General features: G+C 38.4%; 1 protein-coding gene across 1 annotated transcript; it reads right to left on the bottom strand.

The window, feature by feature from the left end:
• Positions 1 to 641: 641 nt before the first annotated feature.
• EMB2763 (ribonuclease II family protein) lies at positions 642 to 35,050 on the bottom strand. The gene is made up of 24 exons (XM_088951702.1): positions 34,846 to 35,050; positions 34,613 to 34,750; positions 33,875 to 34,032; positions 33,723 to 33,778; positions 31,998 to 32,120; positions 24,365 to 24,495; positions 23,993 to 24,233; positions 23,385 to 23,541; positions 21,350 to 21,590; positions 20,989 to 21,145; positions 20,773 to 20,841; positions 19,730 to 19,855; positions 19,591 to 19,643; positions 12,367 to 12,473; positions 11,808 to 11,862; positions 11,379 to 11,478; positions 6,216 to 6,327; positions 3,082 to 3,202; positions 2,492 to 2,551; positions 2,285 to 2,390; positions 2,074 to 2,169; positions 1,840 to 1,921; positions 1,682 to 1,747; positions 642 to 1,115 (listed from the first exon to the last, which is right to left on the bottom strand). Exons 1-24 carry the CDS (start codon positions 34,897 to 34,899, stop codon positions 917 to 919), a joined length of 2,808 nt encoding a protein of 935 aa, XP_088807828.1. The 5' UTR covers positions 34,900 to 35,050; the 3' UTR covers positions 642 to 916.
• Between the last annotated feature and the right edge of the window lie 18,924 nt (positions 35,051 to 53,974).

Here is a 53,974-nt window from a genome sequence, read left to right as displayed (position 1 = left end):
TGCAAATTTCCATAGAATTTTCAAATTGGATGGATATACAAAAGTAGAATGACTTGAACATAGCTTCCATGAGATTTGAATCTCCCTTTTCTTACTATACATTACAGGGAATCAGGGATAGGGAATGAGCAGAGTGCACGAGAGGTCCACTGGCCACACCATGGAGTACCTGTAGTTATGCTGTTATGCAGAACCCCCGCCTCCACTTTGGGAGAGATGCCAAGTGGAGGCTTTTTTTTTTTTCTTTTGAATCTATGAATACCAGCTTTTTGTTTGATAAGTTACTCAGAACCACTTTACTAATAGATAAATAATAATTTTATATAGATATAAGCAAAATATCGTAAAGGATCAGATTGGCTAAATGGATTGAATTTGAATCACCTTAATTGAATAATTCGCATGCAGAAAAAGAGTATTTGGAGCCCTAGCCCTGGCAACCTTTTCCAAGCTCAAATCCAGAAATAAAGCACCTCTAGTAGAGATGCATCCCAATTTGTCAATGTTAGACAAGGCATAGGATGGCATAGGGAAGTTATGGTTCATGGCTTCTGGTTGCAGCTTTTTTATCAATATCCAGCCTTCTGAATTTAGATCATTATGTATAAAATATAATGATTTCTAATTCTGCACATAAAAAGGGGCTCAAACAGAAGATGCACAAGTTTTTCATACTAGAAAAAGCGAGAGTACAGAGGTCAAACATCAATAATGACAAGGTGGCTCTCAAGAAGCTAGATACTAATATACAAGAAATAAATTACAATCCTTGCACATCACATATCTGAACAAAAGGTTTAAGGTATTTCATATCAATACTTCTTATGGCTTCAGTAGAATATCCACCCACCAATAAATTACTGTTCCCCCATTAAAAATAATTCAGGAGGCAATAGTGCATAAAATTGCATACCTCCTAAATAAGGGTGAGCTGAAGCTTTGGCCGATTTGGTTGGGGTTCTACAACCTCCAGGTGAATCCTCACTGTCTGTAGAACACTGTAAATGATGCTACCATCCGTCTTCTTCACTTTCTGGTGCTCCTCATCAACGAACCATTCCCCTCCTCCCTTCTCACCTCTTGCAGTTAAATATACAGGACCTTCAATACCATACCTGCAAAACATATAATGGGCATGCATTAGGTATCTCTAAGCAGCATTACTAAAATACCACCAGATATGCCACGTAATCTATTACTTCTAATAATCCAAAAAAATCCAATATGCAGTCTTCATCTAGTGGATTTTCTGTGCCAAAAATTGATGCCATTGGATTACTCAACCAACAAGATTGATTGATTGAATCAATTTTAAACAATCAAGGAAAAAAAAAAAAAAGATGCCACTCCTAACAAGAAAGGGGGAGGAGACCCTCTTACTTGATGACTATAGGTTCCAATCAAGTTCAGCTTTTTCTGGTAGATATGCATATGCTGCCCAGAAATAGCTACAATCTTGATAAGAGAGTATAATATGCAGTTATGTACAGCTAGAAAAATTACATCATTAAAGAACGAAGAACTGATAGGAATCACATAACCGCCCTCACGAACACACATTAACACCAATTTCTTGAATCTTTTTCAGTTTGAGCAAATAATGTTTTAGAAAAAAATTCAAGACTCCATTTAAATCTAGATTTCCACTATAAAATATAGAACAAAAGGATAAAATGTATACTTGGGTACAAAAACAATAAAACCGTTCGATCTTATCTTCACTATTCTGGCTTCAGTGTCTGTAGGCCTGTAAGAAGGAAAGAAGAGAGGTTACAAAAAGGTTAAATATTGAAAAAGACAGAAAAGGATAGTTAAATATGAAAACACAGAAATGTATACCTTTTCCTGAAATACACAAGCGTGTGGAGCTCTACCGATGCCCGGCTGGCCATCTGGGCATTTCTATGTCGATAATTCAAATCTGAAAGAGGACTTAGGATTAGTAGCTTCCATATAATTCAAAATAATTTATGGACTTAGTAACAGAGAGAGAGAGAGAGAGAGAGAAGGAAATGGCATTCCATTGCCAAGTAATATCGATGATGAAATTTAAAGAGACTTAAATGCCCTTACTATCGGCAATACTGGTTAGCTGAGGTCTGTCTTGGAATATTGGTGGAAGTCTGTATATCCCCAAGGCTGCAGCAAGCAACCGGTGCACAATGACATCTGCAAGAAAGAGGTTGCAACCAAACATTGACACTTACGAGGTGCATAATGACATCTGCAAGAAAAATTTTCAATAACACTCAAAAGGCAACATTTAATTTCAGTTCTCACTAACCTGCGTATCTACGTATGGGAGATGTGAAGTGAGTATAGAGGGGTGCTGCCAACCCATAGTGATGGAACTCTGGAGGAGTGAGGTCCCCACTAGAGAAGTAAACTGCCTAATTATGTAATTAGAACAAAATAACATAATAAAAACCTCCTCATGGCGAAATAACAAAATATTGTACTAAACTTTGATTCATTAATTAGCACTTATTACCTGGGTCATGCATCTAGTCGCCAATATCCGGATCAGCTTGTTAAAGTATGGATCATCACCCTGTCACATTTTGTTTTTTCAAGTAATTAAGTTTACATATCTTTGGCAAGGATGATTTATCTAATTTATCTGTTCCTAGGACAAGGAAAAAGCACCAAACACTATAAAAGAAATGTATACAAGTAATGAAATACAACAAATATCTGGGATCAATGTAAGTTCAGCACAGATACTTCCAGATATAATAATCACAGAAGACCTGAAGCATCAACTTATACATACAATATGCCAAAGACCATTATACTAATTGTATAGCCTCTCAAATGTAACTGATGCATATTTGATTTAAATCTTCTCATTATTTTCCTCGAGGAAACTGTTACTACTACATAGTGATAAAGACCTGTTCATGGGCCAGCATCAGGCTTGGCTTTTGCCAAAATTTGAATGGGTCTAGCCCGAAGCCCGAGACCAAAACAGTGTAAAGTTGGCCCAAAGCCCAGCCCGGTAACAGGTCTATTGATGATGATAACAGAATAAAAAACAGCGAAGATATATTTCATTTATATTTTTAGATTAAAAAAAATTACTATGGCATGATCAAGTGAATCAGCAAGTGCTTTCGATGATGAAACATCCAAATGGAGACCAACAGCAACTGCTGTACGCAGCAAAGGTTCAAGCATTTCTTTCGTTGGAATAGGATGACGCCTGCACCAACAATCAATGGTCATACATGGTAACTGCTTGAAAGAACTACTATTTTAATGCAAATGCAGGACTACATGCATATAAATGCAGAAGTACTAGTAATTTGTGTCTATGCCATTAAACAAAGCAAACAATAAAAGCAGCATATCAATTACATGCACCCAAAGAAATCACCACTAATTTAGTATTTCATCATGTATCAGTGGTTATCATTTGTGCTGTATAACACCTTTTTTGTTATACTACATTACTACCACTCTTACCCAACTAACAATTTCCAAGTCCTAAACAGTTCTAGATTTCAGGTATTCCTGTCCACAACTATAAAGCATAATGCAAGATCAATACTGAGAGTAGCATGTTATGAAAAAGCAAATCATAGCCCAATACTGGGAAATTTGCATTCAAAATGGTTTCATCTTTTTCCAAGTCCTGAAAAATCCTAGATTCCTTATCTTCCCATGTCCAACCATTATACATAATACAAGGCTTTTTTTGGAACAAGGTATTATTTCCTTGGAAATTGATATTCAAAATGGCTTCATCTTCTTTTTTTTTTTCAAGTTCTGAACAATCCTGGATTCCAGATATTCCTATGTGCAACTATAAAGCATAACACAAGATTAATCCTAAGAGCAGCATATTATGAAAAAGCATGTTGTAGTCCAATATTTCTGGTGTAGAAAAACGTCCAGTTCTTTTAGTTCTCCTCCAAAGTTCAGATAGATAATTCCAGTGAGAAAAATACTTCACATTAGAGAGAACCCAAATCCCCAATAATGAGATAATGAAGATGTTGCTCATCAATTTTGGAAGGAAAGAAATCAGAGAATCAGAGAAATTTTCAGAACGGGAGCTGCTCAGTGGAAGAATAAAAGAATTAATTAAGGAGTTGGACATCAGGAAACTCTTAATTGAAGGGGATTCAGAGGTGGTTATAGGGTGGCTGCTTAAAGATCACAATGGTTAATGGAAGTACAATAATGAGAGGAAGAAATTCAAATGGCTGGTGCGGGAGATGGAAGTTAAAATATGTTGGGTTAAAAGATCGGCTAATTCCCTAGCTGAAGCTAAACAAGGGGCAGAAAGGGACTCACCTTTTTGGGCCAAGCTGTAACTGCAGTGTGTTTTCTTTCTTTCTTTCTTTTCTTGTTCTTTTTTTTCCTTTTCTTGAGATTCTTTGTTGCTCTTGGAAGATAAGTGTGTTTGTCTTCCTTTTGTAAATCTTCTATTGATGAATTAATGAAAGTGTTATTGATCAAAAAAATAAAAAAATAGTGGGCTCCATCCATTCATGGATGGATGCAACAGATCTGTTTACTAATATAGAACACCATAGATACTTTGATCCTTCCCTGTTGTTTTTGTAATGTGGGTAGGGCAAGTGCAGAATGAACATCATTTTTTTGGTGGCTTGCCATCAATAAGCCCAGCAATACTACATAATAAGTGGAGATAACATAGTTCTCAAGGCAACATGGGCATGCTTTGTTGCCTAGGTGTCACATAGGCAATGGATATTTAAAAAAAAAAACCATGAATCCTAGTGTAATTTCCTAGGTTCCATGGCAACCACAACCATCTTTGACTAGTATTCAAAGGCTCAAGACAGCACATCAACGTGTACGTTGAACTGTTGATTGAACCCTAACAAAGAAAATAATTAAAAAAGAACTAGTATTTTTAACTCACAAACTGAACAACTTAGATTAATAATGTCTGTTTTATCATTATAATATCAAAATTTCAGAATATTAGAGTATATAATAGAAAGGTGATAAAGCTAAGGCAACCCTCCATGGGTGCCTTGTCACCTAACCATTGCCTTGACAACTATTATAATCAAACACATCATGGAAAGATCCAATAGATGACAAAATGTTGTCGAAATCTTACGATTTACGATCAATTCACAAGTTGAATCATAAATCCCAAGGGTTTCAATTTGAATCTTATGTCTGAATCCTTTTCTGTAAAAACCTTACAATTTTTGTTTGAATCCAATGATTTGATTCATAAATCTTACGATTTTTATGATTCACTACAGTTCAAATAAATTCAATTAAGAACTAGTTCTTTACTTTGGTTTTTTTGTTTATGTTTAGTGTTACCATGAGAGACATTTTTAAAGCCTTACTAGAAAATGATTCATTTACATTATTCAAGACTAGAAATTGAGTTTATTTTCTATCATATGTAAGTTGAAGGGCCACTGTATGTAGATTTGTTTGGTTTCCAAGTCAAACTTGATTATATCTTAGGCTTCTATTGTGCAAGTGGTAAATTCTATTGTTTCAAGTACATATATGGTAGATATAGATTAAAAATAGGGTAAGCTAACTTTCCTATATACAATTATCCTTTTAATATATCTATATTTAATTTGTTGACAATTTGTAAAAAATAGAAATAATCTTATGATTTACAATATGATTCACAATTCGATTCGATGCAACTTTCTCTACGATTTATGATATGATTACAATTTTCAAAACATTGGTCATAGATAGTAGATTGAGATGGTAAACAAAAAAAAGGGGTTGAAGAGGCTCTTCAATCCTTGTTAGTGCAACAGTAAGAAGAGTTGAAAACAAAAGGCTTCTAAAAGAGCACAGGACTACCAAAGATGACAGATGGCATGGATCATGGTAGAATATTAGGTAAAGAAATAACATAAAGAATTAAGGACATAACCCTTGGTAGAAACAATTGGTGGAACAAGATTGATGCAGCCAACCCCAAATGGTTGGAATAAGACCATGTTGACTTGAGTACCATATTGCTGTAGTTCTCAGTGTTTGGTCATGAATCTGTCTATGCTACTGGAATTCTTTCTTGAATGTGGCAAGCACCATAATGCTTCACGTTTAACTCTAAATTTACCAGCATGGCACTTGATAGCCATAAATGCAAAATTCCTTTCAAAATAAAGATATAATGCCAAGGCAAAAGAGCCCTTCCAGATTACCCTCTTCTACATTTAGCAGAATGGCAAATAAAATCAGTAACACACCTGAGCAGTGAACACAGAGGAAAGTGTTTCAAGATTTTCTCTGCAACTGAAACATTAGCAGCAAGCATGAACTCCTCAACCATTTGGTTTGCTTCGCGAATTTGATACATTCCTACAGAAAGAGGTACACCTTCAGAGAACAAATCAATGCAGTATTAAAGTTAATAAAGAAATTAGTAGCTCTTCTCCCACTAGGTTGTAGTTGGTTTTTCTAATGGAATATTCCACCAGGTTAATTCTTTTTATAAATGCAAATTTTGGAGTACACTTTTTCACTTCTAGAATTTTATAGCTCCCCTATTTAAAGTTGTCATATATGAAATCCCTCCTTATTCCTTTTCCTTTTTATTCCCAACATGCATAGTCTAGAGTTTATTCTTGCCATCAGGCTCGTTGTTAAAAAATAAAACTCACTTGTGATCTGAATAATCAATGTAACATGTAAATTTAGGCATTTCACTTGCCAAAAGCAGGTAAGCCTTAATAAGAAAACAAGCATGTCTTTCCTAATAAATGAATATATACATAGACACACACACATCAAATATAGTACCTATTCTTTTCATGTTCCACTGGGCCTTTTTATTGCACTAACAAGGGTCATCCTACATTGATCCAAGTGGAACTTAACATTTAGACAAATAATTAATTTTATCTTTTAATGATTTTAGTTTCTCAAAAGTACTGTGAAACGTTCAAAAGGTTCAAGCTTCTGAGTAATGTAAGGAATAGCCTCAATTATGCCTTGTTCATGTTGTTTTTTTCGATAAATAACTTGAATTTTATTAATAAACTTTGTCATATCTTTAAAAGCATCCCATAGAGAGGCATGAGCTGCTACCTCTCATACAAAAAAAAAAAAAAAGAAAACACATTACAAGTGTGCCCTGAATAAAATAGACATACTCACCCCTTGCTTAGCCAAAGCATCCACCATCCCATTTGCTGATCTCCTCACCCATTGAATCCAAAAAATCCATATTCCTGGTTAGCCATGTAAATTTTTTCATTTCATTCCAGTAGCACCAGATTATAGACTATGGATTCTTTAGCCATTATACCACCACTTTCAATCACCACATTTGTCAAGTTTAGCTCACTAACTATCTGCACCCCTTGAATTGCAGCAAGCAGTTCCACTTTGAGGGAGTCACCCATACCCGCAGGGCCAGAAAAAAAGTGCTATACGCATTGTTTTGAAAACCGGACCAAACCGAACCATTTGACCCGGAAATCAGTCATGTTTCCGGGTCCGGTTTTGGATTGAACTGCTTTTTGAAGAAAAATGTTGAATTGGTCTGAAAACCGCTGATCCAAACGGTCAAACCGCTAAACCGTTCGAACCGGGCAGCAGTTTGTGTGTGTGTGTGTGTGTGTGTGAGAGAGAGAGAGAGAGAGAGAGAGAGAGAAATTAGAGAGAAAGAAGCAAGATCTGAAATCAGATCTCAGATCAAAGAAAGAGAGTTATTGCTGTTGTTGTCGCCATCACCATCATCGTCACCGGAAAATGTTGCCACCGCCATCATCATTGCCGGTTAACGTTGTTGCATCCTCCTCCTGCTTCTTCTTCTTCTTCTTCTTCTTCTTCTTCTAACATTGTTACCACCATCATCATTACCAGTGAATGTTGTTGCCTTTTCCTCCTCCCTTTCTTTCCTTTTTTTTTCCCTTCTTTCTTGTTTTCTCAGCCAACAGCCTCCTATCTCTCATTTCTCATAAAAGAAGAGGTATGTACATATTTGTCTACCCTAATATTCTAATCTAAGGGTTGAATCACTTGAAACATTCGACCTGGACGGTTGAACCGCTGACTGGAAACCGGTGATCAAAGCGGTTCCTTTTCCAGGCCGGTTTTTAAAACCTTGGCTATAAGTTTACCTTCTCCATCTCTCAAAACCCCTCCTATTCCAAAAGGGCCTGGATTACCTCGGCTGTTCCCACTAAAGTTCAGTTCAATAAAACCTTCAATTGGTGGTACCCAGACAACCTCCACTCTGTCCTTTCTCTTAGAGCTTTTAGCAACTGCTTCTCAATTCCTCCAAATATCATCAAAGGAAAATTGGGAAAACAACCACAAAGTCTTGATCTAGTGGAACACCCTAACCATCACACAAATCTTGATTTCATCCTTGCTTCTCTCCTTCTCTGAGAATATTGTTGCATTCCTCTCTTCCTAGATGGTCCAAATCAAGGCTGCTTTAACACATCTCCAAATTATCCTCTCTCTCTTCTTCAGTCAAACAAACAAGGAGGGATCAAATAACAAATTAACCTCCGTTGCTAAAGCCCACCTGCATCCAAACAAAGAAAAAAAACCAAAGCCAAATATCTGCAACAAAAGGGCATGAAATCAGTAAATGAAGACAACTCTCATTGCTAGATTTGCATAAGACACACCAATTAGGGAAAGGACAGAAATTAGGCCTTCTCTTTTGTAGCAAGTCCATAGTATTTATCTTCACGTGAATTACTTCCCAACAAAAGGCTCTTTACTCTGGGTGGGATGGGTCTACACCAAAACTCCTTAAAGGGAAAGGAAGAAGCTGAGGAGTCACAAAAGGTCTTGGAGAAAGAAGCTCAAGAAACACTGTCTAAAGGGGGAGTAATTTCTCTACTCCAATATCAAGATGGACAGGGATATGCAGCAATTTCAAATATTAATTTGATGGAATGACAAATTATCATCTTCAAGATATACTAAGAAACTGGAAATCGGTGGCTCAATCATCATCTTCAAGAAGACTACCTTTGGCAATCTAGTGGGAGAATGTAGTGGCTGGTCTTATCAAATGAGCTTTGATGGGTGCAGTTTGGGCAATCCAGGAGAATATGGTATGGGGCACTTTTCAGAAAGGAGGAGGGGCATGCTATAGCACTTTCTTCTGGACCTGCTGACAATGGAGATTCAACTAGAGAAGAACTGTTGGCAGCTCTAGGAGTAAGAAGGGCTAAGTATATGGACCTCAGGCAAATCATAGTTCAAGGAGACTCAAGAGTGGTGACAGGGTGGATTAAAAAAGAAGGTCCATGGAAATATGGACATTCAATAAGGGAAGAAAACAAATTTTGAGTGTTCTTGGTGTGAAACAGAAAATTTCCAACACACAACAATAGGCTTTAGCCACAAGCATTGACAAGCAAATACAGAAGAGAAAATAGAAGAGGAAATAAGAATTAGTTCTACTATAGTTGCTGCTATGGCAGAAACTGAAGAAAAAAAGAATTCCTTATTCAATTGAATGGAATAGATTGTTTTCTACAAGACCTGTTGACACCTTTTATAGACCCAAAGTAGAAACTTCCAACTCCTCTTTGGACTTTAAGACTCAAACTTCTGACTCCTATGGACTCTAACTCCTACATGTAATTGAAACTTCAAACAAAAAGTAGAAACCTCTTTTTCAAACTAGGACATTATAACTAATCTCTAATTCAACTAAGCATAAGAAACTAAGAATTCTTAAAAAAAAATAGAAAGCCACCTTTTACCATAAATAGTAATGACGAGGATTACTATAAATTCTGGTCACCTTGTTGACTAGGACTTTGACCATGATTTGTATAACCCAAAAAATCAGCCAACTTAAGGTCTTTAGTTGGGGTACTACCACATGTTCGATTGGGCTGAAATTTTATAGTATAGGAGTACTATAAGTGTACTTAAACGCCATCAAATTTCAGTTAATTCAAACAAGGTCTGACTGGTTCATCAAAAAATCATCAAAAACAAGGTTTGACTGGCCCAACAGTCACTTCTTTTCTGGTTGATGTCTTGATGATGCATTCTGCAGGTCTACCATGTAAATCTTTTTTTTTTCAATTTCTTTCTTTGAGACTTGCTTAAAATATTCTTATAAGCACTTGCATATGCCGCCACAGTGGTTTGGATAACAGGATCAGCAAATGCTTTAGTAGATTCTAAGCTAAACAAGGACAGCAAGGAATCATCTATTTTGGGGATTTCTTCCTTGGGGCGTTGTAAACTTTGTATTGAGACCATTCTTGTGTTGGTTAATTGTGGATAACTACCACAAAGGGTAGAACTTTGGAACCCATGTAACAAATTTATATGATTTAATAAAGTAAACATGTTATTTTTCAAAAAAGAAGCAGGATTCATTCAGTGTGGTTGGAAGAAGATGTATGGTAATCTCAATAAGATGAAAAAATGAGAAGACGATTACTCATAATAAAGAAAAAGTATCAAAACTGCACTACTGAGTTAGAGTGCTATAAACAGAAAGCTCTGTAAGAACATGGGGAAGGCCAAAGGCATGGGTTTGAGATCACATGAGATGATCTAAAACATACAATCTAACTGCATATCAGTGTTTAAAAAGGAGAGCCTAAGCTCACAGATGTGTTTCACCTAGCTTTTTTCTATATTGTAATAAATTAACATTGAATATGAAGTTGAATAGGTAATTTACTATTTTCCAGGTTGTACCTATGACATTTAGAGTTTAAATAGTTTAGTGCTTCAGTATATGGTCTTGAATGTACAAGGCTTCAGCCTTCATGTTAATAGCACAATGCACCAAGTTAATTGAGTAAAAAGGTTTTCTGAGATATTTTATTTCTTTTTTTATGAATAGATATTTTATTTCTTTCAGATATTAGATATAAGCTTTCTTTTGATTTTATTTCTGAAGTGAAGCCTCACTACATTTAGGTGCACACCTTGTCATCTGTCTTGCACCTCAGGTTCTATGAACCCACAATGGGAGAATAAGATCTGTGTGGCAAACCCCATATAGTTGGCATTGGCCTAGCTGAGTTGAGATAATCATAGTGTACATTTGTCATTACTTCTAATTATAACCAGATCATGATTACACCCATCCCATACACTGATACGAAGATGAAATCATGGCCTATCACATTTAATTCATGTTGCCGGTGAAGGTATCATAATCATCTTCAAGCATCTAAGCCTTGTCCCAACTATACAGGGTTGGCTACATGAATCCTGTTTTGTTTTCCATTATGTTCAGCTACATGAATCCTGTATCCAACTACAAATTTCTAGATTTAAAACAAGAATATAATAGTTGATCATTTAGGTACAACAGGAAGAACCAATTGTCCCCTCCCCCCCCCCAAAAAAAAGGTGTGCATCCTTTATCATTTAGTAACCAAAACATATAAATACTTGCTGCATACCAATATCAAGAGGATCATGAGTTTCAGTATCAATTTGAAATTTCACTTCTGCAGAAGCAAGAGTTAAAGCTCCTCTTTCAATTCGTCTGAGCCTCATAATCTGTAGAAATGGAAAACCAGACCATAAAAATGGGAATTATGAACCTTTTGTCACTTTATCCAGATTTAGCTATTGTTATGGCCCAATGCATAAGGAAATCCTTTGTGCATTTAGCCTGGAGGTAGGAGTGAGATAGGCTTGAGTTTGGCCCTTCTGGATTAGCTTATTTGGGTGTACTAGTCAGCCCCACATTCTTCTGCATTGGGGAGGTATTGTTATCTTACTCATTATCTCTTGATATTTTTTTAATAAATCTCTTTTGGTCATGTTATCGTTTATCAATCAAAAACAAGTAAATAACGCTTAATGAACAAACACAGTGTGCATACCTTTGCTAAAGCATTCATATTCCGCAGATCAGTGGTTAATGGATCCATCAGGCGACTGCAAATACCATGCAAATGAATAGAATTCCTCCATAAATTTGCAAATTAGGAGGCTTAAAAGAAAAGAGGGCAATATGATGACTGCCATATAATACACATGAAACAGGAAATCAAGTGGTACTTTAGCCAAACAGTATATCAAAAAATCAATAACCCGACCGCCAAAAAATAGAAATTTAGATATTTCAAGTTTTTAACAGATTATCAAAACACCAACAGACCACCGCATATTCTTTAATTAGAAGTGAAAAGTTAAAAATTTCAGAATCAATGATAATTTTTCAGTTCCCTTGCAATCTTGTCCACACTGGATAATTTTCTTGAAACAGTGCAATTTAAGCAGTGCTTGGCAATGAACGACCACCAGAAGCATCGGATAAATACATATGATGCCATTCCCAAAAAGAAACATGTTATTTCATGAATACAAAAAGACATGTATGTATTTTTAAATTACCAACAAAAATACAAAAAATATAAAAGAAATGGTAAATAAAACAACCTATCGTCAATCCTGGCTTGAGCTTCAACATATGACAATGCTGCACAGGATTTAATGGCACTTTTTGTGTATCTTGTGGAAATAATCTCTGCCTGAGGTGTCATTTCCTGCAATTGAGAGAAAAAAAAATTGAAGACCCATAAGACTGTTATATTAACCATCATAAATAGGCCAAGATGGATGACCACCGTTAAGTTTATTAAATATTAAATAAGCAAAACACCTATGAGGGGGGCAAATAAAAGCAATAGCCCTCAAGAAAAGCAAAATATGAGGGAGATCACCAATAAAACTATATGATTATAGTAATACCTATTACCATAATTAGAGAATAGAGTGTCCCCCCAAAGCAAAGAAACAATTAGAGAGGACTACACAGGGCCTTAAAAGGCATGGGAGGTGTACGCCTAGAGGTGCGCCAAGCGAGGTGCCCCCAAGACGCCCTAGAGCATATGCCAAAGGTGCTAACACCTCTGAGGCGTAGGCCTCAGGTGCAAGAAGCATACGCCTCATACGCTTTTTTCATGAGGCATGCTAGAGGCATATGCCTCATGCACACCCCATGTAAAAATATAGAAAAAACAAAGAAAAAAGAAAAAAAAAAAGGGAAAGGAAAGGAAAGGAAAGAAAGGGAAGGGAAAGAAAAAGAAAGGAAAGGGAAGGAAAGGAAAGAAAAGATAAGGGGAAAGAAAGTGGGCTGGGGACTAACCCCCGGACCCCTCCTTTTAACTAGTGATATGCACCTTTATTCTTCTTAATATAAAAGATTTGTATTTAAAATAAAGAAAAATGAGATCCTCCTTCCTCCTCATCCCCCCTCCTCTTAAGTAGACTTGTGCCTCTTTGTGTTCAGGAGGCTTACGCCTCTTACGTTCTGAACTATGCCTCACGCCTCTTGGTAGTGGAACACCTCGCGTCACACCTCCGCGTTTTAAAACATTGGTCATTTCTTGTTACCACTATGTCATCTACATACACTATATGACTATAAGAATCGTGATTTAGGGCTTTAGGCTCAGTTTGGAAAGAGTACAAATACAAATATGTAGAGTACAAAACCTTGTACTGTATTATTTTCTATGTATTTGTACGGTACATATTTGTATTTGTACTCTTTCCAAACTGAGCCTTAGTGACCAATTCTTTTCAAAATAAGGGTGTGATCCGCACTGCTTTGGATGTATCCAAAACTCTTCATAGCTTTATATTGCCTTCCAAACCACTCTCTAGGAAACTGTTTTAAAACATATAGATCTCTCTTTAACTTGCACTTCTTTCCCATTATATCATAACTAGGGGGTCCATCAAAACTTCTTGTAAGTCTCTATTTAGGAAAGCATTTCTTACATCAAGGTAATATTGCTCCCATAAGTAGTTTGCTGCTAATGATATTAGTATTCTTATAGTGTTTATCTTGGCAACAGGAGCAAAAGTCTCTTTACAATCTATGACTTCTTTCGGTGTAAACCTCCCGGCCACCAATCTAGCTTTGTACCTCTCAATAGAGCTATCTGTTTTGTGCTTTATGGTATACACCCATTTACATCGTAGAGAACTCTTTCCCTTTAGTAGGTCAACTAGCTCCCATATCTAGGCCTTTAACAGAGTTTTCATTTCTTCATCCACAACTTCTCTCCAATTAGGATCAGCTATATTCTCAAGTATCTAAAAGGACAACAAATAGAAGAAGCAAAAGCAAAAGATCTATAGGTAGGAGCCAGATAAGAATAAGATATACTAGGCCAAGGATGAACAGTTCTAGAATGAACAGGTTTACAAATATACAAGAATGAACAGGCTTACAAATAGCAATTGGAACATCCAAGTTAGAGCAGGGAACCAAGGAATTAGAACTAGTGTTTTAAAAGGCACGGGAGGCATACACCTAGAGGTGTGCCTCCAAGCAAGACACCCCTAAAATGCCTAGAGGTGTATGCCAAAAGCATTGATACCTCTGAGGCATACGCCTAATACGCTTCTTTCATGAGGCATACATCTCATGTGCCTCACGCACCTCATACAAAAAGACAAAAAAAAAATAGAGAGAGAGAGAGAGAAAAGAAAGGAAAGGAAAGGAAGGCAAGTAAATGAAAGGAAAGGAAAAGAAAGAAAGAAAGAAAGAAAGAAAGAGAAGAAAAAAAAAAAGATGAAAGAAAGAAAAGAAAGGGGAAGGGAAAGAAAGAGAATAAAAGAGAAGGGGAAAGAAAGTTTAGGTCGGGGGCTCCGCCCACAGATCACCTTGGCTAGGGGGCTCTCACTCACTTTACTCACTCACCTCCACTTCGACAAGACCCCCCACCCTTCAGCTAATATTATGTATCTTCATTCTTCTTAATTTTAAGGATTTTTATTTTTTTGATAAATTTTAAGGATTTTTATTAAAAATAAAGAAAAATGAGATGCTCCTTCCCCCCTCCTCCCACCTCATCCCCCTCTTAAGGAGCCTTTTGCCTCCTTGTGTTTGGGAGGCTTATGCCTCTTACGTTCTGAACTACACCTCACGCCTCCAGATGGTGGAACTGAAGGGTGTATAATTGATCCTAGTCATCCATTCAAGTGCCCTTCTACTTTCTTTAATAAACTTGTAGTTCTTTACCATCTGTAGCAAGAGCAAGAGGATCACAAGAACTAGAAGGATCAAAGGAAGAACGTGAAAAATCTAGATGAACAAAGGAATTCTCTTCAATCCTAATAATCTCTCCCCGAGGAGAATTTTGAGGAGGCTCAAAATAACACTAGGACCAAGGTTCAAATTTTCGTAACGTGTCGGACCGTATCAGCCGATACATATCATTCTGGTATAAGTCCAATACATAGAACACATAGAAATCATCTGTAGCATTCCTTTTCGTATGTATCGGTCTGTATCGGACCCTGTATTGGACTGTTTCGGGTTTGTATCGGGTGATACGGTTCCGAAACCGATATAACCTAATACAAGTCCCCTTCTCTCTCATTAATTTCATTAAACTACATTTAGGGCCAAATTACCTCTCATTAATTTTATATTTACTCCTACAGTTAAGTGCAATTTCTCTCTCATTAATTAGTTAATTACTCATGTAATTAATGCATAATTTTTAATTTGAATTTCAATTTTAGCGCCCAATTGGAATTCTCTTCTCATTAATTTTGTTAATTAATAACCCTCTTTCTCATTAAATTCGTTTTGTTAATATAAAACTATAAACTTAGCAATAGCAATATTCAAACCTTGGACATTAGGCTTCAACAACTAGAGATTCACCACTAATCCACGCCCATTTGCTTGTTATAGGTTTATGCATTTTTATTTTTAAATAAAGTTTCTCTTTTTCTTAGTGTATGCTTATCAATAAATGTTAGAATTAATTATTAAAATTTATGTATTAATAAATATAAAGATAAATTATATTGATTGTTTTAAAACTAATATATATCAATATACATTTTAGTTTTTTTTGTTTTTTCACATTTTAGTTATTCCATCATTTGTGAATAGTTACTAAGCGTGTCTCGATATCTTGAATTTTATATAGACAATTAAATTACTGTTTTTCTTTTTACTTTTAAATAACTTATTTACAATCATATAAAACTTGTAACTATCGTTATTAATATATTTTTAGGATTTATTTGAGTTTTTTAGCATTTTTATGCGTATCTTGATTTTTCATCCGTATCTATACGTATCCAATGTGTATCCCGATACGTCTCTTAAAATTATCTTTTTGATACACCTTACGTTTCCGATACTTTAAACCTTGACTAGGACTCAAAAAAAGGTGACATCTTTAGTGACAAACTTACTACCAGTTCAAGGATAAAAGTAAACTTTCTAGGTAGAGTAGACAAGGAAGACACCACAAATGGCTTTAGGTTACAACTTGGAGTATCTATAGTCCTTGTTACCAAGAACTCATGGTGGTAAATAGATTACTCGCAAAAAAAAAAATGTCAAATCCAATGTCCTAGTAAAGAGTTAGTCAAACTATTGGCCCTTGTAGGTATCTAGGTATCCCCCGAATGAGTGGTTTAGGTTGGATGGCAAAGTCCTAATTTCACTTCTCTAACTAGAAAACTGAACATCCAAAGCACCTCTTCCCCCAAATCCATCAATTTAATGACGACTTGACAATCCCCCTCCACTTGTATGTTCCTCCATCCTTCCATGCCAATGTCCCCCAAACCTTGTATTAAAGCTAGAGGCTCTACCCTTAAATGGTTTCCATAACCAGCGGGTTCCCTATTGTCACTAATCAATCTCCCAGGTTACCAAGGCGACATCCACCAAAGTTTAATTTTATCCATCCATCTTATGTTCTCCATGATACCTATCTTTGTCTTCTATTTGCATATAGCTACCATTTTCCATCCCCTAAAAAGATAATCCATAGAAATCCCTTTAACTTCACATGTCAATAACCAAATTTCCATTCTCACTTTGATGAGCTCAATTGACCTATAGATTTCTAATTTCTTATTTTCAAAAATTCTAGCACTACTCGCCCCAAATACTCCATGGAATGGCTACCCTAGTATGGTGCAATTATAGTTTTTTCCTTCTTGTGTAGCAAGGAAATGCATTGAAAACAGCTCTTAGCTCACCTGTAGTAGGTTTCTAAGAAGCCCCAGAAAGGAAAAGGAAGTGGTTCCATGCCCAGGATACAAAATTGCAAAGACAAGAATTCTTTCCCCACTTTTGAGGCATAACAGACATGAGGAGACTGGCACCAAGTCTACCTTCTCTATTGAAACCTCTCACAAGTGTTGATAATCTAAAATGCGACCTCCCAAGAAATAACTTAACCTTAGGAGGAGAGGGCAGTGATTTAAAAGGCAAACCTCAAGCGTGCCTAGGCGCACATGCGAGGTGTATTTTAGGGTATGAACCTCGCTTAGGTCCTAGGCATGGCCCTTTCAAAAGGTGCACGCCTAGTACACCTAGGTGTGTGCCTGATGTGCCTTGCGCCTCAACCCAGGCATGCGCCTTTTAAAAATTTGACGCATTTTTTCCTTTTTTGAACCTAGCAGCTAGGCCAGGAGCTCCACCCCTGGACCCCCATGCCACACCCCTCAAGGCAAACCCAAACAAGTCCATTTTAGGGTCTTAAATTCTTAATTCTCATATAAAAAATAATGATTTTATAATTTTAATTGCTTTTTAAGAAGATATTTTATTATGATGAATGAATGAATGAACAACATTAGCAAATAGGGGGTTCTACTCTGCTCTGGTTCGCTTGCTCACCAAAGCCTCGAGAACCCCCTATTTGAAGATATTTTATTAGAATCAGGAATGTAATATGTTTTACATCACATTAGCTACTTGAAGTAATGCAATTGAGGAAAAAAAGAGATTGTGGGTTTTACATGCTTGAAAATGTTTTATATGTTTGATTTTATTTTTAAAATCTCATTTGAATATGCTTTAAATGTTATGTTTATGTATTCTAATTTTTGATAATAGGTTTTTCAAATTTTAAGTTTTTATTTTTTATTAATATTATGTTTAATATTTTTATTTTTTTTGGCATTTTTTTAATCTTTTTGGCTTTTTTTTGAATTTTCTGACATTTTTTTACTTTTTTAGCATTTGTTTTTGTATGTTTGTGCCTTGCTTCAAAAAGGTGTGCGCCTAGGGTGCAAATTGGCCCCTACGCCTTGTGCTTTTAAAACACTGGGAGAGGGAAAATTCCAAATAACTCCTACAGGAAAAGGTTTGTGTTAAGGGATTGAAAGGTGGACAAAGAAGTTTCACAATGATACATACGGGGACCAAATTCATTTGTCAATGCCAAAAGGTTTGAAGCCTCCATAGATTCATTATCTCAATACTCTTCTTAATCCCAAATCCCATGCCACCCCTCCCATGGAAATCATCTAGGTGATGTAGGACTAACCCAATTCCAAGCCTTAGAGAATGCGGACTAGCCTTCTTGATAAAAAAATTATGATTGTTGATGAATGCAGTGACTTCTTGAAGAAATAAGAAAGGAAATAGAAAGATAAAGAAGAGATAATAATACTAGCAATCACTCAAGGGGTACCTAGAATCACTCTATGGTATGAGAATCACTGACTATAATTAGCATAAGCTTAAGAAAACTCAATAAACTTCATTGATCTTTGTGTAAAACGTCCATACATATTTATAGACTCTAAACTCATAATAATTCCAGGAGTCAATCTATTAGACTCAGAATAATTCCAGGAGTCAAACTATTAGACTCATAATAATCCTAGTAGGACTATTTATCAAAAAAATTCCTAGGACTCAAACTGAACTACCATTATCCCATTTCAATTCAAAGAAAACTCAATAACTTCAATCCTATTTATTCAATGACTTTGAAACCTTAAACATAAACAAACTATAAATAAAGTATACCCTATAATTGGACCCCCAAAGAAAATTGCAATATGACAATAATACCCCTGGTGTCCAATTCAGTCCAAACCCCAAGTACCATCATTATGCCATATCGGGACCTATTGTAACACCTTTCTAGAATAAGTCTTTAAGGGTGCTGACTGATTCCTATCAATGGGGCAGTTCACAAATTGGTTTGTTTTCCTTATTTGACAAGGCAAAAATCCTAGGGAATAACAACCTTAAAGGTACATTTCACCACCATCTTCCAAAAATTTTCACCCCATTCCAAGGGCTCCTAATAGTAGCTCCCCTACATATTAACAATTACCAAATCCCCTAGTTCCCCAAGAATACAGCCTCCCAATACCTAGACCACCTTCTTCTTTGGCTCTGCAAACTTTCCCTAATTTAATTAGATAATCTTTCTTTTTCTTTGTTTCCATCAGGACCTAAAAAGAGAAAAAGAAATAGAAGGGAGATTAAAAAAGAGATTTGATGAGAGCAACCTCACCCCCATTGATATGTAATTCTTTTTTCAATGTTGCTAGTTTTTTAGAAAATGTCTCCACAACCTTATCCCAAAATAACCCCTCTCTAGAATTCCCCCTAGAGGTAAGCCCAAGTATTTGAGTGGCCAATCCTTGATGCCATATGCTTTCTATTCATCCCTGGAATATATGTGAAGTGCTTTCTCTATTGATAAGAAAAGCAAGAACCTTTTTACTTGAACAAGTTATACAAACATATGATTTACCAAAAAAACATTTTAACATACATAATAATGCAGGTGTTGGCTACTGCTCAAAAAGAAAAACTACAACTACGACATCTAGTTTAGATAATCCTCAATTAAATAAAGAAACATATACCCAAATAACAGAAAAGGCTAGCCTCTCAACATCAGATCGAAGAGAACATATATCTGCAAGAAGAATGTTATATTACAAGGTTTGAAGCCAAAAAATAAAAAAAATAAAAAAAGATCTTACCAAAGCAAAGAAAAAATACCTTCTGTTAGGGGTTTTGGTAGCATATCAATTCGACGCTCAACAAGATAAACAGATGTACCCCTCTGTGAAGCTTCATCATCAAGTGGGGTACCAGGGTGAACAAAATTCGTTACATCAGCAATATCTAATTACATTTTGTTAAATATTAACAATAGAATTTCATGTGTAAACAATCAAGAATGTCAAAAGAATCTTGCACAAATGGTTGAATCCCATGGCAATGAAAGACTAGTCTTGCTACACATTTTTCTAGTGTCAACTTTGGTCAAAAGTTGCAAATAGAGGACTAGTAAACAAAGGTGGCATTTGGCAAGTCTTTCCGCCTGGGCTTCTAGGCTTCGACAAGCTCGAAAGATTGAAAATCAGTCTTTTTCCATTTGATAACCAAAAGCTGAAAAGATGAGAAGACGTGTGCAGAAAGACTCAAAAAGACCGAAAACGCCGAATTCAAGAAGCTTCAAATGAAGCTTTCTGGTCTTCCTGCGTGATAGATCAATAGCCTCTAAACACATTTTTAAAAGCCCGGTAAACCGAGCAGCTTACCAAACAGTCCTTGTCTTTAAAGACAATACCCCAAAAGCTCGATATGTCTTTTGGCCATCTGAGCTATTAGAAGATCTTTCTAAAAAGACTTGCCAAACAGCACCAAAATTAAAGAGTATTGTACCTATAATGTAATTGCAGTAAATAAAGCAGCAATGTGCAGTTCATGGCTATAAAGCTATAATCAGTAGCCGCATAAGAGCTCTCAACTGGAATAAACACTAGAGAAATGCATATACATACATGCATAAGTATGTATACATGCACGCATGTATATGCATATATGTACATGCATGCATGTGCATAAACATAGTTATGGGTAAAACAAAACTATCTGCCTCTCCAAAACTATCAGCCGTTCTTCCAATAGTTGTAGTATTGACAAACTCTAACTTCACCAGAATATCAACCCAACTAAGGTTTTCATGGAAAATCTCAATCAGGTTCCATCAAAATACCAACTTTAATGGAGATGAAAATCAACTGTTTGGAGGATACGAACTCCCACTTCAAAGTTCCCATTTGAAAGAGCTGTACAGTGCAATGCATCATCAATATCCTTGCATCCTAAACCAACCAGAGGCATCATGGTAACCATTATTAACTTATAGCATGAAAAGCATTAAGAGTATACAAAATATACTAATATAGCAAGCATGTCATATGCAAGAATAATATAAACAAATAGAATCAAAATATGTGTAGCACACTTACCTGGAGGATCAACACTAAAAGCACGCAAATGTCGCAAATCCTGTCTGTTAGGATTTGCCAGATCTTCTGAGGACAATGACCATGGTAAGGGTGGCAAGCAAGCCAACACTTGAGCAGAAAATGGTCTAGAGTCTATGTCATTTTCAATTAAAACCACCTGAAGCATAAATAGAGATTAGTTGCAGTAAAAACTATCAAATTTCTAATGATTTATCAATCATCTTTTCTAGGGACAGGCTAGTTTAGGAAAGAAAACATATTCTAAATATGAATAGAAATTAATTCAATTTGAAAGCCCTCAAAAGGTATTGACATTTGTTTATCAGGAAATGGTGAAGAAACTAAAACAATCAATACTTGCCTCGCTTTCAGTATCTCTGTCACCAATTTCCCCAATGGTCCTTACATAGTGACCAGAAGGATATCGCGATAAACAATCCCAAGAATCAACAGCCACAATGATTCTCTTGTCCAAAAGATTCCCAAGCTGTCGTGTTTGAATTCGAATCTTAGGAATTCTGCGATCTTTGGACACAAATAAAGCATGTGCAACACCACCATTAGCTGCAGGCATAGGCATTGGCTCCAAAGACCCACAATAACTGCATGAAATTATCTCAGTTTAAATAAGGAATGACAAACTCGGTTGCAGAATCAATCACTAGTAAGTAGTAAATCATATCAGCAGAAAGGTATACATTACATTCTAATACAAAATACAAAATAATCAAGGATTTTCAAGTCCAAAACATGGTAGAAATTAACATGGTTAGGAAGCATATATAACACATACAGGCACTCACACAAGCCAACACAATTTAGAAAAATATCAGCTTAAGGGTCTGCTTGGTTCACGGTCAGGATCAGAATCAGAAACCCCAGGAATCAGAATCACCTATTCCCGATGCATGTTTGGAAGAACCTCTGTTCGGCTGCTGTCACAGTGGCAGTGGGAGACTTGAAAGAGAGCAGATTCCAGGCTCTGTTCAGCTGGACAGAGATTTGGAAGAAGAGGGGAAGAAAGAAGAAAGGAGAGAGGAGGAAGAAGAGGATCTGCTAATACTGACCGCCAGTGGTATTAGCAGCAGTGGCAGTGACAAAGGGGAGGAGGAAGAGGAAGAGGAAGAGAAAGAAGGGGTGGAAGAAGAGAGAAGAGGGGAAAAAGAAGAGGAAGAAAAGGAAGAAGAGAGGATAAACAGAGGAAGGACGACCGGCCAGCAACCGATTTTAACTCGACGGAGATGGTGGTCGGTGGCAGCTAACCTTAAAGCACAACCTACCATGTCTTCATAAAAAGAAAAATGCTCACATTAACACTACACTTTTGATTGGCCATGCTTGAACAACAAAGCAACATTACTTTGTAACACCCACTTATACCCAAAAAAGTATATAATCAGCAAATATGATATTTCTGCTGAACATTTTGATAACATCATAAATACTTCCCAGTACATAATACAAGAAATTTGAAAATAAACGGCATCCATAACTTTTAACTCTAAGCATTTGCAGTAGAAAAAGAAAATGGCAAAACGAGCATGAGCTATGAAAAATAAAGTACACAATATTCACTTTTGCAGTAGAAACCCAGTAAGAAATCAATAACAGTAACCCCTGGTACAGTAATCCCCTAGCCAAAAGTAGGTCCATGATATTCATTTTTTGGGTAGAAACCCAGTAACCCCTGGTACAGTAATTCCCTAGCCAAGAATTTGGCTAGGGAATTAGCTTATTTTCAGGCTTATTGGAGCGAGATATTCACTCTTGTAACCAAAGACATGATCTATCTAATAAAGTGCAGAATCAAATACTAAAAACCATCCCCTCCATCTCTCAATCAAACCAATCACTACCTGAAAATTCCCTTCAACATGCACTCTGTCATAACTGCAGAGAATGTCAATGGCACCCCTTTGCCTATCCACAGCACTAACCCAAAAGCAATGTCTTAGAAAGATCCACTACAGCAGAACATTATCCATTAGGGATCAGGTTTTTTGGAGGATAACACCTGTAATAGTGTAATATCTTAAAGTCTTCAGATAGAAAGGAGTACCAAGGCACTTTTCTTTGCTAGTTTATCTAGGGTTTCAAAGCCATTAAGATTGACGGTTATTAGAGTTGAGAGGGACCTTGTCCCCAAAATATTTGCTTCAATAGGAATCACACAAGGGCATACAATAGAAATTTCTGGTAAAACAACCACCAAAATAAAGTACATTAGACAGTCCATTTTGGGAAAGGTGACTTACCCATGAAAGGTGATATTACATTAAGGCATATAACTTAATGGAAACAAAAAAAAAAAATGCATGTCAGAATCACAACTTATGTACTTTATCAATCTGTCATGTATGTATTTCATTAGACACCAACAATTCAAGTAAACTTACGAGTGCCAGTTTCGCTTGATAACACCAACAACACGCCCACATGGACGACATGAAATGGGATTCACATCTCCTGCAGAACTTTGTACTACATTTGCATTTCTGGGAGCATCATCAGCACTACTTGGGACCAAGTGTACATCTTCTTCTTCCTCATCCTCTGAAAGAAAAGGGGGAAAAGTTTATCCAAAGGAGAATAGAGGGGAAGAAGACATTCTATATATTACGTCAGACAAAACATACACAGATTAAGCAGGTAATACAGCTCTGCAAACCTAAATCACGCTTACAAAAGGATACTTCCCCTATACTTCATCCATTTACAACCCTAACTCCACTATGTGGTACTAGTTGCCCCACTTTTAAGAAGAAAGGTCAATCTTAGAAGAAAATACACAACAGTAGAGCCATTCTCCCTTCAAACTATCAAGACCAACTAAACCATTTTTTCTACAAAAGAAAGAGGAAACTCTCTATAATGCTGGCTTTAAGGGTTGTCTTCATAACATACAAAAGTATTTATTTACACATATGAACATATATGAGTGTGTCTACACACATGCGTACAGATAATTTAATTCCAAGTAAAATCTCTAGATACAGTAACATACCATCATCTGCTATAGATAGAGACTTCCCCTCTTGCCATTGATCACGGGTAAAGAGCTCCACTGCCACTATATCACCATCAAATGCCCTATTCATGTTACCCCGACCATAAATAATTATTTCATCACCAATACTCTCACTTCCAACATATGCTTCAAATGGATTATAACGATTAACACGAAGTTTTCCTTGATGGTAGATTCCACAATGCAAACCAGAAGTAATTTCTGACATGGGCTTGTGCTGTAAAACAGAGTGAAGAACCAAGAAGAATTTGTAAAGCCATCTAATAATTACAAAACAACTCATTGTTAACCAAACATGGGAACTTCATACTCTTGTTAAAATGGACATAAACATGAAGCCAAAAATACCTCACTATAAATGACCTTTCTTTTCGAAGGCCTCAGATCCTCAACTTCCTCCATTCCCACATCTTCAGAGGTAGGATGCACAAGCAGGTCAAGCAAATTTGGCTGACCAAGTGATTTTACATATGATTCAACTGAAAGAAGAAAAGTGCATCATAAGTGAACCTTAAACGCTAGTAAACATTTTTATAGTAAAATAAATATTTATTAAAAATAAAAAAGACGGCACAAGAAAGGTGACATGAAGTCACCCGAGAGAAGAAATAAACACCCTTCACCCAACTCCAAATTGTCAAATCTCACACCACAAGAACCACTCCGAAAAACATAATTACTGTTGGAAAACGTGGGGTTACTGGTGTAGATACATTTTTTGGTAGTTAGCATCTATATTTGGTAGTTGTGTAAAAATAGAATGCATCTATATTTGGTAGTTGTGTAAAAATAGAATGCATCTATATTTGGTAGTTGTGTAAAAATAGAATTGTGTGAATATGTATTCCTAGGATTGTGGAAAAGTATAATCCCTTAAATATGGGGATTAAAATAGTTAGTCCCTTCATTATAGGAATTGATTTAGGAAGATGTTTTCTATTTATTGCAGCAGCTTACTGTATAAATATGTCGACTGGCAATGGAATGAAAGCAGATCAGTTTTTTACCATTGCAAAACATGGTATCAAAGCTCTAGGTTTGCCAACCTTGAGAATTTTTTTTGGCCTTCATTGCCAGTTTTTTTCGTGTTTTTCTGGCCTTCAGTGCTGATCTGTAACCAGCAGTGTTTTTTTTCCCCCTTCTTTATTCTCCTTTCCCGCTAGCCTTATTCTTCCTCCATTGACAATGTCCGACGTGACTGCAACAAGTGCTCCCGTCCAAACCGATGAAGGAGCAATGAACTTTCATCCTCACACCAGTGATTTGCAGAATACTCAGGCAACATATAGACTGAATGGCCAGAACTATTTGAAGTGGTCACAACCATTGCGTACCTATTTGAAGGGAAAAGGAAAAATTAGTCACCTTCTTGGAACAAGGCCAAAATTGGGCGAGCCAAATTTTGATGCTTGGGACGAAGAGGACTCCATGATTATGTCTTGGTTGTGGAGTTCAATGACACCCGAGATTAGCGATACTTGTATGTTTCTTCCCTCTGCAAGAGCTATTTGGGACGCTGTTCGACAAACCTATTCCAAAGCCCATGACGCTGCTCGTGTCTATGAGGTCAAAGTGAAGACAGTGGCGGCCAAACAAGGGAGCAGAAGTGTTACAGAGTATGCAAATCTGCTGCAAAATTTGTGGCATCAGCTTGATCATTATCGGGTTCTTGAGACGAAGTGCCCCGATGACGTTGTGATCTTGAAGAATTTTATTGAAAGAGATAGGGTGTATGATTTTTTTGTCGGACTGAATGCTGAATTTGATCAGGTCCGAATACAAATTCTCAGCAAAGAAGAAGTACCTCCATTGAATGAAGTTATAGCCCTTGTCAAAGCTGAGGAAAGCTGTCGTAGAATCATGCTTGAACCTAAAGATCCCGAAGGTTCTGGTATGGTGGCAAGGGAAGGAAATTACAGTGGTTCAAAGGGTGAGAACAATCACAACTTGGCTCGTGACACAACCACCCGTGACTCTAACGATAACCTCTGGTGCACCTATTGCAAGAAGCCCAGACACACAAAAGATCGCTGCTGGAAACTTCATGGGAAACCTCCCACATCCAGCAAGGAATGGGGCAATCAAGGAGTTTCAAAAGCAGTTCAACGGGACCATAATGTCTCCACAATCCCGTAGCAAGAACACTCAAGTCAAGGGCCATTTAATGATGAAGAAATTGAAAGGCTAAGGAGTTTCCTGAGATCCTTGAAACTAGGAAGTGGTTCTACCTCTCTTGCTCTCTCAGGTGAGTCTTTATCTCTAGGATTACATGTCTCGGCTAGTGTTTTTCCATGGATTCTTGATTCTAGAGCTACTGACCACATGGCACCCTCTTCACTACATTTTCTCACCTATACACCCTGTCCTAGTAGTAGAAAAATTTCTGTTGCTGATGGTTCTTTCACCACAGTGGCAGAAATTGGGAATATTCAGATTACTCCATCCCTATTGCTTAAAAATGTGCTTCATGTTCCCAAGTTATCCACTAGCCTTATCTTTCTATACATAAACTCACTCAGGATGTGAATTACAATGTTGTGTTCTTTCCTTCTTATTGTGTACTTCAGGACCAGGTTTCGGGGAAGAAGATTGGACTTGATAAGGAAAGGGATGGACTCTACTACCTTGAAGCAACCAGCAAACCATCTCACAATGTTATGCATGTCACACCCGAGTCATTCTTATCTACCTCCAATAAAGATTTAATTTGGCGTCATCACTTTCGTTTCGGTCATCCTTCATTTCCTGTTTTAAAAACAATGCTTCCTTCCTTGTTTAAAGGGATTGATGTTGAAACCTTTCATTGTGATGTTTGTGAATTTTCTAAACACAAAAGGGTTATTTTCCCAATCAGCAATAAAAGATCTTCAACTCTTTTTTATTTGATTCATTCAGATATATGGGGTCCTTCTCGAAGTCCCAACATTACTGGTTCTAGATGGTTCGTCACCTTTGTTGACGATTGCACTAGGGTCACATGGATTTTTCTTCTTAAGTCTAAATCTGATGTGGGCACCATTCTTAACAACTTCCATAACATGGTCCAAACTCAGTTTGGTGTGAAAATTAAAAGGTTTCGATCTGATAATGCTACAGATTATTTTAATCAAAATGTGTCCCCATTTTTTTAGAAAGAAGGCATTGTGCATGAATCTTCCTGTGTTAACACTCCCCAACAAAATGGGGTAGCTGAGAGGAAAAATGACCATCTTTTGCAAACCACCCGAGCCTTTCTCTTTCAAAACGAGGTCCCAAAACAATATTGGGGGGAAGCTGTCCTTACTGCTGCATACACCATAAATAGACTAACATCTAAAGTTCTTGACAACCGAAGCCCAATACAAATCCTCTCTCAAATCTACCCTGATATTCGAACCTCAAATAATCTCACACCAAGAATTTTTTGTTGCACTGCCTTTGTTTATGTCTATAATAAGGGAAAATTAGATCCACGAGCAATCAGGTGTGTCTTCTTGGGATATTCCCCAACTCAGAATGGTTATAAATGTTATCATCCAGCCACCAAAAAATTCTACACCTCCATCGATGTCACATTTGAGGAGGGCCAATCCTTTTTCACTCAACCTTATCTTCAGGGGGAGCCCTCACTAATGGAAGATAAGGCCTCGGATCTACCCTCCCTAGATGTATTACCCTCCTCACAATCATCCAACCGTCAAGAATCACATCCTTCTAAGTCACATTCCTCTGAGCCCCACATTTCCGAGCCTCAACAAGAGTCAAACAACCCGACCATTGAACCAAATCCAGACACTGTTAACCCCACCAATGATGTGAATGATGATGTGAGATATATGCAGGTTTACTCTAGGAAAAGAAATCCAAGTCCTCAACTTGTGCAAGTCCAAGATTCAATTCCTAATCCTCGAATTGAGGAATGTTCAGAATCTGAACCTGTACCTTCACAGTCTGAGTATGAGTATTACCTACCTATTGCCCTGAGAAAAGGAACCAGAGAATGTACCAAATGTCCATTGTACCCTTTAGCTAAATCTGTGTCGTTCCAAAGATTCTCTAAATCCCATAAAAGTTTTCTAGCCAGCCTTAACACCATTCCAATTCCTAATACTCTAGCTGAGGCACTTTCTAATTAGGAGTGGAGAAAAGCCATGAGAATGGAAATGGAGGCACTAGAAAAGAACAACACGTGGGAAGTTGTGGATCTACCGAGAAACAAGAAAGTTGTAGGTTGTAAATGGGTGTTCGCAATTAAGTACAAATCTGATGAGTCATTAGAAAGGTACAAAGCACGATTGGTAGCCAAGGGATATACATGAAGGGATAGGAAATCCATCACATGGACGCCCAAAGATTGCGGAATAAGGGGGCGAATTTCAAAAATTTTTCTCTCCCTTTAACTAGGAATCGAATTCCCCATTTAGACAATCATATTTTTAAGGATCATTCTTGAACCATAAATTGAACCAGATTTGAACCAAAAGGAATAAGGAGAGATAATACCTGATACAGAGAAGTAGTATCACCCAATGGAGGTGTTCACGCCCAAGGAATGATCCAAAATCTGCTCCCAGTGAAGATGGCGCAGTGCAGGGTGGAGCAGAATCAGAAGTGTTCTTCCAAAAGAACTTGACCCTTCTCAAGAATCAGTTGGACGGCTTGTGAATACAACTATCAAGATCCAATATTGATTTCTCCCAAGAACTGGAGATCGAACTGCTGTAGGCGGCGGCTATAGGAAGGAGGCGACAAGAAAGTATTTGCAGGGTGCAGAATTCTCTCTTCTGGTAATCTCAGCTCTGCAGACAAGAGTGTGTAGCTTGCATTTCTAAAGGCTGCCGCCCCCTTCTCCTTTTATAATCTTAAAGGGATCAGCTCCTAATCCCATTAGGAGTTGCTAACCCAAATCAGATTTGGATTAGAAGTCCCTTTAAGATAAGGGATAACCCTTATCTTATCTGCAGATTATATCAAACATCTCCTAATCTAATTAAGAGATTTCCATATCTAAATCTCATTTAGATCTTGGACTCTCTAAGTGGATAGGGTCTGGGCCCAATCCTATTAGTTGATCCATCTCAGAATTCGCCCTTTAAGTGACTAATCAAATTAGCCCAGTTCGAAATGGGCTTAAGGCACATTTAAGGTTATGTATTCATTTAGCCTTCCAAACTACTGCCCAGTTGGGCTTCCTTGTATGGCGTGGGACCCTAACATTGATCTACACATCAGCCACATGGGTTCGGCCCAGCCTTTGTTACAAGGCCTAGCCGAATACACTGTTATGGACAGTGCACCCCTGAAACCCATCAGATGGGCTCTATGGGCCCAACACTTACCCTAAGTGGTCCTTGGGCCAAGCCACCTTGTAACACCCAGGGACTGTGGGCAGATGCAAGATTAGCCCATCAGGTATTATCCTCGATGGTCTTACACTTAACCTCTCAGCCCATAATGATCATGCACTGCCCGACAAGAGAGGACCTCTCCCTCGGCTGCAAGGAAAAGTGTTGCACTCTCTCTTGTATGGATCCCGAGAATTAAAACCTTTTGCAAATCATTTCGAAACCACAATTTATATACTTTTATATCTCATATAAAATATATTTTGCAAAACAAATCTTAACGATTGAAATCGGCTGCCGGCAGCCTTGGTTTCCATCAGTGAGAGTGCATCCCCGATCATTACCTTTGTCCGACAAAGGGGTTGATCCTGTCACTATGATCACCCACTCAAATGAACTCTCAGACTGTCCCAACATACCCAGGTTTTGACCCCCGCTAAGGATCTCACTGATTGGTACATCAAAGACACCCCAATCCGACACCTAGTGCAGTATCATGATCGAGTCTAGGGGTCGGGTGTAACTTTCCAATTTTGCCCATCAATCTCTAAGGTCCAGGGCAATATTGGAAATCTGGTCCAGTTCAAAGATTCAATTAATTCTACACTGTATGTGCCTAGGGTCTCACCCCGGTAGCTGAGACAAGCCACCCCAACCGACTTGGTGGCGCCACAGTGTCAGCCTTGTCAGGATAGGTCTCCCTAGACCGACCCACTGGCTGTGAACATTCTAAACTAACACGAGTCTCATTAAGTGTCCAGTTTAAGGGTATTACACAGAAACATACCAAGGGAACATGAATCAAATATGCATTTTTATTCATTTACAATAAACTCATAAAGTACATCATTTTGATTGAAGCTAAGGGCATACAAAACTGTCTAACAATACACAGACTTATGGGGTAGATTATCAGTAGACTTTTGCCCCAATAGCTAAAATGAATACAGTAAGGGTGTTGTTGTCTTTGGCTGATAACTATAATTGGGATTTTCAACAGTTTGATGTAAAGAATGTGTTTCTCCATGGTGATCTAGAAGATGAGATATACATGGACATTCCACCGGGTTTTGGAGAAGGCATTAAGGGGAACAAAGTTTGTAGGTTGAAGAAAGCACTATACGGTCTCAAACAGTCTCCGAGGGCATGGTTTGGAAGATTTACTAAGATGATTCTTAGTACAGGTTACAAGCAAAGTCAAGGTGACCACACATTGTTTATCAAACACACAGCCTCAGGGGGAGTTACTGCTCTATTAGTCTATGTGGACGATATAATCATTACTAGGAATGATAGAGAATGAAGCATTGAAAAGCTGCCTTGCCAGAGAATTTGAGATAAAAGACTTGGGGAGACTAAAGTATTTTCTCGGATATCTCTCAACAAAAGTATGTTGTTGATCTTTTGAGTGAAACAGGAAATATGGCATGTAAACCAGCTTCCACGCCTATAGATCCCAATCATAAACTTGGAGAAGCCAGCGAGAATGCAAGTGTAGACAAGGAGATGTTCCAAAGACTGGTTGGAAAACTCATTTATCTTGCACATACACAACCGGATATTGCATATACTATAAGTGTAATAAGCCAGTTTATGCATAATCCTAAAGAATTTCATCTACAGGCTGCTCATCGAATTCTGCACTATTTGAAAGCCAATCCAGGGAAAGGAATTTTATTCAGAATGAATGGGGGACTGGCTCTTGAAGCATATATAGATGTCAATTATGCAGGATCTCCAGTAGATAAACGGTCCACTTCTGGTTACTGTACCTTCTTGGAAGGAAACTTAGTCACTTGGAGGAGTAAGAAGCAAAATGTAGTGGCTCAATCAAGTGCAAAGGCAGAGTTTAGGGCTATGGCACAAGAAGTGTGTGAATTACTCTGGTTGAAGATAATTTTAGAAAACTTGAAGATTCCACGAGAAGAGCCTATGAATCTATATTGTGACAACAAGTCAGCCATCAATATTGCTCACAATCCTGTTCAACATGACAGGACGAAGCACATCAAAATTGATCGACACTTTATAAAAGAGAAACTGGACAGCAAGTTGATTTGCACTCCCTATATATCTACAAAAGGACAACTGGTTGATGTACTTACTAAAGGGCTCAATAGTACAGACTTTCGTAGAATTATAGCCAAGCTGGGAATGGAGGATCTCTATTCACCAGCTTGAGGGGGAGTGTTGGAAAACGTGGGGTTACTGGTGTAGATACATTTTTTGGTAGTCAGCATCTATATTTGGTAGTTGTGTAAAAATAGAATGCATCTATATTTGGTAGTTGTGTAAAAATAGAATTGTGTGAATATGTATCCCTGGGATTATGAAAAAGTATAATCCCATAAATATGGGGATCAAAATAGTTAGTCCCTTAATTATAGGAATTGATTTAGGAAGATGTTTTCTATTTATTGCAACAGCTTACTATATAAATATGCCGATTGGCAATGGAATGAAAGCAGATCAGTTTTTTACCATTGCAAAACAATTACCAAACCAAAAGAAATGCTAGTTAGTCCACTAATGATCAATAGATTAGAAAGCAACAGAAATTGGTTGCCACAAGAACCTAACATCTATCAGAGTTATTGACCAACTGCTTAAACAAACTAAACAGAGGAGGAAAGATTAATAATATGATTTGGAAGTACCTGTCTCTGCAGAAATGCCTTCTTCAGTGGCCTTTCTTTTATTTTCTTTGTCATTGGTAATAAGTAATACCCGTATACTGCCACCAAGATGATTTTGGTACCACTGAGTTGCTACCCGAATTGCTGAGTCACATTTTGAATGTTAGAAATTGGAAACATGTAAAATAGCTCACAAGCACCACAGTGAGGTTTAAAAGCTAAGGAAAAACAAATAAATTAATGTCCTCAATTGGCATTAAACAGAATGAAAATGACAAAACAGGACTCATGTAGCCAACCCTATATAGTTGGGACAAGGCTAGGAGGATGCTGATTATGAATTGGCTGAACATAAGGGGCCATTGCTTGGTGTGATGGTAAAGATCTTGGGCTGATGAGCATGAGAACATGGGTTTGAGTCTGAGAAATATGTTTTTGTACAAAACAGTGCAAAAGGTTAGGTCCATATCCACTCCACCCTCCCAAGACCCATATATCAGGGACTAGCATAGGGTAATGATCCCATAGTATGACCGTAGCTTACACAACCTACTTTCCAGAGTTACCTAATCCAAAACCCCATTTTTGTCCCAAATTCTGAGAACAGGATCTATACTAATTTAAAAAATAAAAGGAATCAAAGCATGTACATCAAACTTAATCATTCATCTCATTTATTAAAAAAAAGAAAAAGGAAAAATCCTTAACCATCTCTCTCCCTAACAAAAAAGAGCCTCAAGCAGAACTGCAACGTCACAAAGGACAAAAGCAAAAAAAAAGGGAATAAAATTTGTATAGGATTGTAAATGAGAGCAAGTAGCCCCAATAGACAATAAACATTGGATACATAAATGGTCATCTACCACACCAGTAAGAATTAGAAATAAATAAAGTATACTGAGATTACCAGAAAATTTAGAAAAGAGAGAAGTGTGGCTGCATGCATGATGGCCACTTACTGCTCTAGTAAGAAGTGACCTGATGCAAGTTGATGGTTCTAAAAGAACCAAGGAAAGGTTAAAAAGTACATGGGTTTAGGTAGTAAGAAATTATTTAAGGACTCACAATATGATAAAGAATATGACCCTCGATAGAGCTGAATGAAAAAACATGATTCATATAGCTAACCCCATGTAGTTGGAATGAGGCTTTGTTGAGTTGAGTTGTTATCTGAGCCTAAAGCACCTGCATCTCATCAGGCAATCATAACTACGCTGGAACTTCCCTTCCCCAATTAGATACATTGAAAATACCAGACCGCCAAAAAAACAAGAATGATGACAATTGAAAATGATTATGAAATTACCCATCACAAAATAATTATTAACTTGTGTGTATTCTATTCCATTGTTCTTTCTCTGTATGATAACAATCTAGTATATGTTAGGTTCTGTTTACGTTTACCGAGTAAACGTTTATTGACAGTGCCACATAGGCACCCCATCAGCAAATGCCTCATTAATTGCATTTGTGTGTATCGAAGTTTGCAAAAGCAAACCTTGGTTTCTGGTGCGCCTCTCCCGTTTCAGGAAGCTTCATTTTGGAGCTTCCTGAAACGGGTAGGCATTTATTGGCATTTTGCTGATGTGGTGCCTAATGGTGCCTATGTATCATAAACGTCCTCATTAAATGTGTTTCTCGGTTTTGCAGTCACAAGTACAAAACGTTTACTGAATAAACGTAAACGAAACCAAACACCCTCCTAGTCAACTAAGTAGATTCAGAAAAGCAAAGCAAACAAAATACCTCTATCATTCCGATCATTTGGACTTTCCCCAACCATGGCCTTAACATAGGTGTCCCTATAAAAGATCAACATCATCAACAACAACAGCAACAAAAATAGAACTATAATTCTTCAGATATTACTCCTCATTAGAATATAAGAATGAACTTACTTGTGGTATTCATTTGAAAACACAAAAAAATTCCGCAGAGAATTGCTGCAAAGGGCACGAATTCTGTTATAAACCGAAAGATTCTTGTTTTTCACCTCTTCCAGAACCACAGATAGCACAACAACATCATCGATAGCCGGATTCTCAAGCAAGTCGATCTGAAAACAAGTTAGGTCCGATTAAAAAGGCAGAATAAAACCAGATATTTGAACAAAAAAAAAGTAATACTATTTTGGATCAGCCTCTATAAAGTAAATCTCTGCACTCTGCTTCAGATACTCCGAGAGGGAGATTACTTTTTTTGAAGGGGGGAGAGAGAGAGAGAGAGAGGGAGAGAGAGAGAGAGAAAGAGATTACTAATTAGTAGAGAGAGATTACTAATTCTGAATTTGGAATGGTATCATGTAGAGAGTACCTCCAGAACAACCAAAAAATCAATAGTAATTTCAGACAACACAAAAGCTCTTGTTTCAATCTTTCAGCTTTGTTACTAGAGATATAATGTGTTTTCTTTTTTTTATGAATACTAGAGATAAAATGTTTTTCATGAAATTCCTTGTTCTTTTAGTTAATTCTCTGTTTTTTTTTTTCTACTGAGGGCCTTCAAGAAATACTTTTTACATTTGCATTGTTCCTTTCTATTACATATGCACCACAAAGAACATCCAAAACGAATCCTAAAAGCAGAAACTTGACGGCAAAAACGCCACTTCGAAACAGAGTGAAGTCTGAACAAACCTGATTGAGAACAACATTGGTATCGACAACGAGGATCGTAGAAGCAGATGAACTAAGACGAGCAGCTGAAGAATCGCAGACCTTGCAGATTGAAGCTCCACAGTAGATATCGTCTCTGAGATAATGCTCTCTTACGACCTGAAACAACGAGGAAAACCCTAATTGGTTCAAAGCGAAGGCGAGGAAAAGAAAGGGCTAGGGTTTCGAAAATGAAGACTGAACGTCGAGCTGACCTTTAGTACTCTGCCTTGTTTTGTCTTCCTAACAAACGACTTGCTCTGCAACATCTTTCGCTGCTTTGCCGCGCGTTAGAGCAACCGTTCTCTCTCTTTCCCGTAACGAGCACTTCACTTTTAGCTATTTATACTTCTAGTTCCCAAAAAGGGTCCTTTTCGAATTTTGAGATAGACTGGGGTTTGCCGAAGTTGCTTCAGTTGTGGCTCTTGCGAGTTGTGATGTGAGGGTGCCAGTTTGAACGGGCCGAACTCCAACCTGGACCCGAGGACCGATCCAGTCCTCAATTTTACACGGGCAAAACGCTTGGATTTCTTATCCTCGGACTGGGCCTGGGTGTTAAAAATCGGGCTTCTTCATTGTTTGGACTGGGCCGGGTCTAAACCTTAAATAATTTGAGCCCAGACTGAACAACCGAACCTAACAATGGTTTTAAATTTTTAATTGTTTCAGTTCATTCTGATGGTGTACCTAGTATATACTTACCCATACGTTAATAATATATACTGTATCTTTGGGTTCAACCCTAATTTATCAACAACCTTAGAGTCCTAGACACTTTTAAAATTCTTCGCTCATTTTGACTCATTGGCTTTTAGTACTGTTGTGTCACTTTCTTTCTTTTATTGCCATTCCTTATTCTTTCTTGCAAACATTGGAAGCTATTGTTCTTTTCTTTGACGTGGTGTAGTTATTAAACCTGGTATCCCTTCTTGCTTTTATTAGTAGAATAGTGATCTCTTTCAAACCTACAAAGATTGATCACTTTCTAATCCACCCAAGTGTACAACACTTTGTATGATTTCATATGTTTTATATTACTAGTAAATTTGTACATGCTTGACAGGTGATAATTTTTTACGATAATGATATTGAATAATATACTTCCAAATTTTTAATATTTCTATATCTATAAAAAAAAAAACTATTCTTATTTGCCATATTTTTTGTTTAATGTGATGAAAATATGGGATTAGAGATAGCCCAAATGTTTTCTACAATTTTTTTGTATTTTTTATATTTTTGTGTGTTTTCATCTTTTTAATTTTTATTATTATTTATTTATGATGTCAAGGGATGGTGCTTTCACTCAAAAGGTTGAATTGTTGATTCACCGCCAAATAGGAAAACAACTCCATTTTTTGTTTGGTTTTAAATTTGTATTTTATTTCTACCATCAATAAAAAGAATTATTCTTTGTCACACTTATTTTTCTTTAATATGATTAATTAAAATATTATAGATATGCCCAAATGTATTTTACATAATTATATATTTTTGTATATTTTTTGTGTTTTTATCTTCTCTTACTTGTATTATTTAATTTTTATTTCGTAGGTTCACACATTTAACCTAAAAGGTTGAATTGTTTATCTACCACCAAACAGGGGAACAATTTTACTTTTGTGTTAATTTTGATTTTTGGGTTTTATTTCCATCACCAATAAGAAATTACAAACGATTATTGTTTATCATGTTTAATATTTAACATGATTAAAAAAAATATTAGAGATGTGTTAAAATGTTTTCTACAAAGTTTTTATATTTTTTATTTTTTTTTTATTATTTAATTAGGAGATCAATAATTCACACATATGACTCGAAAAAGGTTGAACTTTGACCTGCTACCAAGATAACAATTTCATTTGGGCTGGTTTTAAATTTGATATTTTATTTCCAAAATCAATAAAAATAATTATTATTTATCACACTTATTTTTCTTTAATACGATTAATATAAAATATTATATAAGGTATAAATGTTTTTAACAAAATTATTGTATTATTACATGATTTTTTGTTTTTTTTATTTTTTCATTTTTATTTAATTATAATATCAAGTTGACACATTTGACTCAAAATGGTTATATTTTTTAGCCTCCACCACAAAACTAATATTTATTTTGGATTGTTTTAAATTTATATTTCATTCCTACATCAATAAAGAATAACTACTATTTATTACACTTATTTTTCTTTAATATGATTAATATAAAGCACTAGATATGTGCCCAATTTTTCTATATTTTTATTTATTTCTATTTAAAAGTTGACTACTTTATTCTAACATCACCGATTAACCCATTTTACCCATATGGTTAAATTACTTACTTGCCACAACACCACCAAAATGGAAGAAAGACTATGTTTTTTGGTCAATTTTAAAAAGCATGTATTTTATATGGTTAAATGCATTGGGTATAATAAATCTAATTGATAGAATTTAGTGGTAAAAAATAATAGCTTAAATATAAGATTCAATGAAAGAATTGGGGTTAATACCCTAAATATAAGACTTAATGAGAAGATTTGATAAGGAGAAATGTATCGTTCAAATTATATTTGTGCCCTCATAATTAGAGAGGGACCAAATTTGAAAGTAGGGGGCTAGTCAATAATAGAATTCTATTAATGATAATGGAAGTTAATATCTATTCTAGTCAAGAATATAGCTTAATGGGAGGAATTTAAATGAGGAAAAAAGTGATTATTCAAATTACATTTCTATCCTTACAATTAGAGGATGACCAGATTCAAAAATTAAGGTATTTCAACCAAACAAAAGTTTCACACATTTAATAGTGATATAGATTACCCATTGAGATTTTATTATCTCCAACAACACTACTAAGTATCTCCAAATTTGGGAGTTTGGTTTAAGCTTCAAATAACATTTCATCACCTTGTTCACCTTTTGACAATTTTGAATGCTAAATGCTCCACCTCTTGTATAATGTGCCCACATCTTACCCCACCAACACTTGAGCAATTGAGATCTAATTGCTTGAGTTCTCAACCTTAACCAGATTTTCTACATTATATCTATGCCCAAAGAATGAGTTAGCATAATGAGTAATAGTAATTGGTCTTTGAAGGCACCTTGAACTAGGACTAGGGGTAGAATTAGGGTTTCAGCCATGAATTAGGGTTTATTAGGTGCAAAGTGCACCTATATAGGGAGCGGTTGGAAATAGAGTACATTAGAAAGAAAGATGTATATAACTAACAAGCCCATTCCTAGTGTGACAAATTTTAGCTTGAGTTGGGCTTAGGTTGGGTAGATTAGGCTTTTTTTAATCCCATGTTATTACACCTCAAGTGTTTTGTCAAAATTGAACATGACATTAAGCTCCTAAGGCTAGCAAGTCACTAGTTAAACGGTCTAATTATCTAAACTCTGACCCTTACATGTTTCAATAAAGGTAAATGCTATTGTAAAGCAACTTCACGACCCATGAATTTGCTAAAGGGCAAATTTCTTAAACTACCCTACTGTTTAGCCAATTGCCAAACTATATCTTTACTGTTTAACTATTATCTTAAACCACCCTACTATTTCTAACAATTAACTAGCTATACCCAGTCGTTAGCATCTGTTAATATTCCATCAAAATCTATACACATGTGACATCACACGATGTTTAATTTTTTAAACCCAATATTACCCTCATCTCCTTCCCATGAACCCAGTGGTAGAACACCAACACCCCCTTCCTCCTCCAACCTCTCTCTCTCTCTCTCTCTCTCTCTCTCCATCTTCCCAAGAACCCATCATGGCCAATAGGGAGAAGGAGAAGATGAAACCCTTGGCACTAATTGCCAACCGGATTAGCAATGACGAAGGCAAAGCTTCGTTCTATTCCAAGAAACTCCACTATAGGAAATACATCAAAAGTTGCTAAATGTTGTTTGGCGTTGTTGATCATCACCACCAAAATTGGTGGCACCACCACTGAAGATCGCCAACAACATCTCATGCATCTCAAACTTGGAGAGCACCACCACTATCGATCCCGAACCTAGCATCCCTATTGCAAACAAGGCCATACCGTAGATATGGAATATGGGAATTGTATAAACGAACGTCTATTCTCTCTCTTCCAAATGTAAACGACCCAAAATTGTCTAAATGCAATCTTCTTTATATGCTCATGTTATCTCTATAGAGAACCCTAATCTAGCTAGACTACCTGAAATTCTTCACATGTTCTGTTATGGGCCCGCGCATAGGATCTCGTCACAGGTCGGTCCACCAGGAGAGACTCCTGTCTTCCTTTGCCCTTGCCCTTGCGTACAGACCCTATTGTGGCAATCGCATGGGTGATTTGTCCAAGAGATCACCCAAACTCTCCTAATGGGTGATTTGTCCAAGAGATCACCTGAACTCTCCTCACTCTCTTTCTTGACTGCGAAAACTGAAAGCCTTATTTCAATTCGTGGTTCCTTAAATAGGAGATTATAAAAGGAAATTCCTTATTAAACTCAAACTCCTAATCCTCTCGGTACACAACTCTTACTTAAGATAAGATAAGGATAAGGATAAGATAAGGGATAAGGGATAAGAAATGGTGTAGCTGGCGACGAGTTGGCGACAGAGCTGATGTGGTAAGATAAGTGTGGGCCCACCCTGATGAGCTATCATGTGGGCCCCGCCCTACTGCTACTGCTGGCCGGTGCGCGTGTCTCGCAGTGCTGCAGCCGTGAGGTGCATGCTGCTGTCGTGCAGTGTGTGCTGCTGCTGTGCGGTGCGTGCTGCTGCCGCACGGTGCGTGCTATTGTGCGCGCTGCCGAGCGGTGCATGCGGCGCGCTGCCGGGCGGTGCGTGCTGCTGGGCGGCCCGCTATGCGTGTTACTGCCTATGACTGCACCACAGTGCACTGCCCGGTGGTGTGTCCATAACATGTTCCAACATGGATGTGGATTTGAAATTGTTGGAGCAGTTCGCTTCTCACAACTCACCAACACTATCGATGTCTCATCCAATCTAACCCACTAAACTTTTAATCATTCGGATATCCAAAAGAAAATCCTCTCTACTGAGATGAATTTTCTCATTAAATGCAACCCTCAAGTATAGTTTTTAGGACTCTATAACATCCTCTCTATTGAGAAAATCCTCTGTTTTCTCACGTTGTGGCCGTATCCGTGGAGTATCGATTGGCTTTAATTGAAATAGGGATTTAATTTTTGTTAAAGGAGGGCAGACCGAAGAGGGCTACAGTGAGTGTGAATTGTAGAGGAGGGAAGACCGAGGAGGGATGTGGCAGGTGTGAGTTGTAGAGGAGGGTAGACCAAGAAGAAGGAGAGAAGAAGAGAAAGAAGAAGGTGAAGAACGAAGAGAGAAGAGAGAGAGAAGAGCGATCTGGTGGAGAGAGGTTACCACGACAATTGCAGTAGTGGTGGTGGAGAAATTCCAATAGGCTTTCTTGAGGGAATGAAAGGGTAAAATTGACATTTTATCCTTTATATCAGAATTTAACGGTGATGACAATTATTGGAACAGTAGGGGTGGTGCAAAACAGTTAAATAGTAATGGTACAGTTAGTCAATTAACTAAACCATAGGGTAGTATAATTGTTGAAGGAGGGGGGAGGGGAACAATGACCAAAATGATGATTTGGCCACCTGGACCAAAGCATGTGTAGCTTGGTTGGCCGTCCTATGAATATGGAAGAAAGTCACCTAATCAAATGATCTAGTTAGATCTATAATATTCTAAATGATTAACCAAACATGCGAGAAAGAAAGAATAATGGGCAGGACAACATATTGACCACCCCTTTTGCATTCTTCTTGACAACCAACAATTTGACTTTGATAACCTAAATAACATCCATGCCCAATCAAATAGTGGTTGCTTCTACTACAAGATGGGAAAAGAATAACCTCGAACATCTTGTCCCCCATGGGATAAGCCTTCCATGATAATTTTGAATTACTCTCAAGCCCACTAGTTCCTTGCTCACTATGAAAGTTGTATCCAAATTAAACTTGCACTACCCATCAGGAGTATAAACCAAGGAGTAGTCACCTATAGGTCCATAACTCCAAAGGGCATTGGCAAGTTGCACCAAGGACCATAGGTCCATAACTCCTTGCCCTTTAATGATCTAATGGAGAGTGAGTCATAGAGAAATCCTAGCCCCCAAAGATTAAACAATTTCAAGAATTTCACATGTGCCAACTAACGAGAGTGAGCAATGAAGCAACTTGGGGGGGGGGTATATTCATTACCCAGATTAACCAAATGGTGAAAGTGGCATCTAATCAATATTGATGAAGAACTAACAAACCAAACCACGGTTGAAGTTGGAGTTTGGAGAAGGGAGTGATCCATTGATTCAAGGATTCATGGGCATTTCGGGTAGTATAGGGTTGCCCCTACTTTCCTAGAAACGAAACTTTTGTTGACCACCACCATATTCTTGTAGGCCCTCTAAAAAAAAAAGTATTTGCTTTTGGGGTGGCTTGAATGCTCCACGATTGTTTCTAGGGGTGCAACTTAGGTGAACCTAGCTCGAAATTTACACGGGGTAGTTCGAGCCCAAAAAGTCAGACTTTTTATTTTTCGGACCCGGCCAGGGCCTAGCCCTTAGGTAACCCTTAGGTAACCCTGGTAACCCAAACTCGATTCGAGCCCAACCTAATGGAATACCCATTATGACCTCTATCTCTAGCTTTGAGAAGAGGTGAAGAAAATGGGGATTCCAACTCCTATGACTAGTAATCAACTCATAAACTATATTGATGGTGCACTTGGGTTGGCCAATGAGAAATGACTTTGCGATTGAGGAGTCATATGTTTCATGCACTATCCTAGACGAGGATGAAGGCTTTGTTGCCCACTCTTCACATGCAATTCTTCTTTATAACTTTGCACCTTACCAATATGTTTCACTAGGACCAAGAGAGGCAAGGGCCCAAATTTGTAGTACATAAACCATTGCTAGGAAAGTATAGGCTGTTTAACATTATGGCTTGAAAATTGAAATGAATTAGGATTGTGGACAAGGGTCCATACTTGGTGAGAAAGGAGAGTCTTATTGAAGGCCCACGGAGATTTGAGCCCCAAACCACCAATCATCTTATTGTTTGACAACTATCCCTAGTTGATCTAGTGTATCTCCCTTTCTGAGTTGTTTTAGCCCTAGAGGAGGCTAGTCTACTGTTGATATGGGTGTAATTCTCATTTGGAACAAGGGAAAAAAATGGGAACGAGTATAAGTGGATCTAACCACAGCAACAACCTTAATCTTGATCTCCCACTTGGAATGAAAAAGCAAAGTCTCCTCCACCCTAACATAAGACCTTCCACTTTTTTTTCCACCAGATTCAAAAATAATTCAATTTTATCTATTCCCATCTTAGTAGGCAAACCAATATAATTCCTTGTACTAGTGTTGTAATGATGTGTAAACAATGGGAGACAAGGAATTGGAATTTTGGTGAAATATTGATACTAGAAAAAAATGCTAGTACTTGTAAAAATTTATCCTTTATATGCAGTATCCAAAATGTTGTTCTAGTGAATATTAAGCAATAATTTGCAAAAAATAGGTGACTCAAAATTAGGCTTCTTAAACTACATTCGATTCATTGAATCCTCCTAAACTCCACAACTTCCTTTCAAATAAGATAAAGGTCATGCATAACAATGAGAAAGAGGTAGGGTAACAATGAATTGCCCTGCCTCAAGCTTCTAGATGTATTGAATTTCTCCATGATAATTGTAGATAGAACTTTCAAAAACCTCATGTATGTTGAATTTATCGAGTGTGTTTTTGAATGACGGTGACATTATATCTTGTTGGATAAAATGATATGAGTAGATTGGATTAAGAATTCAAGAATCATGATAGATTGGGTCATGTTATGAACCGGACTTAGAAAATAAGAAATATTAGAGGTGTAAATTGAGTCGGGTTGCCTATGGCCCGGCTCGACACGATGACACGCGGGCCGTGCTAGGCCTGGCACGATGGTCTGTGTCATGATGGGCTTGGGGTTTGAAGTTAGCGGATCGGCATGGCACAACCCGTAGTGATCTGTGTCGTGATGGGCTTGGGGTTCGAAGTAAATGGGTCGGCACAACATGGCTCGTAGGCCCGTAGCGGGCTGCACTCGGTCTGTCCGAGAACTAGCCATTGGGGACCCCCCACAGCTAGTTTCAGCCTTTTCGGTTTTTTTTTACATTAATACCCCACCCCCTAACAGCTATATAGGGGGTATTTATGCATTTTGGTTATGGGGAAGAAAAAATGGCACAAATGCCCCCCAATAACTATATAACAACTAGTTTAGGAGGCCATTTTGGGTAAAATTCAAAATATCCCTCCCAACAACTAGTTTTTAAGGTATTTTGGGCAATTAAGTTATTTTCAATTCCTATAAATAGCCTTATCCCCCACAATTCGCATCACACCAATTCAACAATTTTCTTAATTTCTTATCTCTCTCATACATTCTCTGCAATCTGAGTGAACTTTGATTGGTTGGTTGTCTAACTCTCCAATTCTCAACTTTATTGAAGTTTCAACAAGAATAAGGCTTTCTCAACCAGCTCAAGTATTTCAAGTTAGCAATTTGGGAGGCTTGGACTCTTGGAGTTGAAAGGCTTTAACCATTGCAATCAATTTGGGATTTTGAACCGGTAATCTAGGTAAGTCTAATTAAATTATTTTTTTTTTAGAATTTAAAAAAATGGTCGGCTCTTCCAAAAACCAATTCCCCAACATGTTTATTGTCAACAATATTCAATCGCATCATGATAGTGTTAGCACTGACATTGATGCTATTGATATTGATGGAACTTTTACCCCCGGTACTGATACTAGGGGAAAGAAAAAGAGGGCCTCTAAGTTGAGTAACCCAATTTGGAAAATATTTAAAGTAGAGGATGTTGAGGGAAAGGGAAAAAGAGCAGATTACCAAAAATGTAGGAAAGACTTTAGCTATTATAGCAATGGTGGTACTAGCCATTTGAGCAAACATTTGCTCACACATGAGAAAGAAGAAGAAGAAGGGAGAGAAACAATACAAACACAAATTGGGAAGGGGGTCTTGATACATTTAAATACTCTCAAGAAAAAATAAGACAAGAACAACCATTTTTTGTTAGCTAAAGATACTAAACCTGAAAAATGGTTATGTAATTCTATAAATTCACAATATAAAAAAGTTTACAGGAATACTATTAGATTAGATGCTTTAAAATTTTTTTATTCATATAAACAAAATTTAATTTATTTGTTACCAAATCTTAATTCTAAAGTTGCAATTACTTCTGGTGTTTAGAATTCAAAATTTAACATAAGATATATTTGTGTTATCAGTCATTTTATTGATTAAAATTGGCTTTTAAATAAAAGAATTTTAAGTTTTACTAGGCTTGAATGGCTACATACTGGCCCAACTATTGCTGCAAGCATTTTAAATACTTTACATGTTTATGGAATTGAGAATAAATTATTTTATACTAGATTTGATAATCCTAGTAATAATGATTTTGCAATAAAAATTTTAAAATCTCAATTAAAACCATGTTTAAATGATAAATTATTTCATATCAGATATGCATGTCACATCTTAAATTTATGTATTCAGGATGCTTTCGATATTATTTCTACTCATATTTCTAAAATTAGAAATTGTATTATATTTATTAAAAGTTCTGGAGCAAGAAAACAATAATTTAAATATTTATGTCAAAATTATGGTTTAAAATATAAACATTTTATATTATATGTTAAAAATAGATGAAATTATACCTATGCTATGTTAGAAAGTTGTATTTGTCATAAACAAACTCTTAATGATTTTTATAATGCAAAAATGCCTAATGATATTATATTTGAGATAGATTAGTAAATGGTTGTTTGTATAAGAGGTTTTTTAAAACATTTTTATGATGCAACTAATGAATTATCGGGTATTTATTATCTAACTAATTGTAATTTACCTTATCAATTAATGGAGATTAGTGATTGTTCTACAAAATATAAAAATAATCTACAATTTAAAAGTATTGTGGAAATAATGGAAAATAAATTTAAAAAATATTGGAGAACATTTCTCGTCTTTATTGTTTAACTACAATATTAGATCCTAGGATTAAGAAAGATAGATGGTTTAAATATTTTACTTGAAACATATTGTGAAAATATGAATATTGAAATTGAAAATAAAAAAATAAGAAATTAATAAATTATTATTTGAAATGTACTATTTATATGAATCTAAAGCAATAGAAAATAATTCTACAACTTGTACAACATTTTCTACTTCTGAACTTAAGCCTAATGGTAAAAGAGAAAAACTTTTTTATTTAATAAGTAGAAGGTAGAAATCTACTACCTCAATAACAAGTTCATTTATTAAACTTAATTTTTATTTACAAGCAAATTTTTCTACTTTGGGTGAGGAAACAAATAATTTTGATATAGTTGAGTGAACATTCAAAAAATTATCTAGTTCTTGCCGTCATGGCACGTGATCTACTAACCCCTTTGGTGTTTATAGTTCCATCGGAGTTTTGTTTTAGTACATGTACCAAGATATTGAACGACAAGAGAAGTTGCATGAACGATGAAAGTATAAAGATGTGTATCTGCATTAAAGATTGGTTGGACGCTGAATATATGTTAAAAGACAAACGAGGGCATGACACTACACCAGATATTTCACCTGAAGCAAATGATGAAAGTCATGAACAATAGTTGACTAGTTGTATAGATTTTTTTTTTTTCAAAATATTGTAAATTTTGTTTTAATTTTATTTAATTTATTTTCTATTTTTTAACAATGTAATTTTGTATTTTTAATTTGTAACTATATTGTATTTTTTATATTTTATTGATTTATTCCATTTTCATATTTCATTCATCCAAGTATCCAACCATTGTATGCTTTGTAATTTGTATCATTCAAATTTAAATGAAATAAAATTTATATTTTTCTTCCAATTTGTTATTCCATCATTCTTAATTGGTAAGTATTTTTTTTCATTTATGTGTTAGATTTCTCATTTCTCATTTCTTAATTTTTCAAATAGTTCCCAAACCTTAAAGGAAAGTCAAATATTTTAGTTTTACACTTTTACTTAAAAAAGAAATCAAAGTTAAAAAAAAAAACAAGTAAAAAAAATAGTCTAACACCACTTGGCCCATGCCTAAGACCCGCCCTGTGGCCCAACCCGGCACGGCCTGTAGCCCGACTTGGCAGATCTTTCTTGTACCAAAAGTGACCTATGTCAAAAAGAAAAACTCCAACATCAAATGGGGTTGCTTCAGGTCAAGATCAAGTAGAACACAATACATGACTAAGGAAAAAGGGCTCCATGCATCACCAAACTTAGTGTATTCAATATTGATGAAGTTATACACTGTCAGCTCAATAGTCCCTTCCATAAAGCAATCCAAAGTGTTGTCTTCTTTGAATTGTTTCTTCTAATTTTACTAGGAGAGAGTGATTAAAAGGGGGATAACTGAGGATCTTTTTGGTTTGTGGGAATAGAGGTATGATTCCAACTATTTGGTTGAGCAAAATCACCATCTCATTCTCATTCTCTCCTCCTCCCTTGGGAATGAAATCCCATTCCAACTGATTCCAATTCCCATTCTAATTCTTATTTGAACCAAATGGATTACAGAAATAGACCATTATGATTCCAATTCCGAGGGATTTCGATTCCGATTCCAACTGTAAACCAAATGGGCTGTAAGTCTTCTATCTCATTAATGCTTTGGATAGCCATTTTATTGTTTAATTTATGCCTATAAAAACCACTTAAATGATGTTCCTTTGGACGTTCATCGACTATATTTTATTTTTGTTCTACATCTTTGTTAACATATTTTTTCTTCTAGATGAGCCAAAGATCTCAGGTTTTGAAGATTAAATACCATACATACATAATTGTAGGGGTGGGCATTTGATTTCTTTGGTTAAAAATCAAGCTGAATAAACCAAATTTTTTAAAGATTATATATTGATGATGTGTGATCTGGAAGCTCCCCTATTGGCTAATGACTCAGAAGCTTATTTGGATGGTTCTCTTATCTAGGCTGAGTTGTGCTGGGCCAAGCTAGAGATGTCCAAGCTATATCGGAGAGCTGTGTAATTTTCTTAGAGACTTACAAGGAAACAACATTAGTCGAGCTATGCTAGGCCGAGCTATATAACAGAGAGATGTGTAATTTTCTCAAAGACCTGTAGGGAAACAATATTAGCCGAGCTGTTTTGTTCTGCAAGAGAGATAGAGTAAGAGTGCTCGAGTGTCTTTACTCGGGGAGGGCACTCCGATGCTTAAGTTAGAGAGTGTTTTGAAAGTATTTAAGAAAGTGAGAGAGCTTGAGAGCTTGTAATCACACATACCTTCTCTTAAGAAAATAGTGCCTTTATATAGGTGTGAGGGATTAGAGACCTCTTGTAACGGGTCCCATCTTCTCGCAAAGCCATTTCCACACAGTTAGCTGAGTTATTACGTCGGTTACGTGATTTGCACAAACGTTACAGCTTGCCTGAATAACTCTAGCATGGGTAGGTCAGCCTAACGGACGGACATTATTACTCTAGAGAACTTGGTCTTGATAACAGATCTGTGTAGTAGGTCGGCAAGCATGCCATTGTTGGTCATCACTTATACCCTACTTAGCTCAGCCAATCTCCAAAGGAGGTCACTCCTTAAGAAGAGGTCCTTTAGGTCAGCCAGGCCAAGGTACTTTAGGTCGGCCATAGGTGAGCTGCTACTATCCGACCTGCTGGGGTGATCTACTTGTTCAATGTTGAGGTATTACTTGGATGCCATGTGTCTTTGGAGATAGGTCTCTAGGTCTCCAGTAGGTCTCCGAAGGTAAGTTGCCAGGTTGGCAAAGGTAGGTCTCCAGGTCTCCAGTAGGTCTCTGGAGGTAGGTCTCCATGTCTCTAGTAGGTCTTTCGAGGTATGTCTCCAGGTCTCCAGAAGGTCGCTGGAGGTAGGTCTCCAGGTCTCCATTAGGTCTTTAAAGGTAGGTCTCCAATAGGTCTCTGGAGGCAGGTCGCCAGGTCTCCAGTAGGTCTCTAGAGGTAGGTACCCAGGTCTCTACTAGGTCTCTAGAGGTAGGTCTCCAAGCCTCCAGTAGGTATCTAGAGGTAGGTCTCCATCATTTTAGCTAAGGCAAGTCATCGCCTACATGGTGCTAGGTCTCCATCATTAATACAAGACTTGCATTCTATTTTTGAAATTTTGCGTAAATTTAATATGAGATTGAACCCATACAAGTGTGTATTCGGTGTGACCTCGGGCAAATTCCTAGGATACATCTTCAATTGGTGCGACATTGAAGCCAACCTAGACAAAATTAAGGCCATCTTAGATATGAGACCACCCCGGAAGTTGAAGGAGGTTCAGAGGTTGAATGGTCGCATAGATGCCCTGAGCCGCTTCATGTCCAAATTGGTGGACCGCTATCTGCCGTTCTTTAAGGCAATCAAGAGCAAAGGGTTCGAGTGGTCCCAAGACTATCAACTCGCGTTTGACGAGCTTAAGAAATACCTCGCTAGTGTGCCGATCTTAACCCGACCCGAGGAGGGCGATATTTTAAAATTGTACCTCTCGGCAAGCGACGAAGTGGTCAGTTTGGTACTAATAAAAGAGGTAGATTGGGTTCAATGACCCCTTTATTACGTTAGTAAAGTATTGCAGGGAGCAGAGACGAGATACCTAGAGATAGAAAAGCTAGCACTCTTAGCTTGAGGAGTGGGGGGCAACTGATGAAGGATGATTTGACCCAACCTATGAAACGGCGACACGTAGACGCTGACTTGGCGAGAGCGACAGCCCAGCGTTGAAGCCCGGTGCGACCAAGTGATGGGCCCACAAAGCAGTCCGCTACGATACAGCTCACGAGGGGAGGAGTCTGCTGTGAAGCGAACTCCGGGCTCCCCGGGCTATCTTTGAAGAGATACTCAGAGGCAACTATAGCTCACGAGCTAAAGTTATTAGCTCGCCCGAGTACCCTAGCAAACAAGTCATTACGAGGATCAATTCCATTAAGGGTAATCCTGTAGTGCTCCAAGCTCGCTGCAAAATAGCTTGTGAACGAGCCGCACTAGCGCTCTTCAAGAAGCTTCCGACTGACAGACCATACCGGTCAGACTGCGCCATATCCTCTACTGATGGCGCAGTCCCAGTTCTTTCGATAGTCTGTGTCACATCTCTCAGCAGGTAAAGGCGTGCCTGCCACTTCGGAAATGTGTCACTCACCTGGGCAAGGCGTATGCCACAACGGCCACCCGCGCAGCCCTGGCAGGTAACACCTATGGTAGGAGCCCAGTGGCTGTTATGCCCGACCTAGTGTGAGTGTTCCTATAAAAGCCCTCAGGGCAGAAGAGAAGCGGCTTCTTGAACTTCTAATCTCTTGAATATAGTGGTAACGCGCTATCTACACTCTTAGCTTTTCACCTTTTCCTTGCTTCTATCGAGTACTAACTTAAGCATTGGAGTGTCCTCGCCGGACAAACCCCCAAGGGATTCTTCTTATTCTTCCCCATCTCAGGTGTCTTCTAGGAGCCACACGAGTGCCAGCTAGGAGTGACCGGATTGCACTACATCATTTGGCGTTGTTTGTGGGAAACACTTTGAAAAGCCTTTCTCCAAACTTTCACGTCTCTTTACTCTTCAGAACCCAACACTCATGGCATCCTCCAGCAACATCGAACGAAGCACGGAAATGGATAACTCCAGGGAACAACCCCAGCTTCCTACTATCTGCATTGGACAGTTAACCGTCCCCCTCTCGGCGGATGGAATTCCCAGCTTGAATATGCCTCTTGTAGTGGCACCCATCATCGTGTCACTCCCTGTTATAGTTGGAGCGACGTTCACCGAACCTTCGGTCGTGCCCCTAGCGGCCAGCACGAACCAACTACAGGACTTGACGTAGTGCATGCGGGCCATGCAGGCCCAAATGCAACAGCTCCAATAGGTTCAGCTCTATCAACAGGATGTGCTGCACCAGGTCTCCCAGTACCAGTATCAGTAGCAGTTTCCCCATTTACCTCAACCTTAGCTTCAGCAATCACAACTTCCCCCTCGACACTCGGTTTCGTAGTGAGCTAGGTCTCGCCGACAGGAGGAGCACCCATCTCACCAAGAAGAGGCCCCCTAGAACCCTCCAAGGAGCCAGGCCTCCACCCATGGCATACAAGAAAGGCCAGCAGCCCCGACCTCGCCACGGGCAGTCAGGTCAAGAGGACCTCAACTTGGCAGGCCCACGTCACCTCAACCCTCAAGGCCCGGTACTCTGTTCCTGGAAAACCGATTCGAAATCTTGGCTGTAGGTTCCAAACAGGAGCCCTCTGTCCGAAGCCATCACCAGTGGCCCGAGCTATTTCCTGCACACACCGTCCCTGGCGATACAGAAGTGAGCAGCACGAATGCTGAGCCCGCCAGAAAGCAGAGACGCCACCGCTGAGCTCTCCGGTCTGCTACCCGTGACCTACCCGATCTCGGAGGCAAAGAAGAGGTGAGCTCGGGCGAGGTCAAAGCGCCCATTCTTTCAGTTCAATCCCCTATCTTCCGAGCTACTAGCAGTTCCAATGCCTAAAGATTTCTAGCTCCCCCCTCTTGATAAGTATGACGGGTCATTCAACCCAAATGATCACATAGATGCCTTCGAGTTGCAGATGCACCTAGAAAGAGCAGTGAGTCATGCATGTGCATGACCTTCTGCACCACCTTCAGGGAAGCAGCCTGCACATGGTACCGGAACCTGATGCCCGGATCAATAAGAAGTTGAGTGCAGTTCGCGCAAGCTTTCATGTCCCACTTTGTTACCAGTAAGCGGTGTTCGTGAACTGAAGAGAGCCTCCTCAACATAGTGCAGAGAAGAGAATCCATCCAGGGCTACGTCAAGAGGTTCAACGATGCTTGCATGCAGATACCGCGCCTGGATCCCTCCATGCGCCTTGCAGTAGCTAAGAAAGGCGTGACGCACAAGGAGTTCAAATGACACATGGTCGTCAACCAGCCTACAACCATAACTGAGTTTCTGAAGCTCGCGGACAGGTTCATAGCCACCGAAGAGGAGATCAACCAAAAGGGCGAGAGCGCGCCCGAAAAGATGAAGAGGGAAGGAGAGCCTTCCAGCCAATGGGACAGTTGGAAGAAAAAGGATACAGCTCGGGGGGCAAAGCTGGGACAGTCGTTCCGAGCTCCTGTAGCGGAATGAACTGATTACACCGCACTGAACACAAAGTGGGCTGAAATCCTGATGGCGATCAAGGATGCCCCGTATGCGAAGTGGCCACCCTGTTTGAGGGGAAATCCCAATGAAACAAATAAGAATCTATATTGTAGCTTTCACAAAGATCACGGTCATAGCACCGAAAATTGTAAAAATCTCCGTGACGAGATTGAAGAACTCATCCGTCGCAGATATTTAAGAAACTTTGTACAAAACAATAGTAATAGTAATAAAGCATGTCGGCAAGGGGAGCATGGTAAGGAAATTCTCGAGTCCAACAACAGGCCTGTCAAGTAGTCACAGAGGCAGCCTCCGGAAGAGAGGCTGGTCCGGGGCACCATCCATGTTATAGTGGAAGGATTGATCATCGCGGATTGTACTTCAGTAGCAGCTCGGACGTCAGTTCACAAAGCCGCCCGGGAAGAACAGAATCCTCCGAAGCGACCGAGGACAGGAGTGCCAATTTTCTTCATGGAAGATGATGCGTGAGGGGTCCATTATCCCCATGATGACGCACTTATAATAAAGCTGAGGATCAACAACTTCGAGGTCAAGCGCGCAGTTGTTGACTCGGGTAGCTCGGCAGATATCCTCTTCAAGGCTGCGTTCGACTAGCTTTAGTTGTAGAAAGGTGACTTGAGGCCTGCGGACACTCCTTTGGTGGGCTTTAGTGGAGAAGAAGTCCGGCCCCTTGGGAAAATAACAGTACCTGTGGAAGTCGGCACATGGCCCTACATAGTCAAACTCAACTACGACTTCCTAGTGGTCATGACCCCCTCCCCGTACAATGCCATAATAGGTTGACCGATTACCCATGTCCTACGGGTGGTGGTCTCCACTTACCATTTGGCTATCAAGTTTCCAACAGACTTCGATGTGGGGGTAGCGTCGAGTGACCAGCTCGAGTCCCGTAAATGCTACATCGCTGCCCTAAAGGGAAAAACCAAGGTGGCCGATGACCTCGAACTGGAGCGGCGTATGGAGAAAGGCGAAGAACGAGCCATGCCCACAAAAGAAACAGTCGCGGTTCTGACCTCAACAGCAAACCCAGCTCGGACGCTTCAGATCGGCGCTTCCGTCCAGGAACCTCTATGATCCGAACTGATAAGTTTCTTATTTCAAAATTTAGATATTTTTGCATGGTTCGCGATAGAGATGCCCGGTATAGACCCTGAACTCATAATTCAGAAGCTGAATACTAATCCTGTAATTAGGCCCATTAGACAGAAGAAACGCAACCTAGCCCGGAGCGCTGGAAAGCAGTCGACGAGGAGGTTGGGAAGTTCCTTACAGCTGACTTCATAAGAGAAGTCCATTACCCGAGCTGGGTAGCCAACCCCGTCCTAGTAAAGAAGGTTAACGGCAAGTGGCGCAACTGCGTCGACTACACCGACCTGAACCGGGCTTGCTCAAAAGATTGCTTCCCGCTCCCTAGAATTGACCGCTTGGTGGATGCAACCTCAGGGCACAAGTTGCTAAGTTACTTGGATGCCTATTCGGGTTATAATCAAATCAAGATGGACTCGACAGATGAAGAAAAGACAGCCTTCATCACGGAATTCGACCAATATTGTTACAAGGTTATGCCCTTCGGGTTGAAAAATGGAGGGGCAACCTTTCAAAGGCTTGTAAATAAATTGTTTGCACCGTTAATCGACAAAAAAGTAGAATTCTATGTAGACGACATGGTCGTCAAAACTCAATTCTCACATGAATTAATACAAGATTTGCATTCTATTTTTGAAATTCTGTGTAAGTTTAATATGAGACTGAACCCAAACAAGTGCGTATTCGGTGTGACCTCGGGCAAGTTCCTAGGATACATCGTTAACCGGCTCGGCATTAAGGCCAAACCGGATAAGATTAAGGCCATTTTAGATATGAGACCACCCTGGAAGTTGAAGGAGGTTTAGAGGTTGAATGGCCACATAGCCACCCTAAGCCGCTTCATGTCAAAATCGACGGACCGCTGTCTGCCGTTCTTTAAGGCAATGAAGAGCAAATGGTTCGAATGGACCCAAGACTGACAACTCACATTCGACGAGCTCAAGAAATACCTTGCTAGTGTGCCAACCTTAACCCGACCCAAGGAGGGCGATGTTTTAGAATTGTACCTCTCGACGAGCGACGAAGTGGTCAGTTCAGTACTAATAAAGGAAGTAGATCAGGTCCAATGACCCATCTATTATGTTAGTAAGGTATTGTAGGGAGCAGAGACGAGATACCTGGAGATAGAAAAGCTAGCATACCTCTGAGGTAGGTCTTACTTAAGCCCGAGGTCTCTGGTCGGTAAACAAAGTGGGCCGTTAAGCTCAGTGAGTACGACCTCCAATACAAGCCGCGAACTGCCATTAAGGCTCAGGCCTTAGTAGATTTCATTGTCGAGTGCTCATTTGGCTCCGAAGTTCCCAGTTTGGTTGAGCATGAGGTCCTTAGTTCGGGTGAACCCGAATCTCTCAGGCCGGTTCAGTCTGAGCCCTGTAAGGTAGCAGCCAGTGTGGCATCTCTCCTAGCAAGGCCAAGCGCGAGTTGGGATGAGAAGCCCTGGATCCTTCATGTAGATGGCTCCTCGAACCAACAGGGCAGCGGAGCCGGACTAGTTTTGCACGGGCCAAGCAGTACGAAACTGGAGTACGCACTACGCTTTGAGTTTTCGGAATCTAACAATAAAGCAAAGTACGAGGCATTGATAGCTGGACTAGCCTTAGACAGCAAAGTAAAAGCCAAGCACATCGTTATTTGCAGCGACTCCTAGCTCGTGGTCAACCCGGTCACTGGCGAGTACGAAGCTCACGAGCTGACCATGGTCACCTACTTAGCCAAAGTCAGAGAGACCCTGCTCAACTTCTGGTCACATTTCATCAGAAAAATCCCTAGAACAAAGAACCCTGAGGCCGACGCCCTGTCCAGGTTAGCTAGCACCAGCAACATCATCATGAGAACCGTGTACATAAAGGACCTACCTCGGCCTAGCATTCTTGGGGGGGTAGAGGAGGTCGCCCCCGTCGTTCAAGCAGAGTCGAGCTGGATTGACCCACTCGCGAGTTTCCTACTACACAGGACCCTCCCTGCAGATCGCAATGCAGCCAGAAGGGTGCAGCGCCAGGCAACCAAATACGTCATGA

The sequence above is a fragment of the Nelumbo lutea genome, chromosome 6 (genome assembly GCF_056320005.1).
Source record: "Nelumbo lutea isolate HS-2025 chromosome 6, American lotus-T2T, whole genome shotgun sequence".
NCBI classification, from domain to species: domain Eukaryota; kingdom Viridiplantae; phylum Streptophyta; class Magnoliopsida; order Proteales; family Nelumbonaceae; genus Nelumbo; species Nelumbo lutea.
Note: the sequence above shows the minus strand (reverse complement) of the source record. Positions and strands in the feature narration are given on the sequence as shown.

What these genes read in the sequence shown, in the direction of transcription:
- EMB2763 (XM_088951702.1), bottom strand. Translation starts at nt 34,899, where the DNA reads ATGTTGCAGAGCAAGTCGTTTGTTAGGAAGACAAAACAAGGCAGAGTA. An exon ending in ATCAAGCGAAACTGGCACTC is followed by an intron (nt 21,591 to 23,384) that starts GTAAGTTTACTT and finishes AATTTCATGCAG; the next exon opens with TTATTGTGGGTCTTTGGAGC. An exon ending in TCATGATCCTCTTGATATTG is followed by an intron (nt 6,328 to 11,378) that starts GTATGCAGCAAG and finishes CTCTTTCTGTAG; the next exon opens with GAATGTATCAAATTCGCGAA.